This window comes from Gasterosteus aculeatus, chromosome 8, assembly GCF_964276395.1.
Source record: "Gasterosteus aculeatus chromosome 8, fGasAcu3.hap1.1, whole genome shotgun sequence".
Classification (NCBI taxonomy): domain Eukaryota; kingdom Metazoa; phylum Chordata; class Actinopteri; order Perciformes; family Gasterosteidae; genus Gasterosteus; species Gasterosteus aculeatus.
Window position 1 is genome coordinate 15,188,164 of NC_135695.1, and position 72,089 is coordinate 15,260,252.

General features: G+C 40.9%; 1 protein-coding gene and 1 long non-coding RNA gene across 37 annotated transcripts in view; both read left to right on the forward strand.

Moving 5' to 3' along the window:
* The first annotated feature begins 566 nt into the window (after positions 1 to 566).
* Positions 567 to 34,042, forward strand: LOC120823985 (uncharacterized). The gene is made up of 4 exons (XR_013468619.1): positions 567 to 791; positions 24,591 to 24,664; positions 29,319 to 29,386; positions 31,820 to 34,042. It is a non-coding gene; the product is annotated as an uncharacterized LOC120823985 (long non-coding RNA).
* A 17,374-nt stretch (positions 34,043 to 51,416) lies between these two features.
* The window catches only part of adgrl2a (adhesion G protein-coupled receptor L2a), a 153,461-nt gene continuing 132,788 nt past the window's right edge, over positions 51,417 to 72,089 (forward strand). For all 36 annotated transcript variants that reach the window (XR_013468621.1, XR_013468622.1, XM_078108339.1 and 33 more), the window contains exon 1: positions 51,417 to 52,252. The gene's annotated coding sequence lies outside the window, so the exon portion shown is untranslated. The remainder of the gene's footprint in view (positions 52,253 to 72,089) is intronic.

The following is a 72,089-nucleotide window of genomic DNA, read 5'->3' on the forward strand; positions in this document are numbered from 1 at the left end:
CTGAGTAGTTAAAGGCTAAACTAAACACGTACGCATGCCTTCAATCAAAGTGGCGCTTGCAATAACAGGGAAAACATCAAATGGATTTTGATTGATTTAAAGAAGTTCTCATGAATATCCATAACTTAATTAATAAAATATTTTTATTTATTTATTTATTTTTATTTTTAAAGAAACAAGATATGTTAAAAAAAATATGTGAACCAACACTGGCGACAGCAACAGACAGGAAAAAACACTTCTTGGTACATCTGAAGAGAAAAACTGCAGCGTAATGAAGACATATTAGGCGGGCGAAGGCACGGATTGTTTTTTCATGGGGAGATCAGAGATGGTGCTGTCGTAGGAGTAGCTTTCTAGTCCTGATCTCATCTGTTTGGCATGAAGGGGGAGCTGTGGCTCCTCCTGTCCGACCAAGGTTACCGCTCTGGGGTTCGCTGTGCACCTCGCACATTTTCTCACAGTTTTCTGGCTGCGCTGTGCCACATTGATTTAAATGTATCTGTTGAGGAGAAAATAATCAATGCAAATTCCCTGGCAGTGCAGGCAACAAATAAGACATGTCTGATTCATCAAGCGGACATCGCTATAAAGACCACTCTTTCTCCTTTGTCCCATTTCTCTCTCCCTCTCTCTCTCTCTTGCTCTCTCTCTCTCTCACCCCTGGGCCACTTCACCCTTTTTTACTCCGTCCACCTTCCTCTGGCTAAAATGTCTTAGCCTGAATTAGTGGAAGGAGCTTTATCCTTATACATATACCTGTGGAATTGCAGCATAGCTATTTCTTTAAGGTAGGTGCTAATATCATAACAGATATTTTTTGTTGCTTTTTTGTGTTCTCATTTGGCTTAACTTAATTCTTACAATATACAATGCGGGTAAGTTTTTTTTCTTTCCGTTAAAGTTTTCTCATCTGTTCTCAATGTAGGTTTTCTCTGTACAAAGAACTAATGGTGCCGTTCAAAATATTTAATATCAATAGATTTTTTAAATTGTGTTGTTTAAAAATATTGATTGAATACATTCCCCTAGTTCTGAACCATATTACAATGAAAGTAAGTCAACATGTTTAACAGGAAGGAAGTCTCACCTGACACCTAACCCTAACATTTTGTTTTGCTCCGGCTTGAACTTGGTCAAACGGTCTGGCTCCTAACAAGGGCAGAGTGTTGCCTGTGTATGTAAATTCACTACATGTGTGAGAGGAATAAAGGCAGGGACTATTTGGAAATTCCTGTGTGATGAAAGGAAAAGAATATCCCCCAAAAAATGATTAATGTGGTGTTCAGGTACACAGAAGATTGAGTGATCCTGTCATCACACCATATGGTACCAATTTATTCCGGCAAGCATAAGGCAAACTCAGTGGAGGAGCTCTCACGACTGTGCTTCCACCACTCTGCAAGGAGGACTTGTATACATACAGACTACATATATATATATATATATATATATATATATATATATATATTTATTATTTAGAGAGAGAACATTAACAAAAGCACATACTCAGACAGATTTTAGAAATTGTTCAGTTAAGTGCCGATTGTTATCTCTGCAGTGTTGTTTTTAATGTTAAAGCGTAATTTATTGTGGAGGTACAGGCTCAGAGAAAGGCCATAAGTAATTGCTGTGGAAAAACTCTTAAAATTTTATCATCATTGTTATTATTGGACTGTTTCCATTTTTTTCTTACATGGAAAATGACATCAGCCACTGTGAGGCAGGTTTGTTCTGCGAGTGACGTATGTGGGACTTCGAGTAGTGGACTCGCAGTACGTGAGGATTATCTTGTGCTTTCCTGCTCTTCTTCCTCATCAAATACATGTGTAGCCTATTTAGATGATAGTTGACTTGTGCCTGTAAAAAAAAAAAAATCTCAAGGGTTTTATATTGATTAATTAATTGCTAGAATCTGGACCTGCACGCGTTGGAAAGTGAACATATTTTCAACAATAGACCTTATTATTTTGACTCTGGAAGTTGTATTCACGGTGTAGTGTCACTCTTTTTGAATACATCCACGGTGGCATACAAAAATGTTGTTTGGATCTAACAAGCCTGTAATTTTACCATAGGTTGTTCTCCATCCATCTCTTTGTTTTTCTCCCCAGAATTAGAAATCTTTTAGGCATATTTGCTGACCTAAAAGCAACTTCACAACAAATATATTACGCTTTACAGTAATTCTAATGCAGCAATATAAACATTAGCAAATGAATTAAATTACTTACTAGAGTGTTGGAAAGAATATTAATGGCAGTGATCTACTGATATCCTAAAAATGCATCCATATTTTTCTAGCACCTTTGTTATTTTAATAAACTATCCTGTGAAAGGAACACTGGGTACGGTAATCTGTCACTTGGCAGCCGTTGCGCCGCTTGACATTTTGTGACGTTTGTGAGATGCACCTTTCTGAGTGCAGCTTCTTTTAATGGTGACTTGGACATCTGCTGTTAATGCTGCTCAAACATGACTTTCAACTTTAATCTCCTGTATCGAGTCATAAGCGGAAATGAGTGCTTTTTGAAAATGCAGATGCCACTGGCAGGGGGAGAGGGAGGGGGGGGGGGGGCAGATTAAGGTGCTGGCTTCTACCTCTTTTCTTTTTCACTACCTTGTTATTGTCGCCTCACCCCTGCAGGGCATGCTGACAGGAACTGATAAACCTCTTTATGGTCCAAACTGAATTGGTTCCTATTATCCAAGGTGTGGAGCCACGCAATGGTGGAAATAAAAGACTTTATCCACTGCCCATCTGCCCACCTGTCACTCGGCCCAGTTTTCAGGATTCCATGAAGCTTCATGAAGCTGGGTTCCATTTGTGCTTGTAATAGTTGTATTTAGCCGGATACAAAAAAAGAAAAAAAAAGGTTGTTGTTTTTTTTCCCCCCAAATGCTTCAGTTGGCCCAACAGTCACATATTTTTGCCATGAACCGCGGCCATAAAACTATTTTAATATATGGTTATTACTAACTGTAACATTGAACATAATAAAGGGATTTTCTCATAGAGGAACAAAGCCCGATTTTATGTCTGTTAATGTTGTTGAAGTATAACCACGGAAATCTTTGTAGGAGTGTTTATTTAAAGGATCATGTTATTGCAGCTCGGTTTTATACTAATGGCAAGATAACATTAAAAAGTGTAAGTCGAATAGTTGTGAGATAATTCTTTACACTTCTTATTGACTGCGTGTTACTTTATTAAACTGTCGTACACATTAATGAGGTTACACAAGTATAAATAAACCACTGAATTCTTGAAGATATGATTAGTTTGATTATATTTAGGTTTACTTATATAATGAAAAACGCATTTTTTTTTGGGGCGGGGGGTAAATTAATTTTAAAACAATTCTCTATAGCTGCTCTATACATTACTTTATATGAACATTTTCATTTGCAAGTGTAAATTGTATTTACATTTGAAACAACAAACATCAGGACAATGTTTTCAGACAGGAGATAAAACATCAACTGTCTTTTTTCAAATGATAAAAGATGATAAAAAAATGATAAATATAGTTCAATCTAAAAATATGTGATGCACACATACATTTTCTATATGAACGGCTAAATTGAATTTAAGGTATTGTCCCAACACATCTTAAACCTTTCTTTCCAGAATTGTCCCCGGTTAATGTTTGTAAAAGACTATTCAATCACTGGGTGTTTTAGGCAAACAAGATGGTTGCAAAGAACTTGAAGCACAAGGTAGAAAAACCAGATATAACAAAAGTTCCCCCGAAAATAAACAGTGAAAATTCCAAACCACAGCATGGATGTGAGTTGTGTGTTGGTAATATTTCATAACCTTCATAATGAAGGTCAATGTGGCAAGAAGAGTTCCAGTGTATGTGGATCTATAAATGCCTCCTGAGACTCTTATTAGATATCATTTAGATTTTCGACACAGTCCAATAGTGATGAACACCATTCTGCGCTGACTTTAGCTTCACTCAAGGTGCTTCATCTCCACACCTCCAATCTGTATGAAATGGCGTTTCAGTGTGATCATCAGGTTCTAATGACTGCATTATCGTTGTAAAAACAAGAAGATGCATCACGACAGTTAAAGCGCATCACATTAAAAACATATGGAGGGCTTAAGGCTGACACATGTCTAGCCCCTTAAATGTCTGCTAAGTGCTGGAGAATCACTGTCTTAATGATTTGTGTCTTAACATGTGCTTATTCTGGTTCTAGTTTGGTATCCCAGCTGTTTTCTTTTAGGTTTTCTCCACTTCATCAGCTCTGTATCACACCAGATTAAATTGAGCGGAACATGGTTTATAGCTTTGTTCTCATTGACATGCAAAGAGGATCCGTCCTTGATTATAGGGCAACCTGAAAATGGTAACTTAGTTCATAGTGTCTCAGTGTTGCAGACTTTTCTTAATTCACTGCAGGAATTGTAGTGATTTGAAAGTGTCATTTAGAAAGCCTTATTAAATACTCAAATATGTGATTCATCTTGGAGTTATATAGTTTATCTATTTATCAAAAGTGCTGTAAACGTGTTTTTGTTTCATCGAAATGAATGTACATTCCACTTAATTAAGCTGGATGTCATATTCTAAGACATTGAATCCAAAAAAGAATAGTAGATGGTCAAAAAAACCCATATGGGAGAGTTGATCTGGGTCAAAGCTGGCTGTACTTCAATACGTTGACCGTTTCTCATCTTCCAAGGTTTATCTTGAGCATACGGCTGTCTTAAGGAACCAAACAGCCTCCGGTCCAAAAGACTTTGCTTTATCCTGTTTTGCTGAGATTAAATAGCCCTAGTGTTTGAATGGCAGTGAAGCACTCATTTTTGCTTGTAAAGGTCAAATGTAACTATGAAGGGAGCAATTTGTGTCTATGTTTGCGTGTGTATATGGGTGGATCTCAAAGGCCCTGTAGCAGGTGTCAGCAATCTGCAGACTGAGTCGGGCGGGTTGTCTGCTGCGGACCTTTATGGGCAAAGGATCATTTGTTCACTATTGCTGCTGGATGGACTGAAATTACAACAAACTCCTTCTCACTTCCCTGGAGGTAATGAAAAATGAGTAGTTCTGACTACTGCTGCAAGAAGTTCGACCAACCTGGCACTGCATTAGCTTTGGAAGTGGTCTTAGTCTCAGTCTTTTTAGACTGTATTGTAAAAGGACTCTGAAATGTTGTGAGACGACTCTTCTTCAAAAAGAAGTTAAAAAAGGTGCCTTGTTGAATTATACTTTGAACAGACGACGAAGAAAAAAAAAAAGAGTGTTGAAATATCAGATTATACGAGGTGGCTGGAAACAGTTGGACTCATTGATATCAGTGTTCACTGACTCTGAATCCTCGAGAGGGAACGGTTAGGCTCTGCGAGTGTACATTTTTCCCCGAGCGAAGTGTATTTAATGGCTGGGTTTGCATGGGGAATAGGACAAACAGAGCCAAAGATGGATGTCTACTTTACTGTAGCGGAGTTTATGACTGCTCTAAGCAAGTTATCAAAGCCATCTGTTTGGGCCTACGGGCCGAGGGTGATTAATACGGACATGGAACGAGAACGACGGGAATAAACTATATTCACAAGCACCGGCTACAATGTTTCGCTGACTAATTGCTGGATTTAAGGCCTCAGTCCGACCATCTTGATGTTGGTCCCTCACCAAGGTAGAATCAACCACAAGAAAGCTACAGCTCCGGGTCATACTGTCACGTCTTATTACAGAGTGAGCAATTGTTTTGGGATTCGGGTGCTTTTAGTGATTTGTGGGATTTCTACGGGATGGTATTTTAGAGTTGTAAACCTGGCCAGAGAAATGTTCGGAGAGATATACATAGAGAGAGAGAGAGGAACGCCAACCCGGGACAGAATTGCTTTCTATAATGGGAAGAGAATATGAGGAAAACAGCTCCAGGTCAAGATTACAGAAGGGTCTATTTGTTTGTTTTTATGGAGAAGTAAGTTGTTAAGCTGAAACAAAGCGCTGTAGAGAGAATTGTAAAGAAAGGCGTCACGTCAAATTTAAGTTGCCAAAAAGTTACAGTTTGTTAGCAATCAGTGAATTACTCCATCAGTTATACTGGGCAGTTTGAAGCTTTAATCTTATTAGCATTTAGATGGGCATGCTAAATGGGGTATTGCACAGGACACAATATAAAAGCAACACCCAATTCATTGACTCTGTGCTTACCACTCACAAATACATCAATAAAAACAATCACCAGTAATCCTACACTGCCCATCCTTGCCATTTGAATTATTTCAATTCAATTTAACTGCAGCGTCCCGCCCTCTCAAGCAACACAACAACATTCAGAGAGCCAAGTGACTTTCTATTTTAGACTAATAATCCAGAAAACAGATTTCCCTTTCAGACCAGTAAGCTAAGCGTCATTGATAGTTAAAGGAAGACATTAGCATGAGTCGGTGGTTAATGACATTGTTTAATGGTGTGTTCACTTTGTTAATATGGCTGACAACACAGACACATTATGCTCGCAACTTTGAGTTGTTGTGAGTTCGATATGAAGAGTCACTTTCGAGGATAAGTTCAACCATGTTCAAATCACTTCCAAACGGCTTCTTGCCTGGAGGCTACAACGCAGGTGAACGTACAGGGATCGTTGGGTTAAAAATGAGAAAACACGGAGGGCAAAATGTTGAGGGAGCAATGCCAGGGATAAAACGTAAGGCCTTGAAAAGATTCTTTTGAACGATAAGTAAACTGAGACTTTGTTTATAAAGGTTTTACACAATGAATAACCGACTTTCCCTCAAAAAATGTAGATGCCTTAATTTTTAAAACCAATTGCCAATAAACTGTATATGCTATTGTTGAATGCCAAAAGTCCTTTTTTGTCCTTTTTTGTATCCGCTCAATTTAATAGAAACCCAACAGGGGTGTAGGTTTGTTTCTCCAAGAGACCAATATGAAACTCAAATACACACACACACGAATTCTGATCCTAAAGTGAACCCCAAGATAGCTCAAGTAATTAGTATAATCTCCATAGGATGCATTCACTGCTCATAGCTAATTATAACAAATTCCCTCTCCGTGATCCGCTGTGTGCACGGATCAAATGTTCCCTCTGCAGTAGAAAGATAGAAGCATCTGTCACAAGTCTTCAAAAAACCAAAGCCCCATGTGGTCATCGAGAGCTGCATCTTTTTACAACCAGGTTGGGTTATCATTTCATGGCTCTAGTGTACTTCTATCTCTCTAATTGTGGGAAAGTCAGACTTGAATGCACTTTAGATTTACTTTTCATAGCATCCAGAGCCCCTTGAAAAGCATGACGCACTCAACCTTGAGATAGTATCAATAATTCAAACATCATCATCTCATGATGTAGCTGTCTGAAATTGGTGGGTGGGAGGGGGGGGGGGTGCTGTGTCTGAGGGTTGATACTAAAATACTGCATGCTGTCACATCTGACTAGCTGGTACCTGTTAGAGCACGGCTACGTCCCACCAGTAAATGCAGAGTCAAAGCGAGCACACTGTGCCATGACCTGCCATGCAGTAACTGCTGCCCTGAGCAGGAAATTTGACTTTCAGATATCCAAATATTCCGATTGGTAAAATAATTGGAACTTGCATAATTATTTGCCTCGTTTTCAGTATCAAATCAATTCTAGAGATGGGAAGAACCCATTTTCTATCCAATCGGGAATCCAATTCACAAATTTGAAAAATATATTTTGACTTTATCTACACATAGCAGGTTTTAAAATGAGATTTTCCAATTTCTTTAATCTTTATTGATTGAATTATCTAATATGCCTTAGGGAATGCATGCTCTTTCCCATGGATGTGTGGTGCTTTTTGCAGACTAGCAATCCTCAATTGCATTGAACCATTTGTGTGTGATAGTAAATTTAAAGTAACAGTGTGTGACATTAGAGGTGAACCCAGTGAAGTTAAGAATACACGAGTTGACGGATCGTAACTATTACTACAATAAAACATTTGCAAATAAAACGTTACAAATTAAATTACAAACCGCTGATCTAGAACAACATCTAAATATTGATTTCAATCTAATCTGGATGTTGACAAATTAGAATCAAATTTTCTATTATATATATATATAACAGAAAAAAAAAATATATATATATATATATATATAATAGAGATTGAAAGATACATTTTGTGCTTTCATTGCACATCTTGATGAGATGTGTGTCGTATTCAACCCTATCCAATTCCAATCCAAAAGACCTCGACCTCATCGGCCCGTTCTGTGATTTACATTTTATGTATTTTACCACAGCAAGGAACTGTTAAACAATGTCGCCCTTTAGTAACCCCTTTAGTTTTATATTTTTATATACATAGTTTGGTGCTGTAAAAGGTTATCAGTCAAATTCATTGCTGAGTCTATAAACTGTATTAAATGACTCACCAATTGAATGGGGAGATCTTATCTATTATCCAGTTGACATTTTCACTGATGAGATAACAATGGATTTAACTTGTCTCTGAATAAGATTCATTCATTAAGGTTGAAAATGAATACACATTTTTGAGATACATTTTACATTCCCTCCCAGTAAATTCTGGTACCAGATTACCAAACATGGATAATTAGTAGATATGAGCAATCATTGCCCACTGTTAATCATAGTGGAAGTTTGTTGTTTTCATTGTTGTTCCAGTAGCAGCATACTTGTGAGACTGAAGAAGAATATTTCACTGATATAATGTAATCAGAGATCTTAATCTCTGAGAAGTTTTGGCCCAATTAGTCCTCCTGAACACTCAAGGCAGAGTGCCGCGTTAATTTTGTCCTCGTCACATGGTGCGTAGTCAACAGGCTGCGGCAAACTTTTTAACAACATTCATGAGGCATATTTTAGCATAGGTTATTCACAAGATACCGTTTGGTGCAACAGATATTGTCATTTTATTTACGGAAATCCATGAAAAGCAGGGATGTCAGCAGGACAAAAACAAAAACACATTAAGCAGATTACATCAAACATAAACAATCAATATGGTCTGATTTAGAGGACGCAGCCATACTCATCTTTGTTGAAAGGAGACTAAACAAGATTATCAAATAGACAAACAGTCCTGAAAATGAACAGTCACAGAGAGATAATGCTGCAATGTTTCAGTGGGAACGTGCTCCGTTTCCTTCGGGCTGGAAGATATCTGGATGGTCGAGTGAAAAATGCCCCTGATTTCTGAAAGATGAATAGTTTTGCACATGCTTTGATGCGTTTCATAAATGATCTGCCTCAGAAGGTAATTAGTGCAGGTGTTTACACATATTTCTGCCATCAGGGTGCACAGTAGGATCACAGTTGACTGAGTTAGTTTTAGGTTATTAAATTATGCCCATCGTAACAGGAAGAGGGATGAGCTACAGTTGGGCAGGTATGAGCAAAAAAACCATTGCCCTCCTATTCATCATCCAAACAAAAAATACATACTCGGTAAATTATGCAGGTTCACGCTATCTCCCATCCGAGGAACATATTCTGTGTTTGCATAATCAGGCCTGTATGCAGAAAGATGTTTCATATTGAAGAGAGGTCAATAGCAGAGAAACATCTCCCTCGGGGTTTTCCAAAGACGAAAGAAGGGTTGGACCTCAAATATAAGAATTAAGCTGCTTAACGCGACAGAGCCAAATTTTCTTTTCTTTTTTTTTACCATTTCCATAAGCAAAAATTCACAAATATAGACAATGTTTTGCAGAAAGCATGCAGTATTAGAAACCATGATGTTTGCCATCATTTCAAACATTCAGTCGTGTACAAGAGTCTTCTTATTATGAAGGACGCCTCTGGGTTTGGGGACATTTTCCAGTCAACACCATGCAGACTTGTCATTTTCCTTTGAATGACTGGTCTGCTGTCCACCGGATTGATGTTGGAACATGCAATTGCTTTTAAAACATTATTGCTTGACAGTGCAACATGAACTGTGTAGACGATGGGCCTTCCCCTGAGGTGAATCTGGTCTCTGCACTGCCTGCACCTCCTTCATCTAGCCGTGGTATAAATGTTTTTTTGCAAGCTACTTACAGCACACAGAGTCCTCTTTTGACAAGGAATGCAGGTGGATTTTACTTTTAAAGTTGACTTCTTTTTTTAAAAACATGTGAAATACTTTACTTTAAACTTCAACTTATGTCATTCTTTGCGTGGAGTGTACTACACTGAAGGCAAAACTTCTTTTTAAAGTTTATTTCCAGTGGATACTTTTTTCAAATGAAAACCCCTCATGGTTTCCCAGAACACTGTCAAAATGTTACTTTATTGATGAATAAATACCTTTTCAAAAGTGGTCTATTCTCACAAGTTACAATGAACTGATTTCAATTAGCTCAGACCAACAATTTCAAAAAACAACACCTACAAGCATTTGTTTCAGGTCGTGTGCTTTGTAGCATGAATCCGGTATTTCTACCATTTCCCTTCCTATTCTTATAAATACAATGCAGTGTTTACACAGCTGTAAAGTCAGTTTTTTAAAAGGTTGATTGGATTTACCTTTTTTAAGGAAGTGAGCACCACTGACCAAATCGGTTTCACTACTTTGGAATGTGTTAATTACCCTATAACGAGTTGAACTTTTTTCGTATAAACCATGTTTATTTATTATTTTTATTGTTTCTTCAGAAAAAATAAGAAGGTCACTTTGAGATTCACATTTCAGGAAACACAATAAAGTCAGTAAACATGCCACATTTTCAGAAACCTGCATTTTACAAAAACAGCAACATTTCAATAAAATAAATAGTACTATAAAACAATGGATTAATAAGTAATTATTGAAAACACATTCCATTGAAAAAAGACATTGCACAAAACACAAAATACACAGCCAGTTTAGATGACACAAAGTCAAAATAAATGAATATGCTGCTATTGCTATGTCTGTGCCGCGCTCACTGCCGCGAAAGCAATTTCTCCTGTTAGTTGTGCACTGTGATCAGCAATATCATATGCCTTAATTATAAAAAGCAGAAAAAATAATGGCCTCTAGTTTTAGGTAATGTCAATCTAATGTTGCAGCAAGAAAGGTTGGTTTTTCAGGTGGAACACCCAGCTGCTGCTAATGGACTAAAAAGGTGGGGCTAATTGAAAACAATTAGCTGTTATGGTTGTAACTATCGTCTATTAACTGCCAATAGGAGGAACATTACACATAACATTATTTCCGACCAACCGCAATGACTGCATATTGTGTGGAGTCATCCCAGTAGCAGAGGAGTCCATAAGCACCTTTGTGATAGAGAAAAACAATGCACTGAATATGTATCGGCCAACTGCACCATGAACGTAGGAATGTCCGAGGCGGAGGAAAGAAACCGTTTTGGGTGGAGATGGGTGGTTCTGCAGCTGATACTCCAGTTTCTCTTTTCATGTGGCTCCTCTTCTCACCAATATTGCTGATGCTCAGTAATAACTGTATATGACTAATCACTGAACACTGGGGTGTAAACCACCTTCTAACTATTTCTGGCATCTGGGAGAGTTTGCCACAAAGGCACAGCTGGTTGATTTGTTGAAAATCAACATTTAGGCAATGATGTGAATTTGTTACACTTTGGGGTTCCAAAATGCCGCTAAACTCCCAGAATATGCTCTGCTGTATTTGCACAAATCAATAGCTTCATATGTATTTCACTAATTGCCACTGGTTCAGCAGTGGAATTGATGAGGGTTTGTCAATGTGTGTGTTTGTGGGGAATCCAAAGGTTCAACGTTTTTGGCTTGTCAATGCAATTCTGGCATCACATATGCCTGATAATTGTGCACAGCAGCTTGTTTCTTTCTTTTGAAAGATTTTAATATCACTTTTTTCAACTGTTGGCACACATTCTAAAATAGTGGAGGCGCCAAAAATTATTTTTGTTGTTTGCTTTTATTTTTTCCCGCCATCACGGTATGTAATTATGTTGCAAACATATATAAGCAGGTACTCTGAGGACTTTAACAACCTTAACAGCGATTTAACAAGCTGTTTTGATGCTGCCATGAAGGTGGAAATGATGAGTTTGAGTATGTAAGTCCTCTACAAAGTTACCACGGTATGTTCAGACAGACAAGTGAGTGGAATGTGTCTTCACATACAGTGACTGCAGCAAGCAGTGGAAAAAACACTAGTTTGGAGCAGCCTCACCTTGCTTATACTAAAGCTGTAGGTTTACGCTTGAGAATGACACACGTCTGAGAACCAGAAAACACTGCAGGCCGTCGTTGCTTGGACATTTAAACTGCATTTGTCCCAGATCAGCACGGAAATAGGTGTTTACTTTTTTGAAACTAGATCCTGTTTGGGAGAGGCAGAAAGACGGGCGACCATTGGATATGGCAATATGTGGTTTTTAATGTTTTGAATAGCCCACATTTATCAGCTTTGCTCCTCAAAACACAGGATTGAAACCAAAGACGTTTTATTAAACTTCATAAAGTGCCACTTTGGTCCTGTTTTCACCCAAAACTATGCATTGTGTGGTTATATTAAGTGAAATTCCATGTTTTAATGTTTAGTTTGAAGCTAAGCTAAAACCTCTAAGGTCATCCCTTTCCCTTTCAGTGAAGAATCATCTTCTGTTTGGCGGACCATTTATCTCACAAGCTTATGTGATTTATTTATTTAACCATGATTTTGCTTGCCAAGTCAATTATTTAAAGTTCAAAGTCAAGTATATAAAGAAAAAAACTTTGATTTCACTTTCCTTAACGAAAACGTCTTGTTCTTCTCTTTTACCAAAAAGCAGAAATAAACAAGCTAACTTTCTAAACTATACATAAATGGCATGTTTATGATTCTTTGCAATAGTTTGCGGCACTAATTGATACTGTGAAACATCAGAAGTATCAGCTATCACATCGGCAGCAAAAATCTCCACCAGATACGCTGAATGATTGACATCTGATGAATAACCCAGTAATCAAAGTCTGCTGCAATGCTACTCGTTTCATGTGATTCCGTTCACTCCATCAGATTGCTGCCAGTGGAATGCGGATTTGCCTCGGACCAGGACTTTCATTAGGACAGAAATGTTTTGAAGTCAGACTGGTCATTATCTGGCAAACAAGAATGAGGACAGCGTATAGAGGGAATACACACGCGCTCTGTTCTCAAAGCTTAACTAGATATGTATCAAAAAGTCACACGCATTGATGAATGTGGTTCCATGCCTCACACGACATTGTTGCCGAGCCCGTCTCCAGTTCGTCATGCTGCTGTGAAATTATTCGATTTAGAGCCGCTGCGGGGCGCAGGCTCTTGGACAAGTGAGTGGAATGTGATTGCAGATGCTGAAATTTTGTTCAACACCGTAACGCAGCCGATGACGCAGTAGTTCAAATTCATCAGATACATGACTGACAAATCCATATAAAATTTGTTTAAAAATTAGCACTCACAACTATGCCGATGTCAGTTGTCAGTGCTGCTTTGTGTTCATCTAAATTGTTATAGCAGAGAAAAAAATAAATAAAAAGGTCTGCTTTTAGTTGGAAATGATTGTAATAATAAAAGCAATCGTAGTAAGAAGTAATACAGAGATGAAATCTGACCACATCTTTTGAATTGCTTCACATTAAAAGTCTAATGGATTTCAAGTAGCAAAATTGACCAGATTTTTTATTGAGATTGGAAAAATAGTTGCATTCAACAAAAAAGAACATTCGCTCTGAAGTGTTTATTTTATGCTGTTAAAAAATCCATTCATGAGTCATCCAACTTGGACCAATTATGACACATGTCGTAATTTCTTTTAGTGTGTAAGACAACATTAGAAATTTTGATTAATGATAATAGGATTTTCCCACTTACGCTTGATAGCGCTACAGTGGACGGCGGGATAGACCTTTCAGAAAAAACCACCTTTGACCAAGTGGCGTGGTGTCTTCAGCTGTGGTCTCTTTAATTACAGCAGGAACAATGGGTCAGTTGTCTCGATACAGTTCTGAGGGTAACATCTTTACAACGTGGATTACCATGAAGAAAGTAGCTGTCAGCGAGGATTTCTCTATCTGCCTCCCTTTCTTCTCTCTCTTCACTTTTTTTTTATCTGCTTGGCTTCCATGTTGCTAAGCACCGAGGCACGCAGCCATGTTTGGAAATATGGTAGATTTAAAATGGCAATCCACCCATTTATTCCATTCCTCAACTGCTTCTAAGCACTCAGTGTTTAGAATATAGGATGAGTTTCATCCGTGCAGGAATGCCACGGTGGACAATCACCAAACCCCACGATGTTTCTGTGGAATGGGAGACACGTCCACCCAGATTATTGTCTGTGGGATTGTATTTACCCGAGATCTTATTGGTAACAGAGGTTCTCTTGCATTATTTCTTATTGGTTATTCGACATACATATATGAATAAAGATTGATTAAGATGTTTGTTACGTGGCATTAGATAGTGAGGTACTATTCAGATACTAAGATAGCAAACTAATGATATTTTACATGGTTTGTTTATATTTAAATTTCATTGAAGGTATATTTCATTAAACAAATTTAAATTTGGCAAAGCGTTATCTAACTGTTGTGTGTAAGGTGAACAAGCGTGTATGAAAGCACACTGTAATGTTGAGCATTGTGTGCTATAGAAACATGAATGTTGGCTGCAGTCTGACAAAAGCAGCAGGATTTCCATAGAAAACCAAGCTGTGCAGCGAATACAGAGCTCGGTGGGCAGTCAAACAGTCGCACTTATGAGATGCATAACATTTCTTGAAATAAAGTATAAGCTGGTTTACACCCAGATGTTTGCAAGTTATGTTGCATGGAGAAAAATTTAACAGAACAAAGTAGTGTTTAACCGTCTCCCCCGCAGCGCTGAAATAATGACCCATCTTTGTACGTGTTGCAATCTCTCTCTCTCTCTTTCTTTCTCAGGTTTTCTCTCACTCTGAAATATACATACATATGTATTTATATAACATTCTTAGCCAACTGAGATTTGCATCCTAGCAGGACCGAAACGGCTGTGGTGAAACAAGAGCATGAATAATTAAAAACACAGTTATTAATGAGCTACCCACATTATGTTAATGAATGGTTTTAAGTTAAATTTTTCAGCTCGTCTTTGTCGGTTCCATTATTTATTTTCGGCACATTAAGGTGATATCATAATAACTGTACTTTATGGTAGTTTAGAAAGGGTTCATAAGGTGTAGCATAATTTCAGTACTTTTGGGCTTGTAGATTGGTACTATTGTCATTTTAATTCTGTTAAAACAGAATTAGTTCTGTTATGTTTTGGTAAAATGCACTTTTCTGTGAGGACGTTTATGTTTTAAGTGGAAACTAAACAAAATGTTCTGTTCGAGTTGCTCCCTCATAGTTCAGACTGTGGTGAACTTGTAGTGTAAACTCCCGGCCGGGTCAACTTCAATAATTCAGGGACAACATCACTTTCTGTTGATTGATTGAGATTTAATCTCCCTTCAATCAGGCCCTCCCACAACACATACATCATCATCCACTTCCTTCATCTCCCATAGATGTTATTTATCTACTCGGGAACTGTAGTACCAGAAACCGCCCAGAATTTATGAGAGCAGCCGTGAAAGCAGTTTCTTTCACAGCCGAATTTCACTTTAAATTCCTTTTAGCTATTTTTAATTTCTACCACAATATTAAGGGGTGTATAAAAAAAGATCAATAAAATACCAAATCATTCCCACAGTTAGAGAAACATTGTCAATTCTCATTCTACTGAAAACAACTAGCGGTTGATAATATCAGGCAGATAAATGTGTAATTGCTAAGCTCCACAATGCAATAGTCGATGTTTATTCAGTGAGTCTGAGTACCAGTTGTATCATATCACCGTGATACTGAGACTGAAGATCAAAAAGATTAGTGCTCTTTTATTTTGACTCAGACTTCTGGATAGCCGCCGTCACTTATAATTCGCAGCATCAACAACCTCTAGTTTATCTTTATTACGGCCTAATCTCCTGTGTCAGTTTATCCTGTTACAAGTTCTTTGCGTTGCTTCCGTTGTGTTCAACTTAAAGCGTTTTTGTTTTTAAGATATTCATAACTTCCGATAACCGAATGGTCCATTATACAGCGTGTCCCGATCGCAACTTGTGTCTTAATAAGAGAAGTCAGCCATTCTCCCTCAGTGCTGCTTAGTCGTGCTGTGATTAATGTCTTCATGGTCTGGTCAAAGTGTCGATATCTTCAACAGCTGGGCCCATCTGTCATCTTTTTCCTGTGACACCCCTGTACGTAACTCAGGTCCTATCAGGGAGGCCATCCATCAAAGTGGTAAACAGAGACGTCTCACATTAGCAGCCCTGAACACTTCTCATCGTATACCATAACAGACAAGCAATCATCTGGTATTATGTCGCGCCACAAGGCTAATGTGAAATATTAACGGAAATATACAGCGCGCCAGCTGCCGATTGGATGGGGCATCTGTGCTTGGCGTAATGGGTGGGTAACAATTTCATATTGTGGAGACTGTAGTAGATTGTAAATTTGCTCTACATATTTGTTCCTCGGCTGTATGCTGGATCAGGCACTGCGTCAAAAGAGGACAAAATATACATATTTTGTTCTTTTTCGCCATGCTTTGCTTTCTATAAATTAAAGGTGCATAGACCATTTACCGTGAATAGCCTACCCCCTGTATGGTGATTTGTGTTGTATTCCGTGTGTTGTAAAGTCTGAGAGGCTAAGTAGACAAGAGCATTTCACTTGTAGTTAAACTAGATCTGCTCTTTTGCAGACTCATAAAAATGACTGATTTCCACAACCACCTTGGAACATCGAGTCTAATGGTGCATTCGACTGCATTCATTAAACCTTGCCTGTCACGCTGCTTCCTATAGGGGGCAGTAGAATCGGGGACAGCCAGCGTGTCTTTTCATCTGTTCACTGTTGGCTTACCAGGGATGAACCTGGTCGTTCTCTCCAGCAGCCCCTCATCTCCCCTCCGTCTCTCTGCCGTTCTTGCAGTCCACGGCAGCGCTCGCTCCTGGAAGGAGGGATTATGCTGACACTGTTGTTGGAGGAATGTATGCATGTTGGAAATCAAGTTATGAAGCTTTTGTATGAGCCATTGATAATTGATGGAGATCAATGTGGGTGAAATATGTTTGTTCTGTGTTTACGTGGAGCCACATTTCTACCAGCAAGGATACTTCTTTATGTTCAGAACTAATAGTACGTAAAATGCGATGATATCGCAGACATCAGTCTCTTGAATGTTGTGGCTGTCCATTATTTTGATTCAACCAACAGCAAGCCACATGTTGTTTGAAAAAGAAATCTCTATTAGATAAAGCAGGTCAAATTAAGCACAGGTCCCCTAAAATTGAAGAAAGATAGTGTTTCTTTGACTCTTTGAAACCCAAGCGCAATCTGGCTCAAATTTTAGGAGGAGAACATCTAATTGCATCAGCACCTCTGCATAAAAACTCAGTTCTGAGGATATAATGGGAAACAGGATTTCTCTGCAATGATTCATGCCGTGCACTATTTTATTTCCTCCTTTGTTGCCGTGTCAAAGACAGAGATGCGCATTGTAAAAGTAAGAAACATATTACATGTATTGTGGAATGAAGCAAAGGAGGCCCATAAGTAGGCAGTTAAATGGAAATAGTTTCATTTCCTTTGGTGTAAACAAATACCCCATGTAGTCCCTGGACCAGAGCTGTGGGTAATCGGCTGCTATAACTCAACAGAACACTTTGCCCTGAGCTAAACATAATACTTCCTGCACTTAACTAAATCCATTTTTCAACCCTCAGAAGAATTTTGACACAGCAATACATTGTTGCACAAATGTCTTACGAAGTTAAACCTTTGCAAAACATGCAAAAGTTTCTTTACTTAAAGAAATAGCATAGAGATAGAGTTCTCAGAGCTTTGACACAAGGGGCTTTCTACTGACTTACGCTATGTGATTTTTCATTTATTCAGAGCACTAGATATAATTTCATCAACATTTTTTAAAAATTTAATCGACCATGGAACTTTCATTTCAGGAGGTTAGTCAATAGTTAATTTTCCCTCGGTATGGATTCCCTTCTCAGGGCTTTGATTTTCATACACCCATTAAATTAATTTAATCCGCATGGAATATTATACATTGGCGTGCACTTGATGGGAAGATTTGAGGAAGGTGATATACTTTGAGCACAAAGTATAAAAAAATCACATACACATACAACATGCGTGATTAGGCACCTGTTTGTGACCTTGATCTTACTTGTCACTATTTTGTTTTGTTTCTTTGTCGGAATTCCAAAGTTCACCCTTTTGCAATTAGTGCCTCGTATCTTTGCGATGTACGAAGCCTGCACTACTGTAATAGCATTCATGCTTCCTTCACCCCATCACAGGAAGACACAGGAGGTACTTTTCCCTTCCCGCAGGTGGTGGGAATGCTATTGCCACACCCTCCGAAACAGCACGCCGCTATTCATAGCCCAGATACTTCCGCCATACCTCGCGCCGGTGAGGCTGTTTGTACAACTTAGCATTAACACTTTGCCCATTTGTTTCACTCAAATTGTAATGGTGCTTGACTGACTCCCGGTGCCTGCGCGATGCAGACCGTATCTCAGCAGTAAAGCAGGAGACAGGTCGGTCGAAGGTCCTGCTGCGAGGCCTTGGTAGATAAAGCACACTGCAGGTAAAAGCATGCATGGCCCCTCGCTATTAGATCACTCCCTATGCTGTCCCCGAGATGGTGCTCTTAATTAGAAGGTCCTTGGATCTCGCTGTCAAAACCCACGTTTTACTGCCCACATTAACGCTTTACACATGATACAGTTCCTCGCGAGCTGCGATAAATTATATTATGAATACGTGCCGTAATTGACACTTTTCCGGAGTTGCTTTATGGCTTTGTGTTGAACTTCTGCTTCCTCCCAAGCGTTATGCGCTGTCTTTGGCGATTAGCCTGTTACTCACCTGCACTTCCTCCCTCGACAATGGCCTGTTCTGCTCATGCAGATGATGAGGTGGAGTATCAAAGCCAAATGAGATGGCTGCCAATTAGGGAGGGCTTCTAGGTGCATTTCAATGCAAACTCACACCGGTAACTGCACCCTGTAGTGTCTCCATTCAAAGACTCTTTATAATGGGAAGACTTCAACAGAAACTTCTAAAAGTATTTCAATTACCAGAACAAATGAGATACTTTTTTTTCAACACTTGGCACAGGGGGGGGGTGTTGGTCCTGGTTAAAGATGTCTTACTAAATGTTCTAAGCGGGACGTGAAATTCTCTCGCTGCTGGTACAGTTGGTCTAATTTCTTTTCTGCCTTTAATGCCGAAAGTTAACTCGAAGATATCAAATGATGCATTTACTTAGTTCTGGATTGACTCCAGTTCAAACCAGTTTGAATCCCCCACACTCCCCGGGGGATTCAAAATACTTTTATTTTGTTTCTACAAATGCTGTTGTACAAAGCCTCAGACTATTTTAATCACTTTTCACCAAATGTGCAGCTCACTTCCGACACAGTTTTAATGTTAATATATTTGAAATGGTGGACTTATAGAGCGCTTTTGTGGACAAATTTGTGAAATTTGTGAGCTTCCTGTTCAGTGTAAAAGAATATTGAAAACAATAAATACTTCCTGAGAGAAAAAGGGAAAAAGATGGATGTAGCTGACTATATTCACATGAAAGAAAATACCCTTTTAAGCCCTAGTGATAAACCAGAAACTTCCCTCTTTAAACATCTTTCACCCAACACAGGTTAGGTCATGACAGAAAAAGGCTCCAATGTTCCTGTGAGCGTGTTTCCTGGATCTGCAAATGCACAGTGATGCACCAAAGTGGCCTTTGAATCAAAATGTCTTGTTATTATCTAAAGTAAATCGTGTCAAGGCAGATGGGAAGGAGCTTGCTGCTGTAAATCTCAAAGCTCTACCTTTGTGATTGCTTAGGCCATCGTGGAAGGAAGATTAGAAGAAAATCGCTAATCACAGCGGATGTCATTAGCATACTACCAATAACTGCATGCAAAAGGGAAAGAGGAATTGCCTTATAATGCTGGTTAAAGTACGATTCAATGCCATGTATGGATGCACACAGCTGCTTCACAAACAGATATATTCACTACCAAACATGGGTAAAGGAAGTGTCTGATAATGTTTTTTTTTCTGTGTTTTTGTCTGAGTCACTCGCTGAGGCACTTGATGCTAATATCACATTCCCCCTCTTTCTTTTGATCAGCTTTTGCAGCTGGGCTGGCCTGCCTCTCTTGGATGCATCAACAAAGCTTGAAGTGGCCACTCTCATCTGGTTAAGTGTTGCCTGGTTGGGGAGAAATTAGCTGGATTCTTTTAACTTTTCAAACAAACATAATACAGTCAAACTCGCTGGATGAGAATCAATTACATGAACTGAAAATAGGTTTGGGAGGAGGAGGGTGGGGCGGGGGGGGGGGGGGGGGGGGGGGGGGGTTATCATTTCATTTCTGGAGATCATCTAGTACATCTATTCAATGACATGCGCCTGTAGTGTCACATCTACGCCATATTTCCAGTCCAGTGGAATGAATGAGGCAGAGTGTCTGTTGAAACTCTGCCGGAATACGTTTAACACTTCTTTTCACCCAATGGCAATATTGTAATCATCAGTATTGCTAAAAAAAATCTTATTCCCTGATTGAATGCGTAAGATATTGTAAGAAAAAAACGATTTTCAAGTAATTGCATAGTTTTTCATTATGTTCTATTGGATTTGCGGCTGCAAACAATTACTACTTGTATTGGTTCATCCAATCTGTGTAATGAGCGTATTTGTTTCTGGTTTAGATGTGTCGTTTCCTAAAATAAGAATGACTTCAAGGCCACTAACTCAAACGTTAAAATGGATGTCTGTTTGGGTTATTAATCCAAAAGAACATATATGTCCATTTATAACGAATGAATGCCGATTCTCTTAAACCTTTTGATTTGGCCGGGCTTACCATGAAGCAGTCGTCATTACAATTACCATAAATAAATCATATTTTTTCACTCTAAAGTCATGTTTGCTTTGGATCTCAAAATAAGAATATCAATCTATGCCCCTGTCAAACGATCGTTTGTTTAGACACATTATCACAGAGCAAGTGGCAGCAAAATGTTTATCTCGACACCATTTTGCTTTCAACATTTACTCTTTTCAAGTGATAAGTTTATGAAAAAAGCGGGCTCCTTTTATTTTCAACTTGCCTAACAGATGGTTTCAAGGGTAAAAGGGAATAATATCACAATACCAACATTTTGGTTGTATTGAACATTTTCTCCCTTTGACAGATTGTCTCCATTTTTCAATGTGTGTCACCTTTTGTTCGAAGCTGCTCTGTTAAATCTATCTTACTGCTAATAAACTGCCATTATTCCCTCCAACAAGGCTGCACTCATTAATAATGCTTCTGTCAGATGCTCATTCTCTTCTGTGAAAATAGAAAATACCATTAATTACAGTTTCTGTCACCCCCCTGACAGCTGAAGCGATTGTCCCAGTCCCTGAGTTTGCTTTCATTGTGTCCATACCTAGTGACCACCTATTCTTTACTGTCTCAATGGGGATGTTGAGCATGTGAGAGCCACAAAGGCCTCGGGAGATCTTGCCACACATTGCAAAGCCTCCGTCCCAGCAACACATTAGTCATCCGGGGAGCGGTTGAGTTTGGTGGTAAACTCAAAAACGTAGATCCATCTCACTCTCTCAAGCGGAGATTAGGAAAGAGTATCAGTCAAGATTTAGTCGGTTTTACTCATCATTGTTGCAATTGTGCTGCACTGGGAGAAAGATCCTCAAGGAAGAGGAGCACAGGGGGGATTTTCCTATTTAAATCATTAACATAGGAAAAGACAAGACTCGAGAATGCAGCTGCTGAATGCAGAGTACATTCTTGGATGCGAATGCAAGGATCTTATTTCATATGGAATGCTCACAAATGAAAAATGGGCAGCGTGATGGAAAAGAAACAGTTGCAGGAGAAGAGCCTAACTCTCTCCAAACATTTCTAAGCTGCAAGAGTTGCCTTGATAGTTTATTTTTACTTTGTGCAAACTACGGAGAAGCTCACAATCGCACATCAATTGTAAGAATGTACTTTTATTTATGTATCAATAAACTAAAGGTTTTTTCAATAATGCAGTTGATTTTCTCTCTTTTTGTGTAGAAGGCTTTGAATATCGATAACACATTACAACATTCTTGGCATTTTGTGTATAGGAAGATGAAAGCGGTGTGAATAAATTGAATGACATGATAATGAAAAACACAGAGCCTCAGTCACTCAAACAAAGGAAAAGAAGCTTTTCTTTTCTTTTTCTAAATGTGAAAAGCCAAAGATTTAATTGAATGCTCTGTCTGTGATAAAACCCTATTCATGGATAAGCTGTTTCTGAAGTTATGGCAGAAATGTTCTCACACATATTCTGTCAAATACAGGATTATGTGACACAATTACGCAGACTTGGGTTTAAGTTTCCAATGATGAATAAGCTTTGAAGGATATGCTACCAGACCCCGTACATGGATGGCATTAAACAAGGGCAAAACATAAGCAATAATGTATCATCGACTAGAGCTGAGGTCCTGGCTCCCGACAAACCGCTGTTACCAGAGACAAATTATTAACAGCAGTCGCCAGCGTCGCGTTTTAACTTTGAGCGGTGCAGACACACAGAGAGGGAGTGTCTCTGTAGCAGTGGTGGCCCGGCCAAGACAAATGGACAGTGATAATCCCCCCACCGCTGGGAAATGTGGTTTATTAGAATACGATACCTTGAACGTGAAATATTTTTCTTGCACGGCGATTCAGTTTCCAGCTCGTTCCTCACTGCGCACCAGTCACACTTGACACTTTTTTTTTTTGGAGTGGCTTAGCCATCTTCAAAGTTAGATAGGTTGTCTGTCATGGAGGAGAGTCTGAAATGTATTATCAGTGCCTGTTCTGTTCCCTAGTAGAGCAACTTGAGAGTGGAGATATAAGTAGGGCACAACATTCTGTGTAATTAAGTTGGACAAAATGTGCAGAGGGGTATGACCAAAGAGAAATATGCATTCCTAAGTGTGCTAAATTTAGAGAGTCATTCTGGTATCCTTTGACGAACACTGTTTATCTATTCAGTTTCAGGATGCTATGTTTGGGCCATGCAAGCATGAACTGCTGACACTGAATGATTTAGCTAATATTCCATATCATTACATGAATAAAATATGTCTGTGATTACATGCAAAAGTTTGTTCAACCATTCTCCAATTTAGGTTTGTTGGTTTAAAGGGAGGGTGAGGGGGGATTGTTAATACTTTGAGAAGTAACAGGTCTAGAATCCGTGTTAATAATGAATAGAGAGGATACAAGAAATCCGTTTTGTAGTTTTCAAATAAAACCATTTATTGCATGGAAAACTTACATTTTAACTCATTTAAATATTTTAACCTGTAGGATTCCTACATTTTCTAAGCCCTTGTGGAAGAAATATCAAAGAAAGAAAAGTCATACCTTAAATTCTGACACACAATGATAAGTGTGACTCAAATTCACTTCCTCTGCTCCTCCTTTTCGGCAACCTGTGTATTATCATTCGTATCACATCAACTCTTGGGGCTCTGAAACCTGTTTGCTTTTTATCTCGTACACTGGTCATTTCCTTGAACACAGTAAAGACCTAAGGTGCTAAGAAAACCATTTATGGCCTCTTAAGTCCTGTCTAGTCCTCAAGCTGTTCTGCAACGTCGGGGGGATGTAGATGCGCTCGACTTCTTTTTGCCGTTTTTCGATTGACCTGCAGATGGTTTGGTAAACAATGAACCTCCCCGATGGGCCGTTTTACCAAAGGTCTAAAAGGCCATCTCAGCTCGCCAGCATAGGTGGTTTTGGACACGGTCAGCAAGCATTTCAACCATCATTTTTGCACTAATTGTATTTGCTCATTTCAATTTAAGATATATTTGCTTAGGTTAAAAAAACATTATTCTGCTTTTTAATCCATTCGTGTCACTAAATCTTTATTTATTTTCAAACTTTTGTGCAGGAATTAACAGGCAAAGATTGATGTTGTAATTACTTCAGCGTAATTACCAGGGAAACAGTTAATCAGCATAAATTAAGAAAACCAAATAGTTAGAAAAGAGTACTTGTAGAATCAACACATTATGAATTATTATGAAAAACAAAGAATCCAGGGTGCTCAAAAAATGCTCCACAAGCCTTAATTTAACATTTTTCTTGAGAGGAAAGTTGAAAACCAACATTTTACATCATTGTTATGAATAGTCAGTGTAATAACATTTTTTGGATAACTTGCACCCCACAAACAAATTTGAAGCTATACGTTTGCAGTCCCACATTTGATGCTGATTGTTATTAGGACTAAATTAATGGCTGCAAAACTTTACTATTCACAAAAAAACTTTATTCAGCCTTTGACGGCTATTAGATTCGTACTCAATAATAATAATATCATATGCTGAAATGCTTTGGGTGTAATGTAATATTAACACACTTTTATTTTATGTTTACTTTTTGAGGAATTTGATATCCGATATTCAGTTAAAGCCTGTGTGAACCATGTGACATACGCCATCATGTGATCAACTCATCCAGCCATAAATTTCCTAAACACACTCGTTCCTATTTCAGAGTCAAGCAAGGCCGAAGGCTGACGCAGCGCGCCCACCGTGAAAGGAAGGGTGACACCCGCTAGTCTATCTTAGGTAATACACTCACACACACAGAGATTCACATTCACACCTGCAGCGATTTAGAGTCTCAAATCAACCAGAGCTGCACGTCTTCAGACTGTCGAAGGCCACTGGAGCCCCTGGAAGAAACACACGGCAACGGGTTGAAACCCGTGAACCGGTTTGCTATAAAGGGACAGTGTCTCGGTGCATCCCCCCACTGAGTCCACAATAATGACACAAAATGTATGTTGTGTATTACTATCCTTTCAATAAAATGAAAGCTTTCACCCAAACAATACAGCTTAATCAGCGATTAAAAAGGTTGACACAACCCTAAATGTCTTTTTTGATGAAATAATCCCAAATGTTCCTTTTTGTCTTCATTCATTTTTTTTATTTAGCGTTTTTCAACTAATATAACACTAATATTTGTCAGAGGAAGATTTACATCTTTTGTGACAAGAAGACATAGATTATGTATATTTTTTGTTTCGCTAAATGCTATAATCCAACACATAAAAATATAGCAGGATTACTACAGAATTAGATAAGTAGGTCTTTGCGGCCTTCATTTGCAGATTATCATGTAAACAGAGATTTAGGTCAAAATGTGTAGATTGCTGATTTTGAGCATAACGATTTGTAACATTGTAACCGTGTTAAATGGCAAACTCCAACATTACAAAAATGACCAGTCTTAGAGTCCCATCTTTCTAAATATCATTGAGGATTTTAAATCCCCTCAATCAGTAAAAATGTTTTAATTTATTGGCCAACCATGACATCCGTGTTCCCACTCAGCAATGTATTGGTTTAGTGTTTTCAAGGTGCGAAAAGGTTTACTCAAGAAATTGCTACAGACCACCAAATTGTGGGTGAAAGTGAGATTTGTCAATCAGGTACTGGTAGCATGAATTAGCCCTCATCACGTGCACGATTAACTAACGCAGTGTTGCTTAGGTTTGTGTTATGTGCTCGGAAAAACTCACTGTTGGTGTTGCCTCCTAAAAGAAGGCTGAGCACAGTGGATTACAGTCAAGACTAACGCTTCGCTGACACCCCAGAAAATATGAGTCATAAGCTCTGAAGAGCCGCATATGTCTTCATCCTAAATCAACTGCATGACCTTTGGATTCAGACCCATCTCTTGTGCCTCAAATGTTTATATAAGAGCGAAGGTGCATTTGCAGAGCTTTGCAGGAACTGGAGGTTAAGAAAATACAATATAATATAACTATTTTTCATAAATAGTGTCGTCGGTGCTGGCTTTAATAAACAATGAAGTCAAGTAGTCTTGTTGTAAGAATGCGTCATTGTACTTTTTCCTACATTTTTCTTCAGGTCTTAACCAACTACTTGTGCAAATAGCTGGCTCTTTAGCAGCTAAATGCTCTGGTTTGTTCTATAACTAGTCGCTAACTGTGGTGGGTGAGATTGTAGAGTGTGAAATAAAAAATGGTAGTTCAATTAAATCCGTTAATTTGAAAAAAACGTATCCTTGCAATGCATTTGTTGATACAGTACACCCACATTTAGGAAGAAAAAAAATGAATTCATCAAATCCTTTTCTTGTTTTAATTGCTGAATTATCTATTTTTTTCACATCTATTAAAAAGCACAATTAAATACTTTTAAGGACACTTCTTGACTTTGTTTACATCAATTAATTTGATTCTATGTTATTTGGCTCAACTAACTTAAAACCACCCATTAGCACTGTAACTAACAACCACTTTTATTGATGCTTAATCTATTCATTATGTTTTGTTCAGTTGGTCTTTAAATGTCAGAATATGGTTATTATCAGTGTTAGCCAAAGCCCTTGATGATAAATGTTATATGTTGGCCAATGCAAATACATTTAATTTACTTAATAAGTAATAAAACCATTAAGTCCTAACATTTAAGCAGCTGGAATCTATTTTTTCTTAGACAATTGTTGAAATTGATTCAAGTGTTTTGATCATCTATTAATTAAGCATTTATTCCCAACAGTTCTATGGCTCATCTTCTAAAACCTCACTTGACTATTAAGTTGTGGCTTGTAGACAGCCGGGTAATATCTAAGATGTATGTTTGGGTCTTAGTCAGCAAAAACTTTGTTTGCATCTCCAAAAGACAGCAATATAATTTTTAATATATTGATGTTGTCTCCATCCCATCCAGTTGATTAAACCCTGCTCATGAAAGATATTTCTTATACGTAATATTTTTAATCCTAGGAATCTGAGTAACCTTTAAATATTCTCCATTCATTCTTCCTCCGTCACACAACACGTCTTTCACAAATTAGCTCAATAAATGAAAAGGGACATTTTGAATTAGGCCCCAATAAATCAATAAATTTCCATTTGCCATTTTTTCTTTTCTTCTGCTTGCCTGAATGTCTCCAAACCCCACATGTCATGCATTTTTTCAATAGTTGGCCCAAACAATAAAAAAATAAGACACACAATTATTAAAATTATAATTACAGTCTCCATGAGGCAAGTGTAAAATTGCTTTCACCACCACTGTGTTGACGGGCTTGCCAGGTCATTACTGTACCTATTTTTCTGCAAATCAATTATATATAACAAATGATGATTAAGGTGAAGCCAACCAAAAAGCCTTGAACATGTCTCTTGCTGCTTGTTACTGCCCTCACTGTTTGTGTTTATTTTGCCTACAGTACGAATATACTAAATAATAAAGAATAGCATGTGCTACGTTACTCTCCTGCAGTTGGTCAAATTTTCCACGTGTGCTTTGGTCTGTGTACATCCGTTGTTTTGACATTTGACATAAAGACTACACAAATTAGGGCCGTGTACATCACTCATTAGCACCATCCATCACAGATGTAAAAAGGTTTAAATACACAACAATGCTGACACGGGGAACTAGCTGTTGACATAGCTCGTATACATCAGGCCTTTAAACAAACCACTCCGTAGGAAATCATCTGTTAACGTCGTGATTTTGGCAAAACTGTGCTTGCGTTTGTAGTGTCAGACGGTGCTCTGCTGCTAAATCAATTGGTGACCATCATTATTCTTAACTATGCTGTGTGCGAGGGAAATCCATTTGTCTTTGCCAGATATGTATATATTGCTTATAAACCAGAACACATTTTTTAAATCAAATTTTCCATCCTGAATGGAGTTTGCTAGCTCACATTTATTCTCTGATTGGTTGGGATTCACTTGAGCTTGATATTGCTATAAAAAAAAGCAAGCGTTGAGACAATTGATCTGTTGATCACCCAGCATCGGCTTGCTTCCACTGACAAACATCTCATCCAGTGGCAAAATGGCAAACAAACCGTCCGGGAGCACTTCCTGTCATGTCACTGGCTCGTCAGTCGGAGTCACCGCAGTTGTGACGTTTATCATAGTGAGGAAACTGATAAGTAAATCGGTCCCAGGGGAGCGTGTCCCTCCGACAATGTTAAGCACTGATAATTGTTTTGAGTCCTTATTGGATAGTTTGTTTTGTGCCAGGAAGTGCCCCCCCCGTCCTGGAGAAATGTGACCTAGTCACAGGGGTCAGCAGCTTGTCACGATTATCTTTGAGCTCCTTTTACTTACAGATTGGAAAGACAAAATAAAGTCTAACTCTGCCTTTTGCCAATCAGGAGTGTCACAGTAAAGGAAGAATCCACTTGGTGGAAAAACCTTTATCAGTGCATCAGCACCACTGCGTGACGTGGGAAGATCCAGCCGGACATTCCTCTCACAGGAGATCAGTTTCTTGGCTCTGCCTGGTGTTTAAGTGGGTCTTCTGCCACTTCACTGTTGCTGATAGTAACCCATTTGGCAGCCAGGCGCAACCTTGGTTGCCTGGAGGAGGGCCGAGGTGGAGGCCATAAACAAAATCCAGTCGCTTTTAACTTCTCTGCAGTCGTTTTCAGGAATGTTTTGACCGCATTACTCACACGGTTACTGAGAGTTTCTCCACTTTACATTTCTCCGAGAGATAAGGCGTATCTCTCTTACGCCATGCGTTTTAGCACAGGGATCGGCGGCATGGTCAGCCGGACACTTTCACACCTGTAATAATAAAGAGGGAGTTTCGAGTCTGTGAAAGGGTGCCATTTCTTCTGGGAGTTGTCACTCCCACATTTTCTACTCTGACGGCTTCTGCCTCAAATCTAGGATCTACTTTTCCAAGCCTCTATTACTCTAAAATGCCATAATATAAAATACAGTAAATATGTGATGAATAAAACTGAAATGTAAAGATAAGTAAGTTGGATAATCTGGTTTAACAAGTTTGGGTAATAAATGAGCCATTTCATAATAGCATGATATTTCTACCGTTGTTATTTGCATAGTTTTTTAATAGACTTTAATAAATATACTGATTTCTTTTGTTTGCTTGCATTTTTTGTTTGTTTTTAAAAAAATCAAAGATATTCAATTAGCGATGAAATGCGATAAAATCCTATTTGCTAAAAGTTGAAATACTTCTGTGAGCTTTCTATTAGATGAAGTAAGTCACACATCCTTCACTTCGGGACCAGGCCATGAAGGTACATAGCAGAGGAATCAATCATTGTTCATTAATTTCAATTCCTTCCTACTACCCACATTGTAAATGTGAAACAAACCATAACGGTTCATTCATCATGGATAATGCACATTATGTGATATCTGTTCATTTAATGTGATATTTGTGATTGATCTTCTTTCTTTTTACGCAGATAATGTCAGTTTCTAAAATGCACCATCTGCTGTTCAGTGCATGCTGGGAAAGGCTCGTTCCAGACAGGTAAAAGAAATAGGAACTCTTTACTTCTTTAACTTGTGTTTAGTGGTTGTTGCCATCCCCTGTATTTGTACACTGCTGTTTGTAGAGAACTCAGTCAGCCTTTTGTTTTGTTGTTTTCAGAAGTCAGATTTAGTTAGGCCTAGTTTGGGTTTTTTAATTTTGATTATTTGGCACAACTATATTGTCCCTACCTCCACCACATTTGTGAATCAGTTGTCCGTTAATAAACAGTTAATTCACGAAAATCACTTTGACTCTGTTTAATTTGGTTGTTGTTAAAGTTATTGTCTCACTTTGTGGACGTAACAGTGTGTTAGTGAGTGAGTGAGTGAGAGAGAGAGAGAGAGACATGGTAACTATATATCACAAATAGGCTTATGGATTATTTGTGATTTTTTTGAGTTCAAAGCCTAATTTTAACTTGCATTTATTTCCAACAATTGGCCACTAACCAATATTGTTTCACCATTGTATTTAGAATTACAGCAGTTTATTTGAGGGTGCATTTAAGTCATTTAGAAAATTAAGAACTTTGATTGCTTTATAGACTGTGTTTATTTGCACGCGTGGGGAAATGCAGCTGTAGGGCACGCGGTGGAGCTGAATCAGCTTTGACTGAGGATTGCGGGGTTACTGGTCCAAAACCACAACTAAGTTTCTAAAGTTGTCACAACAAGACAATGCACAGGACTGAGGAAAACAGCATGCAAATATCTATCAAATAAATAAATTGAATAAAAGTCAGGATGGGAAATAGAAATAGGTTTCCCTCTTCCTCGGCATCTCTCCTGGCTCCACTTAGGCCGTCCTGTTGTTCCTCTGCCACTCTGCTGCAGTGGCATCCTGCATCCACTCCACTGTGTGTCAGGTAATTACAGCCACAGTCACTGCTGGAGGGTTAGCCTGAAACCTTTGAGCCGCGCCACCTTCTCCAAATCCATCTCCGGAGATGGCCGGCAGAAGTTTTCGAAGTGACCCTGCCTTTGGTATTTGTGAAGCAGCAGAGCAGCCCTTCGTCACCGGCAGTAACATTTCTCTCACCTTAAAGTCTAGATGTTGTAATTGGCAAGATATGATTCTAGAAACTTCTACGGTGTTACTGCTGAGGAGCTTTTTTTTATTAATACCTCTCATTCTTCATTCTTGTAATGTAAGTTTTGAAAACAGCTGTCAAAGCTCTCAGATATGTCAGTGGAATTGTTAATATGTAATGTCATTTGCACCTACCAAATACTTCCGCTATTTTTCAAACACCTATAAGTCGCATTTAAATTACAACTTTTACTGTTCTTTTTTTATAACTTTTTTGAACGCAAACAATATGATAATAGGAATGAACAGAAACAAAGTATGAATAAATAGAAATAGAAGGAGGAGGATTACAGCAACAAGCCACTCGGTGGCAATTCAATATCGTGTGACGTTCAGCCTTGTTATGGTCCAGTAGTTATGGTTTAAGTTGCATAGCAAATTGGAGAAGAACAAGATAATCATTCAAAGGTACAATAAAACAGAGACGGATTCAGGAATTTCTTCATTATTTGAATATATTTGAGCAGTAAAATGAAATAGTAAGGAAGGAAATGTTTTCCTATTTCAACTTAAATTGCTGACAAAATGAATCATTTTTTGTCCCTGCAGAACGAAGGTGCTATAATTGTCTGCGACTCTCATGACAAGTTTAGATTCAGGCCTCTAGATCTTAAACCAATACATAGCTTATTAATAGAATTTATGTGCTGTATACCGTCTTCTCAGGGACAGGCTGTCTAATTATTCCACCAGCTGAATGATATTGGTGGACTTTATTAATGTTCCAGGGATAACCAATAAATGCGCCACTGGGGATTTCATCAAATGAAATGGGAATATTTCACACTTTTAATGAAGCACTCTCCACGTGCACCACATATACCCTTATTCAAACATGCATATGATCCTTCAAAGACATATTATTCCAAGTATGAGTAAGTGATGGTGGCTGTCTGGCCTTTAACAACCGAAGAGCTCCTCTGAACCGCTTTGGGTGCTTCCTCAGAAGAAAACAACAGCATTGCATACAGATTTGCCTCATGCTTTTTTATCATTATCATCATTAAATAGTTGGCTAGGTGGGATTAATGAGTATCTCGGCGCATTATTCTTAAGGTTGTCTAATCCTGTTGGAACTGATATAAAAAGTTTACAGTCCTTTGGCATTTACAGCAATGGATCGGGACATCAGATCGCCAGCCTTGCATTGTCTCACCTTTCATCGGAACGTAATGGAAAATCAAACATCATTATCAGTACATAGAGCCATTAAAGACAAATGTGTGTGTTATTGCTCACACTCTGTTTTCCTCAGTGTTTTATGTCCTCCCTCAGGAGATGTTAAGGCCTGTTGCAGATCGACCATAAATCCCAAACTTAGTCGTCCTTTTTGTCGCAAAGGGATGTTGCTGTCTGGCCGAAGATGGAACGTGGATGAAGGCTGGACAGAGACCTCTATGACAGCCCCTCTGAGGACTGAATGGACAGCGGCGTCTGATGAATGGCCTGCCTCCCTCTTAATCACAAAGCACTCGCACCAAGTGAGACACAGCAACAAAGGCATCTATGAGGTTCTTAAAATACCTTCGCTGACAAACTAACTTTTGGTGGTTTATCGCTGTTTCTCTTTTGCAACTAGTCATGTCAACAATTTTTTTTTTTTTTTTTTATTGTATATTTGTCATTGTATTTTATATTAAATGCAAGAAAAGTTAGATTGATAGTGCCTTCCGCTAAAGTCTTCTTTTACACAGATTCTAATACTTTGTACTTTGTACTGTTCAAATGATATATAGGTATTTCATAGATTACATTGTAACAGTACAGACATATATGGTGTACATGTCTATCTTTCTAAGGGACTTGTTATTCTCTATTTTTACGTTTCCCCTTTCTCTTTCACATGGCCTGATTCTCTTGAATTGTAGAGAAAGAAGTTAAATTTGTTCAAGGGGGCATAAAAAAGTATTTTGTCTTTGTTGTAAAGGGTTTTGGCTGAAGACGATCCCATGCGTCAGAGGACCAGGTGTGTATTATTTCACAGCTGAAAAACATTCCCTGCTTAAGATTTTTTCAAAATAAAACGTGATGTTTTATCATTCACTGGGAAGGAGTGGACCCAAGGATGATCATTGAATCATTTCGATCTCTTTACAACTGGGCAAGATTGGTTTACATAAAGGCCAGAAAGACTTACAGCATTCTTCCCTACAAAACGGGAGTGTCTGAGTTTGGCCTACACACATGACATTTAACTGTATGCTGAAAATGTTTTATTTCCTCTCCCAAGGTTGCAATGTGTGTTCACAAAAAGCTTTTGTGTACTTGATGTGAAAATCATATTTCATCCTGAGTCCCATTTAGGAATAGCTAAATGTACTGTAGGTCCTAATAGTCAGGGAAAAGGCTTGTGTCAGTGGAAAAAGGTGACCCTAAATACATCCTTCACTGTTTGCACATTGATGAGTGGCAAGCAAAATTGTCCTTCAGAGCCTGTTATTATTTGAGCAAGCTATTGCAATGCACGGCGCACAGTGAGCCTGGAGCATAGGTTGCATTTTGCTGTACACTCCACTGCAAAATGGGACTAGTCAAGCCCTAATGTAACCAGCAAAAGCTGGATAAAAATCTATACAAACTCAATTATGAATCAATTTGAGTTTGTGTCAGACAGTCTGGTGCCAACAGAGTGGATTTTTTATTAACTTATGGTCTGGGAAGAATGAAACACTTTTCATTTGTGTACTTCAGTATGTTGCTTCATGATTCAGAGGAAGGGTGTTCACACTTTGTTTTTGAGGGATTTATCTCTCATGGTGGACCGGCTGGAGGCAAACAGCATTTGTGTCCTGATTATGGAGTCATGATAGTTAAATCCTTACGATGTGAGAAGATAGAGAACCCCTTTTGAAAAGCAGAAGGTAGCTCAACAGTTGATTAAGTAATTAAGATTAAATCCCTCCCACATTGATTCGTCTTTCCACGCTGCTGTATTACATTTGAGTACAGATTTTTTTTTTTTTTACCGTGCACCCCACTGTCCTGCTCCAGCGTATCAAACTAGGTCACAGGCTTGAATATTCATGATCCTCTATGACAACTCCCTGCTATTCCGTGTCAAGACCTATGTTAATTCTGAGATTTGCACATTTGAGCCTGCTTGAAACTCTTTAGCTTCACTACTTCAGATCCTGAGAACCAGGTTGACAACCTTAGCAGAAAAGGAAACATTGTGCTGTACGAGACTCGGAAGAAATGTGCCAAATATCCAAAAGTTTGGTGTACATTTAAAGCAAGTAGGTTCTCTGCTTGACAAATGGCTGCCATTTTGAAGGGTCACTCAGGAAACATCTGTGATAGCTTGAGATGTTATTGATTTCAACGAGATAGCCATGTGGCCAATGGGATTTTCTAGAGGATGCTGTTGTTCTGCACGCACGTAATGGTCAGTTAGACCCACAGCTATTCAACATTACAATACACCTGTCAATCATTGTCCGTCGCGTAGTTATCATCTGCCAGTTGCCATTTCTGTTCTATTGTTGTGTGTGTGTGTGTGTGTGTGTGTGTGCGTGCGTGCATCCACACAAACACTCAAGGGTTCCATTAAAAGTTGCCCTACAGTAGTTGGTCCTTTTTTGTGCCTAACTCCCACACCTGACACTTGCCTGGAATACATGCTCTGTCCCTTAAGGTCAATAAAGCACTACAGAATTGCCCACCAGAAATGACAGTGTTTCCCCCTGACATTTAAACCCGGTGTGATGACCTCTCATTAGTACGAAAGTGGGTTTCTAGAAGATCTATTAGTTATCAATTCTGGAGTCAGAAACGGACGCCGCGTGTACTTCATCTTGGGAAATAAAACAACTCTCTTGTTAGTCATTTGCTACGTCGCTGCCAAGAGCAGGAGCATTAATTGGAAAATGTGCAGAATGCTTGGCTTGGTCTTTTTCTAACAAGTTGCCTGAGAACTGAGGTTTTCACAGCCAAACCGAGGGTGCATTCAGCACAGAAACAGTAGGGAGGAAAGCCAGTGTGATGGGGCAATGTTTTATTAAAAAAAAGGAGAATCATTTTACATAAAAGCAAGTAGGGGAAACCGTACTTCTACATAGTAGCTTGCTGGTTTTTAAACCTTGTGTCCTGTTGTTTTTATTTTTACTCCTGCTCTGTGCTTTTTCTTTCTGTATCTTTGCTGTTTTTCAAGCGTCACTTTTTTTTTTTCTCCCCCCCAGTCGTTCAAAATTACAACCGCCCCGTTGATGTGTCTTGAAGATGATTATCCACTGAGATTGGGCCTCTGTAGCTGAACACGCCCAGGGGAGCCTCATCACCCCCGCTGTAATAGTCAAGAACAAAAGGAGTGCAGAGGGAAGGAGAGGAGAGAGGCATGAATTCCACTGAGCTACAACAAAGAACATAGCCCCCCCCGACCTCCCCTCCATTCTCTCCTCACACCGTCTACGTGAAGATAGCTCGATCCCCATCTCAGCCAGCGAGAGAGATGCGAAGGCATATTGATCATAGTCTGCTTACAGCTGTCAATAATTCAGACAACTTTGAGCTTAATTAGAAGTTTTATTTCTGTTTCTCAGTTACGTTGTTACAGTGGCATTATAACCCCCCCCACCCCTCCACTCCCTCCCTTCCCCTCCCCCCTCCTTCTTAGTGGGACATAGATGCTGCCCCTCTCCACCTCCCTCCTCCCGCCAAATCCAACATTTAAAGATTTATCTCTTAAATGAGAACCTGTGGTAAACAGGCTAATCTGTTTGGCTGCACTCATGGTCATGGCTGAATAAAACATTTGACAACACTAAGCTCTTGAATCTTCCTATCTCTCTCTGGCAAAGGGCCTCCTTCTGCCTCCCTTCAGGGCTCCTTCATTGTTAATCCTACCGATCGCATTCTTCTAGCTTTTTGCCGTGGTGCAGGGGTGTGGCTGCACTTTTGTCTCGTCCGACAGAGAGTTCATTATATGATTGGCGAGGAGCTAATGCAATAACGCTCATCACGTGCCCCTACTGGGGCCAAGTCCAGCCATTCAATGCATTCTTCTTCCTCTCCTCTCTCCCTCGGTCTTGTGGAGGCAGTCTGCTGCCTCTACGGTGGTGACAGGTTCCCTCTGAGGTATTTAACCACTTGTCTTGCAAAACCCCTTTTAATTGAAATTACCCATTGGCTGATAAGCTTCTGGAGCCTTATCGGGGAGGAGATATAGTGGTTAGGGTCTTTCATGCTGGAAGGTTTTGCTCATGCTTGCTCCTCTCACTCTTTTTCTTATTGTCTTTCTCTCTCTCTTCAATTCTCACCCCCCGTTCTGTCTCCTTTTTTTTCCAACTGGATGATCTTTTATTTTTTATTTACTGCTTCTTCTTGTTTCTCCTCCCCTTTTTTCCAGTTTGAAAGTTGCCAAGTCGAGCGTCTTGTGCTGTTGTTGAGGCTTTGGAGCACGAGCCAGTGAGCACTTTTCTTCTTATCTGCCATTTACAGACCAATGAGCCACTATGAGGAGGAGGCACCAATTTTAGAAAGATAATGTTGGTACAGCCAAAGTCACCATGCTTTTGTGTCTTCAAATCAATTAGCTCTGCAGCCGTCTCATCATTCAGGAGACAAACTGCTAATGTATCATTCTGCTGGTTCAGGCACATTACACACTAATGCAGAAGTACCATAATTAGGTCAGTAGCAATCTGTTATTTAAATTCTGTCACGGCCAAAACTCGACAACTTCCTTCCCACGCGCACACACATACACACGCCCACTAACTCCCAGTGAGACAGCCGAATCAGACGCATAATGTGTCTTTTTTGGAAATGGGGAATTTAGTGATTACATCATTTCTAATGAACAACTCATCGTTTTTCGGGGGTTTCTTGTCTCCAGCAAGCTTCTGGCTGGCTGAAGCTGTCACTCTACAATGATGTTGTAGGAAGCATGTGGACTTCATTTGCTGAGCCCTTGAGGAGAATGATGTTATCAAGTCAAACGCTGTAAAAATGCGTTGCCATGACGAAAGAAATGAGCATTAGCTCGGTTGAGGATCCCCTCATTTCTAGTGGCAGCGCAGCACACTGCACTTTTGAATGGGCTCCATCAAAGCAGGCTAAATTCAACATGAGAATGCAACTGCCATGAAGAAAGATAAACAAGCGCAAATGCATCCTCACTTTTCCAAAGAGGTCATGAAGACATGCACAACAGGAGGGCTCATGAGTACACACAGCTCGCAAGGCTGCTTGTGTGTTCAACAAAACACACCACGCCTGCAATATAGACTATGGGATTTTATTTTTTGTTTGTTTGATATTCAAATACCTTTTCTTTTCAGTCAGTAAATAAACTTCAGCGGCTGCCCTGAGTACAATTTGAAGGCTGTGCCCTGCCAAATCTAATTTGATGAGTACTTACCATGCTGAAACCCACATCACTCTTCAGGCATGACACAAATGAGTAATTCACTGGTCATTTATAATGAAGGGGCTGTTTTTGTCACAACTCTTGGTATGAACAAATCAATGTGACACCAGTGTTATATCTGAATAATTCATCAGCGGTTATTAGGCCCTTTCATTTACATGTAATAATTGGAAGTACTGCCGCACAGGCGTCTGTATGGCAACGGTTGTGCTTAAGCTGTTAAGTGCGTATAAAGGCAAATAGACCTCTCATACTTGGCGGTTTATAGGTATGTGCTTAACTACTGTATATGGTTTCTGAAGTGATACGACAATATTGGGGATGTTTGATTAACATACCTTACATGAAAAATACCAGCCAGAATTTAGGTGCTATTTTTCTTACAGAATTCTCCGGTACCACCTGACCACCTTTCAGTGCATAATAGATGAGAAATATCAAAATGGCCCACTTGTCTTTTCTCTTAAAAAAAAAAAAACTTTGTCACGTTACATTGTTTCTCAAATACTGTTGTGTTCAACCTCCTTCAGGGACAATATATGTAGGATTAGAATAAATATTAATCCCACACATTTGTTGTATGTGGGGCTAATCTGCATGTTGTTTCATTACAGGCATCTCACCTATTGTTTTAAAGACTGCCATGATTAGACAACCTCTCAAAACAGGTTGATCCACTATAGAAAACACTGTTTTTGGTAGAGAGACAAATATCCAACCTATTGTTCTTATATGAGATTTCAGAGAAAGTTATTTTTCAACAGGTCAATACTTTCATTAAAAAACACAATATCAATTAAACTCTTCAGTCGAGTTTCAGAGCCCGCTGCAGCACAGGTATTACGTGGGTTAAGGTGGTGAGCAGTATAAGAATTAACACAGATCAAAATGAGCTTTTAGTGACGTCCTTTTTTAGCACCTCCTTGATCTCAGTGCATTCAAGGTCAAGTTTTTTCAACTTAAAAGAAAGTTTGTGAAAAGTTTTTTTTCTCACTTTTCTGTGCCATATAAATAAAGTTAAGTTTGCGGATAATAATGCTTGGGTGAGGGTGGGTTGTAGTGAAAAAAAATGTTTTAGAGTGTGACCAACAAGATCGAGAAAAGAAATTAATATTTGAGATTTGCGTTGCTCAACTTCAGGGAGTTTAGGAAGGTAAAATTAGTGGATTAAAAAGCCACTAAGCACGAGGAAACCGAGCAACCAAAGTGCTGCTGATGGAGGAAGTGAAAGCACTCCGGACGGGGCGTGACCTGAGGAAACACCACGTGGAGGTAGAAGGACCCGCCGGAGCCACCTGAGCCTTAACTCCGTCTGAAACAGGAGTGCTTCGTTGACAAGCCGTCACTCTGAGACACCGACAGGGCTTTCAGCACACAACCCCCCTCCCTGTCCTTCGTGGCCCTTCTGCCGACAGCAGCCCCCTGACACACACGCTCAAACCCTACACCACCGTGTATGTCAGCACAGTCATTAGGGTAATTGCTAATTACGTGCACAATTGTCTCAGCAAACTATGCCGGACGTCCATCAATCCACAAGAAGGTTTTCTTGAATTTGAAATGCATGGACTTCATAAAAAAAGACTGTTGTCTGAAAGGATGTCCACTCCCTTATTTTTCCAACAAAGGATGTCCATGGGGAACTTTTTATTGTCAATTGATTGTTTTATAGTTTCTTTGTAATATTTACACCTGTCTTACAGGCTTAAAAGTCAAGTGAGATATTACTGGCCAGATATCACCTACAACAGAAAGAAATTTGATTTCAAAAGGAAACTTAAGGCAGCAATAATCAGAAAGGAAATTAGAGTTGATTAGGCATTATTTTTGGTATTTTCGGACAAATAAAAATGTTTTTTAACTCTGTGTTTCTTCTTTTTGTTTGTTATTTTATCTCTTACTGTAAATGTTGTTCTCTAAGTCTGTGTTTTTGCTCACCAACATTGATCATGCTGGAAATCTTTTCATGATTTGTATTGTAATGTTTTTGCGTGGACCCCAGGAAGAATAGTATTCACTACGGTGTAGACTAATGGGGATCCTTAATAAACACACCTAACACACCAACAGAACACAATATGGAAACTCAGGCCAAAGGTTTTCGTTTTGAAGCCTGCTGATGGATAAGTGAACAATGTGTCACAGACAGCTGGCTGGGGAACATTGTTATGCTTGTAGAAAGTCAAGGTATGGTAGAATTCAAAGCAGTGGGTTTTTTGACAGGGTGTCCTCATTAGTGGAAGTTACAACATTGTACTTTAACTGTATTGTTTGTTTTTGTTTTTACGTTGGCTAAAGTCTACATTCTCTGCATTTCAACTGTCGGAAGATGGACAGCTGACTGATCATCAATCAATCCGATTGCCAAACCTCTTGTACCAAATGTGTCATATTGCCATTTAAAATTTTTATTTAAACCAGAGAAGTCTTAGTGTCAGCTTAACCAGAGATTCTTTGTTCAATCAAACCATATTCATGTACATTTATGGCCTGACACTTATATTGTCCTATATAAGGCCTGCATCTGTCAAACACACAAATAACACTTAGTCTAATGTGTTTTATTCTTGTATTAGTTGCTGATATTTGCATAACAGACTAAACTGGATAAATTACGGGGGTTTAACAGATCCTGATTATGGCTGATGAATGAATGACATTAGAAATAAGCGCTTAGACCAAATCTATTCTATTATTCATCCTTTTTGTTGACCATCACCAATTACAATCTCATCTGCAAACATCTGCTTCGATCCATTCTAAGTTGTGAATATTTTGCACTTTGTTCATTGTCGTTTTGTGCTGGGAGACGAATCACATGAATCGGCTCATCGTTGGTCATTTTGGATGATGACATTTCAGTGGCCATGAGCGGTGAAACAACTCTGACTGATTCAAACATTTTACACATGCTCCACTGACTTGAAGGACAAAGGAGCTGTAGTCTGTGTCTCAGCGGGATTGACACTGCGTTTCGTGTTTATATTCAAATGCGGTACAATCGGGTGGAAAATAATACAGAGGATGTAAAGACCCTTATGTTGAAGAAGCAAATAGATTATCTGCGCTATTCTGATGGTAACTTTGAAAGAACAATCTTTTTTGATGGATTCCTCTCTTGATGGAATTCTTGATGGAGGGAAGCAGGTGGTGCTAACACTCCTTGTCCAAAACGTTGGTTTGATCGTACTTTCTTAAAGGCTGCTCACATTCAGCTCTCCTTGTTAAAAATGCATGATTTCATAACAGCTCCTGCGATAACAATATTAACCCATTCAAACAAAGGCTCACCTTTGCAATTACAGTGATGAGGAACGGTGTCAAAGGGAGGAGAGCATGCTGATGCCGGCTGTGTGTAGTCAGGCTACATCTCCATTTGCTCATGTTGATTTCAGGTGATCACACTGTTGCCCTTTGAAAACGTGTTATTCGTGGCTGTTTGTGAACGTCACCTGTGTTGAAAATTGCTCCTGCTTCATATTCCTCTTTGCCTCTGTGGCAAAGGCAGAAACTGATGGAGGTGGTGAGGGTGGACAGACGGAGATGGTGTTTGAGGTGAGTGGTCCTTCATCAGTAGCAGGTGATGAGTTTATGCGTCCTCACTCACCAGTAGCCCCGAGGCCATGACCTCGCATCCATCCCCTTATGCTCTCATTCATTGCACTTTCATGAGCACCATTAATGACTTTGCTCCAATGAATGGGAGGGAAAGAAGGTTGAGACACTTGCTGGGGAGAAGTGGAATATTCTCCCTGCGATGGCAATTGCTCGTGCTCTCAGAAATGCCTGCAAGGGGATATATAGCTATTACCGAGGTCACGCAGGACCGGCGCAACAATCATTTTCACCTTCCCACGTAGACACACAACTTTATGCAGGTGACTCTCACAACGGATTGACACAGGACCGAGCGCACACATGCATGCACATAGACTGATAGCACAGCACAGTCAGACACACTCAAACAGTGGCTGATGGACCAGCAGCTCTGTGTATTGTAATATGCTTGGAAGCCTGTACAGGGATTAGCAGCTCATTTCAGTGGCTGCACAGTTGGCCTTCACAGTCTCCCCAGGGGAAGGAGACAGCTGTGCGGGGGTACTACTTGGAGAATGGTTAGCTGTGTGTGTGTGTGTGTGTGTGTGTGTGTGTGTGTGTGTGTGTTAGGAGGCCGGGGCGAGGCGGGTGCATATCCGACACCGAGGGGCAAATTTGAGATGGGCCAATACCAGCTTTAACCAATACACACTACTGCACTTTACTGAAACGGGACCAAGCAGCTGACTCCCACCTCTCAGGAGATGTCTTATCATATTGCAGCTTACTTTAAACAAACTACAAGTTTGTGAGGATTTAGAGAGGCTTCAGCGCGGGCATGTGACGGAGCATGATTGCATATGTTAGAGAGGATTTGTGATGATTAAAAGAGAAAAACCCTCAGAAGATCTAAGTTAATGTTTAAGTCGGTTTGAGCTAATTCCCCAAGATAAACACAAACATTGGTTTCTTTTGTCAACAAAGTACTCCGAGCACATAAGGCCCAGACTTTGTAGTGATAATGTGAAACTACTAACTTTTATTACATGTTGCCCTGGACAAAGTGCTCTGGAGACTTCTGGTGATGGGATCCAGGTGGACCTTGTTATGAAAGTGCCTTGAGTGACGAAGGGGTCATGTGAAGATGTGCAGTTTTGATCTCACTCAAACAAATATTTAAGTGGAAGTCAGCACCACAAGGTTTCTTGTTTTATGGCTTCTTAAGGAAAGAAGTGTGTATTCTTGGATTTGACGGACTGAGCGCGATCCTCTTCGTCTCGGCTTCTGTGGCAACAACTGCCTTTCCACGTCTGTTTTTAAAGTCATGCACTGGTGAAGTTCTGCTCACACAACACTTTCCTGACAATCTGCCTTTTTTTGGCATTTCAGGGCCAGTTTTTTCATTGTTGCCATTAGTATAAATTCTGATCATAACAACTTTGTTGTTACAGGTTAAGATTTCATACCTGCTGGTGGGCCAGCTTTCAGAAGCCTCAAACATCAGCTGTCAGCTCCAAAACAAACACAGCCGACTCCAGAGCGGGAAGGAGAAGGGGTAACTGAAAGCATATCCAGAGTTCAGCAGTCCAAGTATAGCTCTACCAGGGAAACACACCAAGACATGAGACTGTGACTCACTCCTCAGATTTTTTCCCCCAGACGCTCTAAGGGTTTTGTAAAAGTTAACATGAAAATGTAGGCATACAGCACAAACTGATGTCATGTTGAGAAATTTTGCAAAAAAAAAATGAACCTTGCTGTGTTATATCCATTCGATTATCGCGGACGCCATAAACTGATGTGGCATTTGCATGAGAAATAGGTCTGGTGGTGAGCCTGGGCTCCATCTCACAGTTAGTCTTCTCTCTAATCCAATCTAGTGCAGTGGTGTTAGCATTGCAGTACCAAGGCTGCAGCAGCAGGGGACTGCTTTGTGAAGAGAGGAAGGGCGTTGTGTTTCTGACCCCCCCAATCCACAGAGAGGTCACTGGCTTTGCTTCTCCGGCTTCCTCTTACTGTGTTGACATGAGGCGTGGGATCGAGTGGGATTTTGGATTCAAAGGCAAGGTTTTGCTTGAATCACTTGGCATATAACAGGTGAGAAAGATGGCTTACAAATGCAACCAAAAAAAGGACATAGTAAATATGTTCTCCGTTATTGTGAAACAAGAAACTCACAAAAACATTTGTGGAAGTGGAACCCTTTTTGATTCAAACTCCACGTGCCTAATACATCTCAAACTTCAACATAAATATTCACAATGTGCACAGACACAAAGTTAAGATACAACTATTTGGTGTCAGCCCCCCACCCCCGAACCTCTCCTCTCCCAACCCCATCACCTTGTGCTGAGGTTTTAATGTTTGGGTGCTGGAGAGGTTTGAGAAGAGTCCCGGCCTCATTGTTCTGAACACAACAGCTGTGACTTAATGAGTCCATTCCCGAGTGCTCACCCAAGTCTTGGCTGCTTCCACCGCTGCCTCCTCATTGACCACATGACCATTGTCACCAAGGCATTCACTGAGTCTTAATGGTAAGACATACAAGAATGCGGCGGAGGCTGAGCCTTTGCCACCTCGAGGCGATGGTGGGAAAGCTCCTGAACTCAATTCCAACAGCTTACGTTTACCATGACAAACCAGTGACCTGTGGGTTCACTCTAGTAATTTGGAGAGAACCTCCCACACACACAAAAACAGACATTCTGACCCATCTCTTTCTCGATCTCTACAGCTCCATTTAAAGTACCTCACTGAGTTTATTTCTCTGGAACAAGGGCTCCGGACTACATTGTTGCTTGAAACCATTGACTGTACATAAGTGGTCGTATCTATTGTGACATTAACCATCTGTTTGTGTACAATGGCTTTAAACGAGTTTTGGTCATCTGGGTTTTTGGCTGTTGATGAAAATACGCAATACACAACACACAATGTAAAATTAAAAATATGTCAAGATATAACAACTGAATTGAAGCAGATCAAAACTAGCAATGGAGACCATGAACTTATGTTTACATTGTTTGCTTTAATCAAAACATAGTTGAGAAGTAGAGTCATTTTCTCATACATTTAAATGCAATCTGACTTTCTTTTCCATCAACAGGAGTCGCCCTCTGTCACCATTGGAAAGCATGCCGGTATCGGCACTTCCTGATTCGCTTCATTTTTCAGAATCAGAGGTTGGTGCCGCTACAAAACTCTTTTTGTTGGATTTCTTCGAGAGAAAAGTGCGTCTGAAATGGAACCTTTATGTTCTCATTAACATGGGCAAAATATCAGGGTTGGGATTCTTGCCTCCTTTTCTGTCAAAGATTTAATATTATTATCTGGAAAATGTACTTTCTTACTCTGTGGTGTTGGTGGCAGCAGCTAAATAGGAGCAAGGCAGCCGAAGTAGTGCAGACCTGCAGCCCGGCAAGGGAATTTGGGTGTTGCCATAGCAATTTGGGGGAAGCAGTCATAACAGTAAAAGGCCATCGCTACACAATTCTTGTGGAACCATGCAAGTAAATACATTTTACATCCTCACTGAAGCAATTTGACTGGGAGCGCTGGAAACAACCTTTTTACAAATTCATTATTCACATGGATTCGGTAATCATGGCTCATGAGACGGTTTGAAAACAGGGTTTTACATGAGTAAACTTCCTGCTTACCGTCTTTTATTCCACTTTCAATTCAGCTGCGCTACACTTACGTCAAGGCCAACAGCGTGGAGTGTTTGGTTCACGTTTATCCTTGAGGAGGTAAAGCACGCCTGTCAGTCAGCTGTATATACATACAAAGTGGTACGCTTCTTTATTAAAGACTATACAAACAAGGACGCTTTAAGAGCCGTGAGCAAAGACGGTGCGGAAAGTTACACATCCTTAACCCGGCATAAGACAAGACAAGGCTGGTGTCACTACCTCGGAAGTCTTGAAGTACTTAGTGAAGGCTGATAGCTTCATGATTTTCTTCTCTTGTGCTGTGAAGTAATTAAAAATGATGGAAGCATTTGGATCTCTCAATTATGAAAAGTAGACACCTAAAATGGTATTTCAGCATTCTCCAGTGTAATTGTCTGTGGTAAATGTATGTCATGACACATTTGTGGATTCATGAAATCTGTTCTGTTACCCCCTAATGCTTAAACAATATTCTTAATTACCATCATTTGAGATCATGCTGTGGATGGATTCCAGTAATGTGTTCTCCGTACGTACTCTGAGTCGGCTGGGGCAAATGTCGGCGTCTTTGACCCAGGACATGAACCTCAGGGAGAAAAAGGCTTGTTGAAAAACCCAGACAGGATTTATTCATGATAACCCCCGAGCCCCCCGAGAAGGTTGAGCTGGTGAGGTATTTCTCCCCCGACTCCTGGACATGCCATGCAAAGTGAATGACATGATATTAAAGCACTTCCTCATCAAGATTGAAAGGCGTATCATCTTTTTTTTGCCTTCAAGCAGTCAATTATTTGGCAAGTACACATATTGAACAATACAAGACTAGTCCGAATTTAATCAAAAGGCAGAAACAGGGGCTCAGTGCAGATGGGAAATTATTAACACAGTTAATCAAACATCCAAGCGCTGGGTTAAACATGGCAAGCCTATCCCCTCATCTAAAAAAGGATGGAAGCCATTCCACGTTTCCATTTCCTTTTGCCCGTGTAGCATTTATTGCATCTATTATGTTGATCCCCATTTAGTCTTTCATGAAGGTATTTATGTTACTACTGACATCTCTGACAGATTTCCCCTCTTTGGTCAAACTTAATACAGAAGAATTTGAGGTTACTGGCTTTGAAGTAATTGGCAAATGCAGACTAATCCAAATGGTTTCATGTAAAGGTTATTTGATTTTTTGAGGGTTGTTTGAATGTTTTGTTAAAAATTACTCTCAGAGACATCATAACCCAAGGTCTCAAGTAGGTTTCATTGCACAAAGCAGGTCAGATTGGTGGGAAACGTTAGCGACACAGAGACAGATGTATATTTGATCCATAATTTTCCTGTTCCATCAGATTGACAGAAACTCATAAAGGGACAGTTTTGTCTGATGTACTAAAAATGTCGTGCTACTCTAGTATTAGAGTACTAATACAACTAGTATGTAGGATCAAGGGAAAATTTGAGAAAAACTCAAACTAATTGAGGTTTTCCATTTCATGCTTGTTTTGAACCCATTCACGTATTCTACTTATATAGTTACTAGTTTGGCCACTTTAAAGTACATATTTTGTTTTTCAGCGTATGATCTTGAGCAATATGACTCACACGTTTTATTTCATTGTAGGCCATATAACATAACCTGTTACAGCCAACTACAACAATAAGACCCACTTACACTTAAATGTATCAGTAAAAACAACCCATTGATAGTTTTGATATTTTTTCTATGGGATCTTTTCAAAGGAGGGCCTTTACATGTCTGTACATCATGTACATCGCACATCAAACATTCACTACCTACTACTACATAATGACACATTTAGCCTGTGAATGAAAGTGTCTGACAGACACCAGTAGAACTGTGAGCATTTGATTGTTTGGAATATACGAAGTTGAGAAAAATGGACAAATCAATAGTTTTTATTTTGTCCTCTGCAGAGTCGATCATGTGTCAGTGATGCACTAATGGAACTTCAGTAAATCTTCAAAATACATCTCAACCTTGCAAACCCGTGTAAAGTCTGGAACTACCACGATTGTTTCTTTCCCACTTTACCATGCAACAATAATTAGCTGTGATTACAAAGTATCTCTTGAGAAATTGGGACAGAACAATTTAGTTCATTGTCCTCAGCAAATGAAGTTGCCCTTCCTTTGCTTGTCTTTTTCCCCTCCTGGATTAATCTGTTCTTCGTTTGCCAGGAAGAGCACACCAATAATCAAGCAAAGTATTTGATTGGCATGGAAATATTTCCTTTGGACTAATTTGGCTTAATCAACAGTTGTGTCCAATTTTTTGGACAAAGTGCAATTACAGACCTGTTAAACGATGTATTTAATAAGGTGCTTTGGGTATTGGCAGTATTTACCTTTCACATTTGCAAAGGCTCATGCTTCCTGAGACATATGGCAGGAAACACACCGCTAGAAAAAATATTAAAATATTTTTGCCAGTTTGACATGCTGAGAAACATTTTTTTTTAAAAGTTGCCATGGTAATAAGCAGTTATAGCAATAGCCATCGTGCATTTGGTCATTTGTATGGCTTGGTGAGCAGCCTTTGCATTTAGAACAGTAATGATTTATGGAAATAAGCTATATGTATTTAAAACTTCTAATTGTGTTCCTTTATACTGGGACAAAGCAGTTACTTTTAAATTAACAGAATTAATCGGAATTGTAAAATTGAAGGGAGGAATGTCCGTCCTCGATGATGAATGCTTAAGCAAGATTTTTCTTCAATTAAAATTTCAGGCAATTATTGTAAAAGATTATTGACCTCTAATGGGAATGGTGGGGTCACATATTTTTCTCTGTCTTTGCAGTACAGTATTCATCTTCATTAGAGAGAACAATTGAAGGCGTTTTACTCTCGTACTGGAGAGTTTTAACGCAGACAGATTATCCTCTGCACACTTCCCTAATAAAGTTGGTTTCTATTATTGTGCATCCAGGTGAAGGCAGATTTTCACAGACAGTCTTCTTCACATTGACCTGCTGCTCCTCTTCACCAATGCTTTGGATATCTCTCTTGTCCTTTCACAGGCATATGAAAGTTAAGTAGTTTGTCATTATTTTGTTCAGTCAGAATGTCATTAGAAGAGTACTTTCTGCGTTTTAATGGGATAACACATCTGGAGTCTTGCACTCTCCTCACTACTGCAGGAACATTATAGGGACATATTAACTTTAAATATGGGGGAGACAAGTGAAAAAAAAACAATGATGCAAAAGCAATTGTTAGCTTATTATTTTTAGACATTCCTGAAAATTGTAGACGTGAAAAAAATATCCCAGATGTTCTACATTGCAAAACAACTTTTTTTTTTTATTACAATATATCAACTTGATGAAGTATAATTGTGAGCATTGTGCTTGACAGAAAACCTTGATTTAAACATGTTGCACTATAGTGAATAAATGGATATTTCCTTCAATTCGGTCATTTCAAAGTATACTGAGCACTCGCTTGGTTTACAGTGGAAATGCCACATCTTCTGTTTGAAAAATACGTCCACATTTACACAACACAGAGCGCAAGTTGGCACGGTGAAGCAAATTGGAATCGTTGGCCTCTGCTGAACCTTATTACTCGTGACCATATATAATTTTTTTATAGGTCAAAAGTGAGTCACATCTGTTTCCACTTGGCTAAGTTTCCACACTAAACATTTGAATAGAGATTCTTTGCCATTATCCGTGGTTCCCTTGTGGTTGTTTAAACCAACGTGTTTCTTATACATCAAACCTAAGAAAGATTTTGTGCCAAAAAGTGTATTTCTGAGAAACTTTGATGATAGAACACAGTGTAGAAGATCCTTTAATGTTTACGTTTTCTTAAAAAGGATTTGTTTATGGAGTGTGGTCTTTTAACACTCAACTTATTTGACAGTTGTGCAAGCCAGAGCCCAACATGCCCACGCCGGACCTTGCTTTTTTCAAATTTGATCTCGAAGCCCCTCGTGTGTTTGACTTCTTTTTAATTGCTTCCTGTCTGCTGGGTCAATTATAAGTCCTGGGCGCTTTGAGGGGGGGGACTGGCTGTAGCGGCCCTTTTTGGACAGACGGAGTGATTAAATAACTGAAATTTGAGCAGAATGATGAGATCACTCATTGGGACTTGATTTGATAATATTTTACTTGGTGTGCCAGCTCATAAAGTACACATGTTGATTTACGTTTAGGCAGCAGTTGATTGCCTGCGTTGCCTTTCTTAAGTATTTCTAATGAAAGAAAGGGAGAGTGACTAATACATTCTTACTCTTTTATCCATTATTGATTTTGGGTCAGAAGCATGCTGGTGTATATACCCTATTGACAGTGTATTTAACTCCAAATATGAGTCTTGAGAAAAACACCAAAAAAGAAAAACCCAGTACTCAACTGGGCAACTTAAAAACATGGAAACCAGTTTCTATTAACACATGGTAATCCACTCATTCTTAATTAACCCCGGAAGCTAAATTTAAGCAGAATAATGTTCGTGTCAACCTCTACCCTGTCTAGTTTCACATACTTGGGAATATAATGAGGATTGATGATAATAGATTGAGTAGCTGTCTTAAGATATTACTTTAAGAGGAAATCTGTTATACAACAGTAACACTATTTGAATCAGGGTCTTAGAAGCAAGACAAAGAATCACAGTCAAGTAGAGTGTTTTAAATTCTATATAATTTATTACCACATGAGCTACTGTTTGAAATGCACAGCTTGTAGAAAAGTTTTGTACATATTCAAACTAACAAAATGATTATACACAATGATGCTTCTGATTATTAATCCTGTGCAAGCCCTGGCGCTTCCCCAAACAAGCTCTTGGCCCCCTGTTAGTTAAACCAGTGCAGAAACAGGGCCGGTCCTCAAGGTGGTTACAGAGTTTGCACTGTGTTGAGAGGCCTTCTTTGATAATGAGTCCACTCTGAGTCTGATATCCAGGGAGACGACTACAGCCAGCTTGACTAAATTGATGAGAGCATATGGAGAGAGTCGGGGGTAGTTGTGATGTAGTGGTTTCACTTGGTGTGGAACAGATCAAGCTACTGGACCAAGTGCAGAAAAAAAAAAACATCACCAGTTTGCAGCTCAAATATTTGAAGCTTCACTTTGAACTTTTACTGTGGTGGCTGGGAGAGATGTGACAAGAAGGAAATAAGAAATGCAACTGCCTCTGGTGCCTTAGTGCTGATTCTCTGAGCTTTGTCTGGTACCATTTAGTCAAATTTCAACCCAATTAGATTATTTTGGTCACGTCGATAGCACAGTCAGACGACACAAGCTAACTCTTACCGTGTTTGTTTAGGTCAAGCAAAGTTAAAAAATATGTTAAAACTTCACAATAAAGGTCAAAAACACTTGATGAACAAATTATGGCGTGATTGAGGTTAGATGTGGCTTTGTTAATTGTACTTCAAGCATATAACATGGCCAAATCTCTGTCCCTCTAACAAGCAGAAGGGTGACTGATTGGGGGGTCAAAAGCAGTCCTGTGACTGGTCATGTGTGCCTGAAATGTCAATCATGTGCAAATATTTTGGGAAGGAACCAATAAGCTTTGTTAGGTGAACAATTGAAGGTTAAGAGGCAGTCTCGGAGCCACATGGGAAAAGGGGGGGACATATTTGCTCTCACCATGGATGACTGAGATCTGTCCAAAGCATCTGCCATCATTTTCAACTGATAAACAGAAAAAACACTGTTCTTACATCTTTCCTATTCTACACACATGCACTTACATTTTCATTTTTGAAGGGTGAGTATTTACTTTAAATGCTGCCATCAATTCTGTCCTTGTTTTTCACCTTTGTATTTTTTTTTTGCCAGCCAGCGTTTATCATGCACCATTTGGTGAGTGATTACATGCAATATTGTGCCATATTTGCAAGATATGATTTTATCACAGTTTATCATAAACACGTTCACATAAACAATTTTTGTGCAACCGCTGTGACTTGTCAAAGAAATGGCTGCATAGGCTGGGGTCACACACAAACACAAGAGGGCCTATAATTGGCTAAAAAAATTGTAATTGTTTTGTGGTTCAAACAGATTTCTCCGTCTTCACCTGTTTTTATTTCATCTGTTTGTGATGTTGATTCAGAAGAATATGGCGATACAAGTCTAATGCCCTCTGTTGACAATTTAAGGGAGCAGATTAAAATGAATTTATGCAAAATGGCAGTTGACGCCATTCAACACTGCAGCCATAGAGACACCACATGTGTTTTTAGTCTTGGCTTATAAATAAACATTTCTCCAGATATGGATGCCTGTCACAAGTTGACCTTTTTATTACATCTGTTTTCTCTTTTTTGTCCCTTGAAAAAAAAAAAGAAGAAGTATGTATTATTATGTAAAATTATGCTTATGAAAACAAAAGTCTGCCCCTCTGCTGCGTTCACCTTCACCTGGCAAGCATGACTCAACTTCACATTTCCCCATAGTGGGTGAAGGACAGTTTTTATTGAAGCCATGTGTGTACCCACGTCCTGCCTGGTAATGTTTCTGGACAGAATTCCTCGACCGGATCCTAACATGCTCCAAATGCAAAGAGAAACCTGCGAGTTTTTCTTAGTTTTACATATTCTGATTTAAAGATTGAGACAGCCCGGATGACAATGTGAAAAACAGCAGTGGCCTTGACAATACGATTTTCCAACTCAAGGAGAAATATCGACACTTTTTCAGAAAGTTTGGCAACAAATGAAAACCATAAATCACAACGGGGAACGTTGCTTGTACCTCTCGTGCAGATCAAACTGTAATCGCCTGCATTTCAGTGAATATGAATCTCGGACCACCAACGTCACTTGCAGCTTAGAGCAAAGACTCAAAAGGTCAAAGAAACAGCGGCCCGACAAAAATCCCCCTGACTGATGAACGGTGTCATAAATCATGTAGAAAAGTGCATTTGGGGAGAAAAAAAAGGACTTGATATAAAAAAAAAAACCTGCTAGGCCACACGCACCATCAGCGGCTTGACCACTGCTGCTGGTGTTATCCTGTGTGGCTAGTTGGAATGGGGGGCTGGTGGTCTGCCTGTACGTCCATGCTCCTTTCGATGCCTGGACTACAACAGAATAAGTCATATATGTCATTGGGTGAATAGGCTGGACTGCCTCCTGTGCCTTGGATCTCTAAACAGATACAAAAAAATGATGGGGGGGGGGGGGTATTGATAACCGCCTTCATTCCTGTGTGACTTAAACTGAGTTTAAAAAAAAGGAGATCAAGAGCCGCATTGGTAACAGTCCATGCGATTAGTCTCCTGCAAGGAACTACACTCCGAGTCCGCGCGGATGGGTTACTCCATGCCACGTTTTGACGCAGCCTCCCCCCCTCCACCTCCAACCACCCCCCTCCCACCTCCCATTCCAGCCCAGACAGCTCCTGCAGACGGCAGCCTGCTCCCCACTGCACTGGCGCTGCTTACTGGAAGTCCGCTCCGCGCCGCTTCCACCAAGTGTCTCCACACTGTGAGCGGGATCTTTTCCACAGGCGAACCGCTGAAACTTGCCCCCCCACCCTCCCCCCGTCTTCACTGTCTCATTCAGACAGAGCCAAGGGAGATTATTATCGGCAGGTTAAAGTAGCGGAGATCGGTCTTCTCAACTCAGACACTGAACAACCCCCCCCCCCCCCCCCCCCTCTCCACCACACACACGCACACACACAAACACACTCCCCACCGCCAACACCACTACCACACTCTGTCCCTCTCAGTCAGTCCGTTTTTCTTATTTTTTCTTCATTTTTTTGTATTTGTATTTGGTGGTGTGCCCCCCCCCCCCTACGAGCTGTGCGCTTTTCTCTTCTGGTTCACGCTCCGGGAGCGCGCGCGACGCACGAGGAGACGCGACAGCGCATCTTAACAGATGAGTCGCTGCGAGGTCCACGAGGCGCCGATGAGTCCGGACTGAGCGCAGAGAGCGAAACACCTTGCCGGGGCCATGGAAGCGTGCGCGTGTTGCGGGGGACTGTACGGGCTGAGAGGGGGACCCGCCGCCTGATCGCCAAGCCCCCCCCCCCCCCCCCCCCCAACCACCACCACCCCCCGCGTCCCAGACCAGAGGAGCATGCCTCAGACCCGCAGACTCCAGGAGTTCGCATCAGACTTTCTTTCCGCAATCTGACTTTTTTTAATTTTTTTTCCTCCCACATCCGCACCGACTTCATTTCAAGCCCGTTCGGCCCCACTGCTTCTCAAGAAAGGTAAGAGTATTTTTTTTATTTTTTTTATTCTTCCATTTTGCACCTTGAGGGCTCATCCATCACCACGTTATTCAACAGATCCTATTATGCGCAGCAGCCGAGGCAAATCTGACAAGTTGGTGGAAAGTGTGAGAACTTTTCCTTTGTATTGCGCGCACTTTGGAGCTTTGCCGTTCCTTCGGCGCTGAAGCAAAACAACTCCCAGACATTACTCGTCTCGCGGTGTATTTAGCTACCAAATATATATATACAAATATATAAAGTGACTACTTTTCTAAGGAGTAAAACAACGCGCGGGGCCCTAAAGCAGTCCTTAATGGTCCGAGAGGTACCGTGGTTAATACAAAAATGATTTATGAAAACACAACCAGATGTGGATTGATTATCGGCTGCCTAGTTTGGCTCAATGGAAACTATTGAAAGTGTGTGTGTGTGTGGGGGGGGGCATCGCATTTATGTGAACCAGAACACGTAAAGCACAATTTAATTGGAATACATCCCTCCAGAGTTGACGTGTAGTTTGTTGGTGGTGCCAGTCACCGAGGCTTTTTTTGTTGTTGTTTTTGTTTAAATCCTCTGACGGGCTCGTTGGTTTGAATAGAGGATTTCTGCTGCAAGCTGTGACCTGAGAAGCGATGTCGGACCGATTCGTGAGCATTCACAGGCTAATCCATTATAATTGGGGTTTAGGCTATTTGTCCAAAGAAAGAAAAGAAGGAGAAGAGGGAAATTGGGCGACGGATCACCCTACCAATGCAATAATTAGTTTGGGCTAAAGACAGCTTCCCGTGCGATGGAGCTACACGCGCTGGGACATGTCATGGGAATCAATCACGCATAAAAAAAAACTATAAACGTGCAACACCCCCGAAAACCCCCCCAAACCGGGGCAATACGTGGGTCCTTTTGACTTAACTCAACCCTCAGTTGGCGCAGAGTGGCTGTAAAATTAGATCCTTTTACTGCAACATGTATTATTTAGGCCTACCGATTGCGAACGCGTCTTGTCAACCATGTGTTAAAAGAGGAGGCGGCGGGCGCGCACATGCGGCGCGGCGCGTGCGCCTCCCTCAGCCCGGGGAATACACCGCGGCCATCCGATGAGGCTCGGCAGCCCGAGGGCACAGCGGCAATCTCCAGCGATCGATCAGCGGACCGGGATACACGTGTGCCCCCCCCCCCTCCCTCCGGGTCCTTTTTTGGCTGGTGTTGTTGTTGTGAGTTTTTGTGTTGTCCATCTGATTTTTAGGGTAACTCGGAATTACGGCGTCGATTAGAGTCCCTGAATGTGTCTCATTGGTCTGAAACATCTCGCTAGGAGACGTTCATAATAGGTGTTCCGCATAGGAATATATATATGTATTTTTCAAATCCAATGCGCGTTTGAATACGTCCCTGGTTGGACATGCTGCTCTCAGGCTATTTTCTACGTGACATCCAGCTAAATACAAAGGCACCCTATTTGAGTTTTCAGGAATGTGTCAGAATTAAGCCAGTATGACTCAGACTCCCAAGAGCAAACCTTCTTATCTAATCCTTCTTTATTGGGAACTCCCGTTTTCACATGTTTGCGAGTAATAAAATGTTTGAATTAATGCGAATGCAAATTCCAGCTGTTCTGAAGGGAGACATTAGCATATCAAAGTGGTCAGAAGCCTTACACAATAGTAGGAGACATACTTTGTGCCACTGGTTTGGGCTCAGCCTTAAAGCCTTGAGAAGTGTGTGTGTGTGTGTGTGTGTGTGTGTGTGTGTGTGTGTGTGTGTGTGTGTGTGTGTGTGTGTGTGTGTGTGTGTGTGTGTGTGTGTGTGTGTGTGTGTGTGTGTGTGTGTGTAAGCTAGTGAAACTAAAAGTCTTGTTTTCTCCCCCCGTATTGTAAGACGGTCCACATGACATGTTGTGTGTAACATAGTCCCACTTGTATTTGTTTGTGCGTAGGTGTGAGAGACGTCCGAGCCTCCACACAACATGATAATTGCACTCGCAAAAAAGTAATGTGTGTAATGTTGGGAGAGGGTGTGGTGGGAGAGGGAGGGAGGGAGGAGGATTTGCCTACTGAGGAAAATAAATCACCAAAAAAAAAAAGAATTCATAAGCATTTGTTTGTAAATCATTTTTACTCAAGGAATACCTTTTTCAAAAATTAGTGTCGTCGGCCTGTAAGAACAGGTTCCCACTGTAAATGACACAAACGCGTCCCTGTGTTTCGCATCTTATGCCCCAGCGTGCCGCGTTGTGAGAATTTCAGCGTCGAGGTTCAGTCCGAGAGAAAGTACCCACAGCCTTGTTTCGCCGGGGAGTGCGTCCAGTTTCAAAGAACTGCAGCTGCTCTTCATCTGCCGGAGCACCAGATTGCTCCTCTTTTGCTTCAGCGTTCATGCGTACTCCCCGATCGATACGGCACAGCACACTTTTCTATGCGTTTGGGGCACAAAGTGTTGGGTATCAGTCTATCCTCCTTACGTGACGCTCTCGCAACACACGAGACTCGGTGTGGGCGAGTGGCGTTGAACCCATCAACATTTGTGACATTACCGATTGTTGCTTCATTTACTGCTGCCGTATTATTCCCCCCACCCCCTCCAGAACCACGGGTATCTAACTGGCTATACACTAAACAACAGCACAAAGCAGCATTCACGGCCTTTACGGGTTCTTTAATTATTCCAACAAGCGAGGCACTTCCACCCTGGATTTATTAAAGTAATATGATATTGATTTTATTCAATACGAGTGTGCAACTATTGACCGGTGGCAACATTTGTTCACTTTGTTTTTTGTGTCGCATGCTCTCACCGGCGAGGATATCTGCATGTTGTCTTTGTCTGCGCAGCTATTGGCAGCTCCATTCGACTGATGTAAAGGTTGCACAGTGGCTGAATGGATTGTTTGTTCTAGGGTTGCACCGGGGATGTTGCGCCTTTATTCAGGGGGAACACCACCTTAGCTACTCGGTAGCAAAATCAAGCAAATGATTGCGGTTGTGAATGAGTCAGAAGTAGAGGATTGCAGGGAGTTAAATCATTTGGATTTACATCCCATTGCTTATTCGGGGTGTAAATTGCGGGTTTGGGCTTTCAGACACAATCTTTGCTGTTGCTAAACCACCTACATGGAGTCCCACTGTGCAGATAACTGCTCCCTATTAGATAGACGAAACAAGGCTGTTACATCAAATGTGCCAAAGCTTTTTTTTTATTTCATGTAACGTGCAGGCCAAAAAACTCCCCTTTCATGACTGATTTTATTTTACGATTGGCAATCAGCAAAACCTTGTGCGGCGGTGTGTTTCCCTCCCTGCCATTTTGTAAAAAAAAAAAACATTTGTTTCCACTTGCCAAAAGGCCTCTGCTGTGGAGGGGGATTTGGTGCCCCTGAAATGGCAGGTGAAACTTTCTGCTTGCCTCAATAATTTCATAGCAGAGCGTTTCACTGGAAGGACACAGGCGGCGGAACACAAGGGTCAATTCAAACTCTGGTGACAAGAAACAACATGGATATTAGCTGGTGGCTCTCACGTAGCTCTCTGTGCGCTGGGTAAGTGGCAGCCTCCCTCACCCTATCTGGCAGCCCTGTTTTTGTGCGTCAACCATTTTATGCTTCTCTAAAAAGCCTTTTTTTTTTGCCAACGGAGTGCAAAGTGCAGAAACTGGGTTGTTAAAACTGTCCTCCGGTCATAAAAAAAAAGGGTGTGCAACATTTTAGTGTGGTTGCTAATCGTTGCTTGTGTATTTTACATGATGTTTGAAAACCCTACCTTGGTTTTAGATAAGACATGCTGTGTGCCATTAGCAGTGTGTATTTAGGTCACTCCCAATACGTCTGTCAATAAAGCGGGGAAAAAAACCCTCTGACTTCCTGCCGAGAGTGGGATTTATTTTGCACATTACTATTATTTTAAGGATTTTAAATGAGCACTATCATTGAAGTTATGAATTGTTTTTATCACATAGTTTTTAGAAGGATAATAAGGAAGTTTGTGCATATCTTTTATTATTAAAAAAACCCCACATCTTTTTAGCTCCCCTTTATTTGTTCCATTTATTCTTCTTCATAATGATTAAGATCATTTGTCCAATATAGACGACACACACTCTCACACACAATGACCCCCGTCTCATTCTTTGTGCTCCGTGAACAGGACGTGCCCTTATCTGTGCACAGCTGCAACACTATTTGGGAAAATATTTAATTTCTGTGTGACAGAGGAGAACCTGGGAGGCAAGGCTCTGAGCAAACAGCAGTTATTGCGGCTCCGCCATGGCAGCCGAGAGCGAGGCCTGGCTGGGCGAGAGGGAGGGATCTGCGGACGTCTGCCAGGGGAAGGAGTGATGTCTCGGCTGGATTACGGCAGAGACGAAGCACTTCCACACTTAAAAGCCCCTTTTTTTGCAACAAGACAGGGCTGTTATTTGGAGATGGTCTTGGTCAACACATGCCAATGTATTTCCTCCTCGTCGGCCGCGGTGGTCGCTGACAAATGTGACTCGATGCAAGTGTAGATAAGTTGTTTTCCTTCAAAGATCATTTTAAATGAAGCTGCGAGCGCTTCAGTGCATTTAGAATGTTCCCTCAAAATGCATTGGCGTTCAAGTGGCATTTCACTTTTTATTTATTTATTTTTATTGGAGCCGTGGTTAATATTTAGCTCCGTTTGTCTTGCAAATAATTGACGCACCCATTGTGTTCAGCTATGTACTTCCTGCTGTTCAGTGGCTATGATACTCTCGCTTAATGAAGAATGCTAAATGTTTACGCAGCAACCACCAACGACACTATAAAAAACAGCCACAGCACGTCTTTCAACGTGTGGGATTAGGACGGGTTGTGATTTGCTGCAAGTTCTTCTCAAGCGTGTGCGTGTGCACTTCAATTCTGAAAGCTTTGGTAGACGCTCACATGCGCTAAATTCTTTATGTTGAAATGCAGTTTTCAAAGCAGCCCTTGATTTTGAATGATCGAATCCGCCGTAGACTCAAAGTCGAACTGAAAGAAGGAAAAAGGGAAAAAAAAAAAGAGCGATACAAGGAGAAGCTCTCCAAAGCTCTGGGTTCTGGCTACTTTGCATTTGAAATCCTGCCAGATGCGTATTACATCTAATTCATGTGCTCACTTTTTTAAGAGTACGCGTCGCAGCTGTTTTCATTCTATATGCTTATTTGCTTATCGTGTTGGTTCGGAGGGCTGAGGCTTTGATAAAGGATATTTTATTGTACAGTATTTAGTCGGGGGAGTGTGGAAGCTTTGTTCTTGTAATGTACTTGCCAAGTCAGATGGAGTCGAGCGTCTGGTCTGGGAGTTTCAGGCGAATATCACAGGCATGGTAACTTGCTAAAAACTAAGCTAATCAACAAAATAATTGTCTGTTCAATCGCTACCATGCCAGAGACATCAAACACAGCCGAGGTTGAAAACACAATCAAATTATCTCCTAATGATTGCTCACGCTGACAGATGAGCGCCTGCGAGTTGGTTTTCGTTTGTGGGCGACATATGTGAGGAGGAATGAACTTTGAGGTTACGCGCTAGGAAAATTCTATGTACCTCTCATGGTTTTCAAACATATCCATCATCACCTTTTTAATGAAAACAATTTTATATTGTTATGTGGTTTTTTTGGCAGTGAAACAGAGAGAACTGTATTAGTCTATTAATTCCTGCAGTGATTCGGGGATCCTGCTGCTTTTGTCCTGGAAGTACCCTCCATGTGTGGTCCACGAAAAAAATGTTTCTGTATCCTCTACAGACTAAAGTTTGGCCCCTATGTCGGCCCTCCCCACCTCCTCCCTCCCTCTCTCTCTCTCTCTCTCGCTGTCTTTCGCTCCCTGCGTAGATAATGTCCCTGCAAATGATTTAACCGCCCTTGTTGAGCCTCCTTTCAGTAATTGAACAAGCAGAGACTCGGTGCTTTACAGGAAAACAATAGTCATATTATCTCAGATCTCCACCGCTCTGAGATTCAACAAAACACCGCCTCGTATTGGACTTTGCAAACTACTTTGAGACTCTGAATCGAAGAAAGGAACCAGGTTTGCTTTCTCTGCCTTATGGAAGAAAAAAAAATGGATGCCATGACTGTTGTTTTGGCGCGGTCTGTATTGAAAGTGTCGCGTGATGGGAATACGTGTCTCAAGGTGCACCAGGGGGGGGTAAAGTGCACCCCTGGGTGGTGATTGGTTGGCTTAAAAAAAAGAAAAACGTGCACAAGAGAAAGGCTTGGTAATATTTCATTAGAATACAGTGATGATGCTTTTAGCAATACTAGTTTTTTTTAAATGTATTGGAATTTAGACAATTGTCATGATTATTAATATTTTAGATGGACAAACCCCTTTTACATTTTACATTACCAGGTCTGAATGCGTTGTGTGTGTTGGCAGGAGCACGGGGAGCTTTGATTGCGTTGCCGCGGAGCAGAACTGACCTTGTGTGTCAGAATGGGTATTTTCTACGCCTTGTTTCATACAGCGCACACTTAAACTGAAATGGCCTTAGGAGGAGTCGCTCTTGACAGAGATGCATTGTTTCAGGCAGCCAATAAACCAATGCACTGAGTGGCTACATCTGTGAACCTCATCTTGACTACAGTGCGGGGCTAGCAACAACACGGCAACTGTCACGGCTGCACCTGCTGCTGTCTCGGTACACAGCCTCCCTCTCTGGTGCCCATGGAACCGCATCGCTCTCCTTACCGTCACAAGCCAGAGGCAACGGGCTCTGGCTGGGTCAACGGGAGGAAAAAATGCTTTTTGGGGAAAGCGTTTGAGAACAGGGGACGGGAGGACAAAATGTCATTCCTGAAAAAGATGTTAAAATAATCCTTCTGCCCCGAGGGCCAGAATTTGGTTCTGTCGGTGCCTGGGTCTAAAACTCTGATCTGTGAAACCCAGCAGGGTTTAAGAGCGCAGGGCGAGTAGGAAAACCTGACCACCACTTGAGTTTTTCCTCTCCAGCGCATTTGTCCTGCAGCATTAACAGTCCGGGGTTTGATGTGACAGAAGGTTGTCAATCCCGAATATTGTAAATGAGGAATGGAGATAAATGGAGCTGACTCTTCTGCACGCACACACACACACACACACACACACACACACACACACACACACACACACACACACACACACACACACACACACACACACACACACACACACACACACACACACACACACACACACCGCCCTGGTTGTGTATTGAGGCCATCCAGAAGATGATCTGATCAGCTAAGAAGAGATTCAGGGGCATTAAAGGCTTTTAAAACTCATATGTGCTCATATTTACTACCCAGAGCTAGCTAGAACCTAGTATAGAAATGAATAAACCTCCATTTTTGCACACTCTTTATTTGGTCCAGTGAAGAGAAGACGATGCTTCTGCTCAAAGAAATGACTATTGGATCACGCTGTTTCAGAAAGATTATTAGAGGGGAACAATGCAAAGAGGATTTTCAGGCAGCAGAAGTGATGCAACATGTCCACTCTCCTGCCAAATTGAACTTAAGAGTGTGAATAGAAATGGGAGAACACGAAGAGCGGGGCCGACGTGAATGCAGATAGTGTGGGATTAACACAGGGGAAGACGTCTCTTTGCATCTTTGCTTGTACAGCTGTGGCCGGTCTGGCATTCACCGCTGCCTGTTGCATCCCACTACTCCACTACTGCCGGGGGTGTTGAGCAATGAACATCTTAAATACTGCAGATAAGTATATCTCCTGCACATGTGTGTGCAAATGAGGATATAGAATTATTCATCTACTTATGATGAAAATTGGAATGCTTGATATTGACACCTCAGTGTGTCCGTATGATTGGTTCTTTTTTGCATTTACATGGGAAAAATACATATACAGGCTGCCTTAATAATGAATCATGCCTCCTTCTAAATGAGGTGTGAGGCGGCTCTGCTGGTGTGAAGTCTGGCATAAATCACACATACCCTGACTGCTTTATCCATTAGACCGACCTGTTTGTCCTGTTCAGCTACTCAATCCCTGGTGAACTGGGTTTAGTTATTCAGACGAGTGTGAAAAACGCAGCTTCTACTTCACACCTGGTGTGTCGTCGCTGGACGTGTGACACATAGCTGTGGAGGAGCAGGAAAAAATGGAATTAGCCACAAAATGAGAATCCATTTGGTTATGAGCTTCATTGTTTCATTTCATTTATTATTTGTATTGTTTAATTATTTTTGTTTAACAAAGAAATGGTAAGAACGTCAAGCTCTATTATTCCATCGCTGTCCAGTGAAGACAACGTGTCTCCACAACTTTTTCTTTGAGAAATCAGGTTTTTGGCTTTGGTACAATGAATTTTTTAGATAAATGTCGATTTTTATATGGATTATTTATCTGGATAAGTAGGAGATCTCTTCCCCGGTTTTTCAAGGACAACATCTTCCTGTCTGAAAGAGCCAAAATTCCCACATTTGGGTTTTATTTGCACAGGATATCTTTTTCTATCTCATCAATGTTTGTTATTTTATAATAAAAGGTGTGAAATGGAGGATGTTATGCTGGGACCCATCTTGCAGTAGATAACATTTTAATATTTGCTTGGACTGAGGAAGTCTATTTGCAATAAAAAGGTTTTAAAGTTCCAACTACATAAAAATGAGAATACTTTTTGAAGAAACTTCCTTATATGGAGATAATCCACACTGATTGACTGGGATTGTCTAATGAATCTAAGATCTGCCAGCAAATGTAAAAATCTTCATGTTAACATACTATGTACCTCAAAATAAATGTAACAAAATAGGTTAATTCAGTCAAACATGTTTTTTTCCCAGTGATACAATCACAGCAAAGTCAACTTTGAGCGGACAGAAAGCTCTAAACAAGCTGCACAAATTTGTAGTAGTACTGCATCTTTGCCCGGCAACAAATGTTTCATTTTTAGCTTCAGCATCAGCAGCTGAACCAATGCTGTGAGTGCCTTTCTGTAGTAGTTGATGGAAATATGAGAAAAGCAGTGTAAAGAGGACAGTCGAATGGGGGTGGGCAGAAATGGCTGCAGTTTTGTCGTCGCAAAAAAAGTGGAGCCAGTGGCATTTCCGTCTTTCATCAGCCCGTGCTGATTACTGTGAGTCTGGAGTGAGCTGACAGGATGCGGCTCCTGTAGCCATTACCATCAGAAATAGGTCCAGCAGGCCCAGGGATGGAGGCCGGGACCCGCCTAAAGGTCGGTGAGTTTGCAATGTTCTACCCGATAACACGTAACATAGCGTCGAAGGGGCTAATGTATCTAACGTGACTCTAATCTATTACTTCCCCATGATGAACCCCACGAACCTTTACCCTGTAAATGGTGGTGTTTAGTCAGCTCCGGTTTAACAATCAGCTGGAGATGCCAAAAAAGGGTCATATGTTCCTGTGCATAATGGAAGCCGTGTAGTCCAAGGAGCGCCGTGCACGGAGGATCCAGGGACAATATTGTCAAGTCGCCGCCACCGAACTCTCTCGGCTGCAATGATGTTTAAACTTTGACAGGATTAAATGTTTTGTGCCAAGACAGGAAATGTGTAATGAAGCTTCCATAACACGATTCTATAACTGGAGCATGCAACAATGGCCCCAAACAAAAGCGCTAATTGACAATGAGGATATGTTGATGTTGCAGACACAGAAGGATGACAGAGATGGAAAACGTTCACAGGACATGGCTGCATATTCATTAGCTATAAATGAAAACGTCTCCTTTTGATCTTACACTGGATAACTCTTTTAACTGGTTTCTGTTGTTCACACGTTTTGCAAAACACATACAATGCTGCCGTTTGAAAGTTTTCCTTTGGTTAGCACGCAATGGTAGCTTAAAGCTGCTACTAAGACAACAAAACGTTATGTTCAATGCTGTTTGTGAGTTCAAGGAAGTGTCCTCCGAGGCATCAAATTGCACTGTCATGTAACAAAACAACGATCATTTAGTAAAATATGAAACTCTTTGGAGGTTGGAAAGTGTATCTCTTTCATGATGTTTTGCACTCATACATGCACAAATAACCAAATGAGTTATTATGTTAACACAAAAAGGTCAAGGTAAAGGACTAGAGAGGTATCATACAATCTACTCGCTATTTGTGACAAATAAAACAATCTTTCAGCTACGCAGCTCTGAATGGTGCAAACCACTTTATAGAGTCGCTTTCTGTTGATCAGAGGCTCATTTTCCTCCCCAGCAAGAGCCCTTGTCGAGGTGCAGTATTGCCTCCTCTCCCAACATGGCACTATGTTATCAACCTCACTTCATATTCACAGTGAGTCTTATTCTCCTGTCATTATTTTGTGTAACTTGGAGCTGTAGCAATTACACTTCAGTGGATTACCTATGCAGAGAAACGGAGATTAAAATCTCTGCTTTAAACCACCTCCGGCGCGGCGGTTTAAAGGTGCGACCCGTGCGGCAATTCGCTATCGTTTGGCGGAGCACGGAATCGGTAGACCTTTCAGAGTTTGTTTGCGAATTTGAATCCCTTTGGTATTCAAAACAGGAGGGCCTTATGACAGGGAGATAATTTCCCAGTGAATGTTTTATCGCAGAGTGTTTGACAGTCTCCTGTATCTGTGTGCCGGCTCTCTTTCTGCCCTCCCGCTCCATCTCCCTGTGTTTCTGGATTCCCTGACTTTGGTCCAGCTATGCAGAGAGAGAGAAATGAACAAAAAAAGAAAGCCCCCCCACCCCCCTCCCTGTCTCTGTCTTTGTTATCACCAGAGAGCAAACACATATTAAACATACACAAGGTGCAGAAGCAGTGATTGCTGTATCTGCTGCCCTACTATGGGTGGCAGGGGACGATAGCATAAGCCACAGGACGTTTACATAATTTTTAAAATCATGTCTCGCCTGGATCAGGGTCAGTTGGAAGTTGAGCGTATTGTTGAAGAAGAGATATATTTGCCTATAACAAAGCATTAAAATGGTAAACCATTGTTTTATTCATCTTTCTCCAAAGGAACAGCACAGCAGCTTTCACTATAATCTATTCAATGTAAGCCAAGTGTTCGCTTGATGACATCTCTCGCGTCCTCGTTGATGTCTGAATTTATTTAAAAGTCTGTCCTCTCCCTCGAATGCTATTCCCAAAGAGCCAGCGTCATTGTACAGTGAGCCGGCAGTCGAAGGATCGAACTGGTGATTAAAGTGTGTGTGTGTGTGTGTGTTTGTAGGGGGTGGGTGTGTGGAATGAGCCAATCTGGGCTTGTTTGCATCACAATCCCCGACACAGTGCTGATGTTATGCTAATGAACTCCGCGGAGAAGGCTCAGCCCCCAAACTGTCCTCTCTCTTTCACAGCTGAAAGTGGGGAGAGGCCGAGGGGCAGTGACACTGAAACAGCACGAGGAAATCTAATGATGCAGCCTGGAAATTCAAAGCAACTTAAATCACGCTATTTTGGCAAATTGGCGGATTTAATGTGGTATTAGATCTTTTTTTTTCATAATTCCATTGAAAATTTGCCTCATGTTATTGTGCAGGCTTGTGACACAATCTCCTCTGTGCAAGAGCTAAATGCCTTTTTAAACATTTTTTCTGTCTCTGTAAAAAAAAAATATATATATATATATAACAACACCAATGCACCATCATCAGGTTGAACAAGCACCATTACCTGTCAGGGCAGTTCACTGATTGAAGATTTAGGGTTGACAAGTGATTGCATTCAGAAAAAAAGACTACACCCACTTCTTTTGTCTGCGCTTCCTGACGAGACCCGGCGCTTTACCTTGTTTAGGTTGACATATGCCACTTCCCTTGTCTGGCAAAGACATTCATCCCATCTTTTTAGATTGAATATAGACACGGCGGCGCTGGGATGGAAATCTGCCAGTTTGAAGCAGTGGAGCCACTCCACACTGCTGAAATGTAGTTTGTGTACTGTTGCCTCTGCTGGAAGGGTACGGTCCTCGTGCTGTTTTCTATTCCAGTGAGAACTGAGATTATGTGGTGTTCCTTATTTTGCCTTTGTCCTTCCCTCGCGGGCCACAGAAAGGTTAAAAGCCTCAATTAGACACTGAGCCAAGGGCGGCCACGTTACGCACAATGCCTATAATCAGTTAGAATCAACACCCTTCCAAAATTGAAATACCGCTTTCCCAAACCTCCTGCCTTTCTGATTTTTAGAAATATTCAGAAGAAGGAATATCCTTCTGGATGCTTTCTTGAAGGAGTTGTGTAAAGACAGAAAATGTATTACGGGTGCTCAAGTGCAATGTCGTGATCCAGGTAAATAGTATTAAGCTATTATTAAATATATCCAGTCACAAAGGAGGAGATGTAGCAAAGCAAACAAAGAAAAGAGGGATTTTCGGAGCATTTAGACATTGAGATGTGGATTGTACAAAATCAATATCAGGATTTTACATTTAATGTAAGTCAATGATTCACTTCACGATAGATCTTTCTTCCAAGGTGAAGTTTAAATATATTTCCCCCCCCCGTTTTTTCCCGTTCATGAAATAATTGCTTGGTTTCTCTTTTGTTTCTCATTGCTTTAATGAGTAAATACACGGATAAATGGCTTATCCTTCCTTCCTGCTGCGTCTCTCTCACAAGTCATCTTCTCCGTTACCTTCCTCTCTTTTTTTTTTTTTTGTTGCTAGCCCCTACTTTAAAAATTAATCATCCTCTTTAATAACGCCTCGCGATCACAGTGCATTATTGATGGTGAGGTGCTTAATAGAAAGATGAAGCAGGGTTTTTAACCATTGGGCTGCTCATTTTATAGGAGGGGGGGGGGGGGTGCCACTAAAGCTGCTTACTGGTGCGTACCCGAGTAAATACACCACATTATTATCATAGACCCAAACTGCCAAACATGTTGTTTTTTGAGAAGCAACGCTAAAAATAAACACGCGACACCAGCTGCCGAACCCATTTTAATTTTTTTGACGGCATGTCGATGAGCAAATTTCTGACCACAAATGTGTATTTGTTCACCGCAGCACAAATGACTGACAGTTTTTTTTTCACTTGACGCTCGCTACTTGTTTTTGTTTTGCTGCTGAATTGGCAGTTGTTCATGTTTTAGCCCCACTGCTTGACTTTGCTCAGCCACATCGTGTTATTTTTGCATGAACGCCGAATGATTTGCACTCATTTGGAAATTGAGAAGACGAGTTTGGGAGAGCGTCTGGGACAACTGCCGGGCTCAGTTTGTGTAATCCCCGTTTTGTTTTGACTAATTTAGTCACGGCAAACTGGATCATACAACAAATGTTTGTTGTTTTTTTTGTCCCAAAATGCTTCCTGACCACAACCTCACAACGTCTTTATGCGCACGTAATAATTGTATTGGGTTTCTGGACCTGAGAGTATACACTTCATATTGCACGCGCTCTGTGTATTCCAAGGTGAATCGTCCTGTGTCAAGGACTTGTTGGACTTGATTGGCAGGTACTATCACCATGAGATGCCTCCATAATGGCAGGGCTCCCATTCCTGACCTTCCTATTTATCTAGCTGTATTAATGTCAGCCTATTAATTCCTAAGCGGAGGAACATTTGGCAAAGACACCGTTTAACGGCGCTGGCTGAATCATGCTTATCTCAACAGACCTGAAAGGAATAGTTTTGTGCTATCGGTAACTGGAAATGACATTTTGAAATTTCATTTGAGATAATCCACTTCACATCCCACTAAAACATCAAAATTACAACTAAAAATGTACGGTACCTGTATTAAAACTTTACCGTGGCAAATCACCTGGCTATAATCCACGTAGACAGACAGGTGTAGGTGTCTTTCAGCACTAATAGGATTTTTGTTGCATTGCTAAAGTGATTATGAGGCGATGGATTTGATATCTATTCAGGCAGAGGGCAGTGTAGCACTCAGCACTAAGGGATAGAGAAAAATATCATGTGGAAATCACAGTAAACACACATTGTATATCAGCAATTTTAAATTGAGGGATAATCGCAGATAGACACAGATTTTTTTTAATATTGAAAACTGCCCCTGCTCCATTTCAAGATTTAGTTTTTTTTTTTTTACCAGGCTTCCATTCTTGTCTCTATGAATGTATTGATGAGTTGGAAATATTCCAGCATTCGGGCCCTGATTGCTGTATTTAGAAGCCATATGTTGTGACCGGGGGAGGGGGGTTCTTTAATCCATCATTGAGTTGCTCATAAAAATGATTTATGGTGCATGACGAGCGCCACGCTTATGTCACGTGCTACCGTATTTTCTGGGGAATTGTGGCTCACAACAAGACCACAGTTATGATTTATTTAATACAAACTTAATGGTCCCGATTATTCATAAACCGTTTTCTTTACGTTTTCTGAGATGAAAAACTGGGCCGGGTAATACCTGAAAATGATAAATAACCATAATCTACGAACTTTCTAATCAGGCATCGTTGGCCATAATATGTTTGTACTATTAAGATATTGTTATTTGCTCATGGTGTTCTTATACAATGTTAAATAACAGCATTATCAGAGTTAAAGTATTCTCACTGGCAATATTCTCCAACGCCAGAGGGTGCGCAAACGAAAGGTACTGTGAAGAAAACAACAAGTAGGCTACTACCAGCAAAACGACATAAAGAAACCCCCCCGCGATGCAGAGTTTTTATTTATTAATTAACTATGTAATGACGGTTTGAATAAGTTGTAAACGGTTTGATTTGGCTGGTAAGATATGTTTTTTTTTAAGACCGTTAATGTTTATCGAGCATTTGAACAAGAATCAGCCGCGTTGGGGAAACTCTCACACGCGTTAACATGGCTTTTATCGGTGATCCATCAGCGGAAAGCTCTAATGAAGCGTGCAGCAGGCGCCTGGTTAAAGACATTCGGAGGTGTGCGAACAAGCCCCTTCACCGCTGTGCACGACGTCGAGCCGCGGTGATGTCACGTCAGGGCCGAGGCGCCTCACGCGGCTTCCCCTCGGGAGCACGACACCTCGCCCCGAATCAATAGTTTGGGTTTTACTCGTTTTTTGTTTTATTTTCCTCGTTGAATGACTTTTGTCTTCAAGACACCAATGAGCCCATCCTCCATGAACCCAAGATTTAATGTGTTCTGTTCAGGAGATTCTTTGCGGAGAAACCAAACCAAACCATCGTTTTTTTTTTCCCATGCCGCCATACACACACACACACACACACACACACACACACACACACACAAACGCAGCTTGCCAAGCAGTCTTGCCTGGCAGCATGCATGTTTGACCTGGTATTCCTCTGGCTGAGCTCCTATCGGGGGTCAGGGCCCGCCGCGTTTGGGGCACCAGCGGTCACACAGCGTTTGGTCGGGTGTCATTCGGCTCCCCTCGACCCTGTGCTGCTCTCAATCATTCCCTCAGCAGAGGGGTCGGCCTCCGGTTCCTCCCTGCCCCACATCCGACTGTGGGACCGGGAGGAACCAGAGGCAGCGAGTGGGGCTCCGCACTCAACAGCCCAACCCCCCCCCCCCCCCCCCCCCCCCCCCGGCCCTCCTCTGGAGTGCAAATTTTCGGAATAACGCTTGCAAACTGTACATCTTCAACGGTGTCAAAGCCGGAACACGATCTCTTTTGGGAATAGATATTTCCTCCACAGCCGAAGAGTTCTGTGACGGAGCCCCGTGTCCCCAGGTATTTCAGTTTTTCGCTCAAAGTGGATAAGAGAAACATAGATAAGAGGAGTCTTATGGTATGTATGAATTCATGTATGAGGACGCTGTGGAGAAAACCCACCAGAAACCAAAATGTCTTCCCTCCATTCAACATGTGGTGGTCCCAATTTACATTTCAGTGAATCTGCGGGCCCATATTTCCCTTCAATTGCGTCCTGTGATGTTCCGCGACAATTAACATCCCGACTCTTTCTTCAGGTTTTTTTGAAAGCTCGGGGGCTAATTCAAGGGTCAAGCAAGACTTGCAAGCTGTCAATCTTTCATTGTAACTAGACTCTCCTCCCCCCTCCCCCTCCCCCATCCCCCACTCAGGTTCTTTATTCTTTCCCCCCTCCCGCCCACCACCCCCCCCATCCATTCTCCCGGACCTCTTCTTATAGAATGGCCCAACTCTTCTTCTATTCTCCTGTGGCCCTCTTAACAGCTAGAGAGGGACAACCGGGAGCTTTGTCTAAGGAGCCCGGCATTCTTTGACATCTGCCTCTGGTTTTCAAACCCCCGCTGCATTCAAATTTAGAACTGTCCTTTTCAATTAGCCCCCCCTCCCCTTCATTCTAATAACCCCCTTCCTTGCATCCTTACAGTTACTTAGCCTTTTATTTATTTTTTTCCTTACAAAAGGCCAACTTGGATCCTGCCACTCAATTTTTTTAATCATAAAGCATTTGCTTGTATTGGGAACTAATAAGCACACGTATGATTAAAGCCGGTGTTGAGTACTTAAACTCATGTCGGCCCAAACAGTATATTTAATCAATGTGATTATTCTTGGGTCCCTGTCATCATCAACGAGTGTAAAAAAAACAGACCTCCTGTGTAAGAACGTAACACAAAAGACAAAAAGGCCGTTAAACAGTTGTTAATGTTTTAGCAATCTTTGCTCGACCATTGCAGAAAATTGCCTTCTGCGTGTGTTCTGCAGTCGAAGTAGCATCTTTCCGTCCATTCCCCACCCAAATCCTCCCACCCTAACCCCCCCAAAAAGATCTATCCCCCAGTACAACAACTTGTTCTTACAGAAGCAGAAACCTGTTCTGAGATCAAGTCGAGGGCTATTTAAAAAAAAAAAACAAGGTCTGATTGCCGTCAGTTTCTGTTTCAAGGCGGAGAGAGAAAGAATCCCCCCCCCGGCTGAGAGGGAAGACCTCACCACGTTTAATGAGAACGGGAGTCTCCCTTCAGTCTGCGCCTTTGGTGTCTCAGCATGTTAAACACTCACAGCATGGTACCAAAATATCTGAAAGTATATGACTGTTCCCATCGATTTACAGTGCACCCGTCCCCGTGTGCTACTGATCTACATCCTACGTTTGCTTTTCCCAGCAGGGGGTCCCGACTGCCTCGGAGGCAAAACTGTTTAACGGCTTTTTGTCTTTGCCCTGGCGTTCTGACACGGGAGGTCTGTTGAGCTCGCCGCCTCTTTTTTTTTTACACTAAGCAATGATGGCAGGGATGCTTACATATATTTTTTTACACATATTTAACCACAAACACTGGCCAGCCACCATGAGACGCATATCATGTGATGTAATGCCCGTTGTACTCGGGTATAGGGAACTTAATTTGAAAAACGCAGGGAGACGATGCTTCCATGTGATAATAGATTTGGGGTTGAGGAGGCAATGTGATTGGACAGAAGACTTTCAACTGTTAATTGGCTTTTGGGGACACTTAATCCACTGAATTAATCTGAATTGGGTTTGTCACATATCATCGCGTCGAGGTCGTAAACCAAGGAGGGAAAGCGTCGGCCTTTGAGTTTGCACTTTACAGGTATGAACCATCGGGGCTGTATTTTGATTCCGTACACGCTCCGCAGAGGCCACCGAGCGAACCAGATGCAAAAGGGAACCATATTTGATGAAAGAGTGACAAGTAATGGCGGAAAAATAAAACCAGAGAATTTTGAGTGACAGCTAAATTAATTGAATACTCGAACACCTCAACTTCTTCCTCCGTTGGGAATCTGCTTTGTAAAATGTGAAAAACAATCATCACCGAAGACGTTTCTCCATTTGCACAGTGTATTCCTATTTCCTGTTGGCCTGTAAAGAAAGTAAATGTATATTTATTACCGGGGAGATTGGGTTATTGTGCGTTTCAGTCAACTGTTGCGTTCTGCGGTGAATGATTTTGTGCATTATGCAATGCTGATTGAATGGGATTATTATCCCTGGCTTGTAAATATGTGTGATCCAAGTACGCTCCGTCTAAGCGGACAACACAGTTGGTCTTTGTATGCACGGATGAAACTCCTTAAGGCGACGGTACACAGTATACTCATTGTATAATGCCTCGTTATACTTGCATGGACCTTTAGTGGAGACTGATTATTTGTAGCCACCAGCCTGATGAACTTAATTGGTGCCACATGCACTAATCAGCTAAAAGACCAGGGCTAGAGTTTTGTTGCAATCCAATTGAATCCATTACATTCGGTCTCCCTTATTATTTTTCATTTGTCGAGTCTCGTGACTGCATATTACTAAATGCACTGTGGCTGCGTGTTCTCTGCTCTTGTTAACCTCTTTTAAATGCCTCTAAATTTAGAGGTCTCAGGTGAGACGTAATGTCATACTGGATGAGCTGATTATGGCAGGCTTAATTACAACTTTGTTAGCTAATGTGCGAGCTTCGGCTTTCTTCTTTTTTTTTCTCTAGCTGATTATTGCGCTGCGTCTGAGAACTCACACAAAAACAGTTCAAAGATTCTTCAGGTCGGCGATATTCTCCCGAGCGGCGCATCCGGCACAAGCCGAATTTCGCAGCTCTGACTGCACACGATAAACACAATTTCCCCCGCCGTCTTTTCAGTGGAGTTCTCCTAGTCTGCTGCTAGTATTACGGAAAACACGCTGTTCCCTTCAATCTTAACAATCACAGGCCGCGAACACATTAAAATGGCATGTTGTTTTTGAGCTTGTGCTAAAAGGAAAGTAAAAAAAAAAAAAAAAAAAAGCCTTCCTAATGGGGTCCTGTGTGTTCCGTTGCCGGAGCGATGCCACATCCCTTGGTGAATGTGCTACGGCTTCATGGGAGCGAGAGGAGTGAGCTCAGCCCGCCAGTGTAAACACACAGACAAAAGGGAGCCGTTAGTAGTGTGAAACGCATGCCTGGGCGCGCAGGTAGGCATTAGGTTTCACCCTGCACGGCTCCACCACTGAATCCATGACGGGGGGGGGGGTTTGCTTTTGTAAGCGAATGAGAGCAAAAACAAACATTCAAACAAACTAACACTAGAAGGGCAGGTATGGAAGAGCTGGGGGGAGAGAATATCCTGTTTGTGGAGATGTAGGGGAGAGCACGGGGTAGGGGGGGGGTGTTAGGCAAGGAGAGATAAGGTGGTTTGTGGTCAGCCACAACAGAGAGAAATGGCCATTTGCTCGGCAGTGTTTCTTTATTTGTTTGTTTGGAGAGGGCGCGGGGGGGTGGAAAGTGTCCCGCAACATAAATCAGAGAGGAGAACTGTTGTGTTTGAACCTCTGCTGAAGTGGAAGAGGAATAAAAGTAGTAGGGAATTCTATAGAAAAAGCAGTTTATTGAAGATAATTATAGAATGTGGATGTTTAATCAACCCTTTCAGACAATCTAAAAATAACATTATTTCGAAACAGCGGACACAGTATACACCCACGGCTAATATAAAACACCTTTTTCCTTCCATTACCGAGAACAGGACAAAGCTAATGCAAACCATTATGACTGAGCAAGATGAAAAGCTTTTTGGCTAATGCTCACCAAACAATTACCCTGGATATTTTTTGCATTTAATGTTACTATTCAGATATATTTTTCATATTTCATATTTCCAGGCGGTTCACAGAATCTTGACTAGAGCTGATCTGAATCTTCTACATGAGGGAAGGGTTTTTCTTTCCACAATAAAGCTAATTTTGATGGTGCACATGGTAAACATTGCTTTTAAATCCTTACTGATATCTCAATTTGTGTTTTGGGAAAGGCAAAATCGTACCTAATTTTGAAATGCTCAAAAAGGGAATAAAAAGCAAACACAATTTGAAACAGCCTGACATGGTTAGCATCCCGAGGTAGATGGGTGGGGCGGGTCTTAACTGTTTGATGACTGCGCTGGTCCCACCCCTCACTGCCCTTTGAAATGGTTAGCCTTCAGCAGCCTTTAAGGGATTTCCCTTCTCAGGATTATTGACCTTCTGTGCTTATTTTAGTGCCTCTCCGGTGGGTTTGCAG